The sequence below is a fragment of the Indicator indicator genome, chromosome 5 (assembly GCF_027791375.1).
Source record: "Indicator indicator isolate 239-I01 chromosome 5, UM_Iind_1.1, whole genome shotgun sequence".
Taxonomy (NCBI): Eukaryota; Metazoa; Chordata; class Aves; order Piciformes; family Indicatoridae; genus Indicator; species Indicator indicator.
In genome coordinates, this window is record NC_072014.1 from 22970377 (window position 1) to 23042465 (window position 72089).

Sequence of the window (72089 nt, forward strand, 5' to 3'; positions counted from 1 at the left end):
GCACCTTTTTGTTTTTTAAACTGGTCTCTACAGTCTGATTGGCCATTTTATCTTCTCTTCAGCAGTGTCAGCTGGTAATAAAAACAACAACCTCCTGTCAAGATGTTACCCTGTTTTACAGAGTTGCAATTTGATGACGAGGGGTCACTGTCTTGATATAGGCACTGACCTTTTATATATATATTTAATTATATATATATTTATATATGTAAAAACTGTCAGTTTGGCATATACCTCCTACAGGAGTCCTGTTGACATAAATACATGCTTTCTCAGGCTGTAAACAGTTTCTCACAAACAGAACTATGTGTTACTTTTTACCTTCCCTGCTGTCTTTACCTTTATCTTCTTTTTCTGATTTGTCTTTTTCATATTTATCCTTGTCTGGCTTTGTTACACTGTCATAAGAAGGTGGGGAGGTTGTGGATGGGGTCATATCTGTTTTTTCTGGAGTAGAGTTCTCATTTAGTTTATCCATAATCATATCTTCTTTCATGGGCAGATCATCCTCATCTTTACCTTTATCCTGATTAAATATACACGAAACTTTTTTGACTTTTTGCCTTAAAAGATGACGTCTGTAAGCACGCTGAATAATGACAGCAGATACCTCCTCCTGTTTTCGTTTCAACGTGGTTGTAATTGGTTCATAGGAGACTTTGGAAGGGTTGGCTGCCATAAATCGATCTTCCATCTGTATTCTGAGAGCATCCATCTCCCCACTTTCCCCCAGAACCCGCTTTGTGAAAGCAAACAAGATGTCAAGGCAGTGAATTCTGTCACCGCTTACCATGGGCAGGTCCATTGCAATAAGCTGGACTTTGTTTGGTTTTGCTATAAGGAGAGGAGGATCTAAAGAAGCTGCAAAGTCTGACAACTTACTGAACTCTATGAATTGTGTTGCATCAGGATCAAACTTCTCCCAGACTTCATAGAACATCTCAAAATCATCCTCACTCAAGGGCTCAGCACTTTCTTCAGTAGCAACACTGAAGTTCTCCAAAATCACAGCAATGTACATGTTCACCACTACCAGAAATGATATGATAATGTAGCTGACAAAGAAGAAAATCCCAACGGAAGGGTTGCCACAGTCACCTTTCACAGAGCTCCCCGGATGATCTTTATGGGGGTCACAGTCTGGCTCCCCACTGTTAAGAATTGGGGCTAGCAAACCATCCCAGCCAGCAGATGTGGTAATCTGGAACAGGCAGATCATGCTGTTGCCAAAAGTTTCAAAGTTGAACATGTCATCAATCCCAACTTCCCTCTTAACATAGGCAAAGTTGGACATGCCAAAAATCGCATAGATAAACATGACCAGGAACAGCAGCAGCCCAATGTTGAACAAAGCAGGAAGAGACATCATCAAGGCAAAAAGCAGAGTGCGGATGCCCTTAGCGCCTTTAATGAGGCGCAGGATTCGACCTATTCTGGCAAGTCGGATGACTCTGAATAGTGTGGGGGACACAAAGTACTTCTCAATCATCTCGGCTAAGAACATACCTGTTGAAAAACAAGTTAAATTAATAAGTGATATTACTACACTGCTAAAGATTTGTCTTACAAACACTGCAGAACTTTAAGAAGAACAGGATATTTGAACAGATTTTAGAAACTGGCCATTCAGATATTTAAATGAAACCTTTACAGTTTGGCATGCTTTGGAAGCCCATAAATCCCAACAGAAATTCTGAGGTAATTTGCAGGATAATGAATAACCACATCACTGACATTTCTGAGTTGTATAGCCATGTATGTAACCAGACATACAAATACACAACATCAGCCTTTTCTTAGGACAAAGTGATAACTAGCATATGTAGACTAGCAAATCCCAGAAGACCAGAAGACTAGTTTTCTGTTTAACTGTAACAAAAATAATCTCAGTTAACCAGAAGACAGGTCATATTTATACGAGTATTAAATTGCCATGCAGTCGAGTTATGGTATTCAAAGAAAACATATATGTTTAAAGAGAACTGCAGCTTTTTAATTACACATGAAATAATGTGACCACAAGATTACTATTAACGACACAGTAATTCCAAACCTAAGCAAACTGTTAATAAAAAGGCTTTTTGGAAGTCACTGAAGAGTAGGAGAATTGACCATTATATTCTGTGTCTCAGAGCAGAAAAATAACTACATTTTGTTTTCATATAAAAATGGCAAAACCAATTTACATATTAAAGAGTTCCGAGGAGTTAAAATGATATAATTTTTACTCAAGTTCTTTCAAGTTTTCTGGTTCGAGGTAAAACAAAGATTAGTGGAGCCATGTATTTATAATTACATCTGCTTTAGCTGTGATTGGCTGCTCACTCTAGCTTAGACAAAAGAACTCCCAGGATCAAAACCAAAGTAGGCTGAAGGTTTTACCTTGCTGTCTGGGGTGCTTGCATGCCAGCCTAACAACAATCCCACACAGATTTTGGATTGCCATTTCATAAAAATGAATTGTTCTTACCTACTATGGAGAGAATCACAACCACAAAATCAAAAATATTCCAGCCTATAGTGAAGTAGTAATGGCGAAGTGAAATCAACTTCAGGACACATTCTCCAGTGAAAAGTACAATAAACACAAGGTTAATCCAATATAGAATGTTTTCCATGTCTTCACTCTGATCATCTGTTTCTACCATCATCGTGACCATATTAAGACAGATGAGTATCATGATACTGATATCAAATGCTTGTTTTGTTACAAAATCAAAGACCATGCCTTGGAATTTGTTCTGAGGAAGAGAAAATAAGATTAATTACAATATGCACTGCATAAAACTTTTTTTTAATAACTAAAAAATATTTAAATCTAGTATGAACAGGATTTCGTGTCTTCCATGAAGTCCTCCATAGGTATAAATTTTCCAGTTTGCACACATAAATACAAATTAAACAGAAACACAACTAGTGTGTTTATAAGTGTTAAAAAGATTATTTTAAAATGTGCATTCTTATGAAGTTGCAAGGGAGACTTTGCCAGCCTGAACCGATTCAATGTAACCTGTTGTAACATGGACTACTAACTGAATTCTTGGCTTGTCAAAATTTGAAAAAAAAAATTAATAGCACTTCATTTGCCAGAAAACTTAAAGCTTTCCAGCCTCGACTTCAGTGATCTTCATGCCAACAAAATAGCTTTAAAAAAAAAATATCTTTGATTTTTCACCCATAGAGAATTTACTGATGGGTGTCCCTGCCACCGAGCCGATTCCACAATCCAAAGTAGATCTGCAGAGCTGGAATTGCTTTCTGTCCCAGCTGAACCCTGCTCTGTAGTGCTAGGGTAGCCTTGGTCATTATATGTGCAGCAGTGGTGTGAGGGGCAAAAGGACTCCTTTTTCAGGCAATGATACAGTAACTAGTGCCTATTTCAGTGCAGTTTCAGAGTCTTTGATGGATGAAATGCCCTGTGCTGTAAGGATTTTGCATATTTTGATAAATACACTGTCACATTTAATTGTTCTAGTCAAATCAGTGTTTTTTAAAAATGCCACATAAGATGTCATGGACATCAGTAGGGAGAAAATGAGGAGGAAAAAAGGGAATGGAAGAGTCTTTCATATTCAGACTACAAAAGAGAAAAAAAATTGGATTTCAGATTAATAAGGCTTTTCTTATATCACTTGATTCAGTGATGTCACTTGATTCAGCTTACAAATTTTACAACCTGATTCAGCCTAAGGCATAATTGAAACAATCCACGTTTTTAATGTAAAAATAACAGAAAATATTTTTATTCTTACTGCTGGTCGAGGTATAGGCTTTTGTGGTTTCTTTGATCCCAGTTTTTTCATTGCGTTGTAGTATTTTTTCTGTTCTTCTGTCATAAAGATGTCTTGACCTCCGAAGTAAACCAAAGAGACAAATCTGGTTACAATCATGTATCTCTATTGCTTACTTATAAATAAAAATATCAAACGGTAATCATCACTCTAATTCACATTCTCATCTGTTGGAAAAGTTAGGGCAGATATAAAAATCCCCTTTTATCAAGATTATTATAAGAAGAATTGTTTTACATATTCCACTCAATGTTTAGGGTTTTTTGGTTGGTTGGTTGGTTGGTTGGTTGGTTGGTTGGTTGGTTGGTTTGGTGTGGTTGGTTGGTGTTTTGAGAGGCTCTTTCATTGTTTGTGGTAGACCTCTGCTTTCACTGGGGAGAGGAAAGATGGAGGGAGAAATGCTTTTTCTTTGTTCTACTTAATTTCATTAGTTATTACAGAGACACAAACTAATAAAATATTTCAATCCACTTCTCTAGTTTTTCCTCTAGAGTAAATTTTGGCAAAATTTCAGAACTGACACATATGATATCAGAGGATAATTAGAAGGTGTGCAGATAGTAATATTTCCCAACCTCCTCCCTTCACTGGGGCAAGACTTAAAGCAGGACATCCTGGAACTTCTATGTGGAATGAGTAGAGAAAAAAAAAAAGGCAATTTCTCTCCATGTCATGTCATTTCAGGACATGAATTCAACAGCACTTCCACCACTCCAATTAACTCTTTTTATTCCCAGATACCTCAGTTAAGTCTTGCAGCTGAAACACCAGTATCTTTTGAGGGAGGTTGACAAAATATGAAGGCTAAGGACTGTACAGTTTAAAGGTAATACAATGATTATTATTAGAGTTTCAAAATCTCCACACTGCTGAGTTCTAAGATATGAAGGTATTTTAGCTAAGAGTTTTACAGCTACATTTAGCTAATTCAGTGATTAGCCTTTTTTTGAGTCTATTATCGTCTCCAGCTCTAACTCCACATCTTTACAAAGATCACATTGGATATTTCACTAACCATGGACAGATACGTTTTCACTTGTTCATCAAACTCCCATCAAGCCAAATGGTAAGCTTTAATAATTTAATGTATTTATTGTAAAATGAAAACATAATAAGTTATGAATAAAGTTATTGTGTGTGGACCAAAAATAAGCAATTTTTTAAATCTTTCTTTTCAGAATAATGATGAAGTACTTATCTTTTTTTTCTGCTGGTTGAAATTGTCTATGATGACACCAATGAAAAGGTTTAAGGTAAAGAATGATCCAAAAATTATAAAGATGACAAAGTAAAGATACATGTACAGGTTATCTTCATACTTCGGCTGATCCAAAACCTGCAAAAAAGGCATAGAAACTAAGCCTTGGTTGAACTGTGAGCACAGAATCAAGTATCTGCTGGATAGAATTTAGGGCTCAGTCACTCTCATCTTTGATTCTTATGGTCCAGTTCCCACATATCTATCCCACTGATCTTCAATCTATGAAGTTACACTATTGACAAAGAACATCGCTGGTCTGTATGAGCATAGAATAAATGTTAAAGACACAATTGTTTTAAATACCTTGTTCTCTCATTTTTAGTGTATATTTCTGAAAGACATTAAAATTAAATTTTTAAATCTTGGAACCGATAGAGTCAAAACAAATGGAGTCAAGGGACTATACTTACATTACGAGAATCCACAGCTGCATACATGATATCCATCCAGCCTTTAAATGTAGCCTATCAACAGAACACTGGTGTTTATCTCATGCTTTTCCAGGAAAATGACTTGTCAAAAAACATTGCTTAAGAGCATCTTTAGTGCTCATCATAAACACAAGCACAGTGAAATATTAATAGGCAACTGTCACCTTCTATTGTGTGTTTTATTTATATATCTGAGAATCACAAGCAAATTCTATTATCTGACTTTATCAGTTATGAGTAATATCTGACATAAAAGTCATTTTCTGTGTGAGTAAAGTAGATATACTTGATATAAATTCAGTGCAGCTAAGGTAAATAAGGTTTGTATTATTTATTTTTTCTCATAGTCAGCATACATTCTTTGTATTATTTCTGTAGAGTCGTGGATTTATCCCACACTTTATAATTTCAAACCAAGAAGTAAGGGACAAAGTTTCTAAATTAAAGAAACAATGAAAAATTACTTTTTACTGCTACAATTAAACAACAGAGATATACAAAGAGAAATAAAAATCAAGCAGTAGTGACTTACCACTTGAAGCAGAGAAAGATAACCAAGGCCTACATTATCAAAGTTAACCTTCACATTCTTCCATCGGGCAGTTTCGTTGTTTTTTATGAGCTCCTCACACTGACTGTAGTTGTTGATTTGGCTAATATCGAATCTCTCATCAGTTGTAGTGTTAACACAGTAGTAGAATTTTCCAGCAAACAGATTTACTCCCATGATACTGAAGATCAGCCAGAATATAAGGCAAACAAGAAGCACATTCATAATGGATGGAATCGCTCCCAAGAGGGCATTCACAACCACCTAGAATAGAAATAAAACCAGAGACAGCATAAGAACACAGTGTGAGACACCAGTATCTAACAAATGCTTCACCAACCTCCACCATCCTCTCTTAAATGTAATACTCTATCTTAATTCTAATATTTGTGTTACACTTTTTGAGCTGTTGAGAGCAACAAGTAAAAAAAGTAGTACAGAGGAAAGACAAAATGTCAACATAGCTGACATCACAGAATCACAGAATGTTAGCGGTTGGAAGGGACCTTGAAAGATCACTGAGTCCAACCCTCCCTCCAGAGCAGGATCACCTAGAGTAGGTCACACAGGAACACATCCATGTGGAAGACTCCACATTATTGACATACAAACAGTACCAAATAGTAGCTTTTATAAACAAACAGGTAAAATGAACTGAAAACAAAATAAAACAGAAAAAAATCAGCATTTACTAATTCTTTTTAGAATATTTACTTCATGTACATCTGCAAAACCACATCCATAATATTTCTAATGGCTGACTGCATCAAACACAATACCGTTTTCCTATTACAAGTAATTGTAAGTCTTCTTGTAAATAAAAGAAAACTCAGGGATATATGCATGTTCATTTGGATGAGTATATATAAAATCAGAAAAGCAGACATGTTCAAACCAGGAAACCTGCTGAGTAGATGAACACAAAAAAGCTGATAGTGTTCAGGCAAGTCGCAAGTGGCAGGTAAGACCTGAAGAAAGACTTAATTCCAAAATGAAAATGAGTTCATGTATGATGATAGTTCATGTATGATAATGAATGATGATTAAAAACATGTCAAAATAAAAATAAAATAGTAAATAAAATAAAATTATGGAGAAAGTAGGTACATTGTGAATGAGAATGGTTTATTTAATGATGGAACTGCTAAATTAGTTAATTCTTTTATTAAGTCTGTTTGTAAGTCTAACAATATAAAACTTAATAATCATAGAGTACTGCTGCCAATTTTGCCCAAAGTACTGAATCAGATCCATAGAACCTAAAGAATATTTTGTTCTAAAAATATAGGGCATTAGATATTACACAGATGACATTATTCAGAATTCATTTAGTTTACATGTAGTTAATCCAGCAGATCCTCTAGCACACTATGGTATTTGTTTCTATTTAAAATACAAATGTGTAGCTCAAGCCTGTAGAATAGTTTGCCATTACTTTTATATCTACATTTAATAGCTTACATAGAAAAAATTATTTGTAAAATCATAATTTTAAAAAATTGTTTTAATTTCAGGGCTCAATTCCTGCCAAAACAATACCTCTTTGGAGTGATGCATGCTTTGGACAATACTTGAGCTCCTATAGGACTTCAGTGAAATTATTGTTATATTAAATTTAGGAACTGGACCAAATGAGATACCTTTCAACGTAAATTACTCTATAACTCTATAAAAGCACAGAATGGTAAAGTCAAAAGCTGCCATGATTCCCCTCTCTCCCCCCCATATGTTAAATCACATGTTGTAATGGGGAAATTAAAAAAAAAATCTAAATAGTTTCTTACTTTAAAAACTCCTCAGCAAAAAAAAAAAAAGGAGTTTTTTAGTGTAAGCAACAAACCTTTTTAGTATAAGTAATAAAAAACTCTATTATAACTCAATAAGCAAAACTGATATAGGATTTTATCATCTATCAGCCAGGCAGAGGATTCCCTGACTAATGGATAAATCTGTTCTGACTGTTTCAACAGCACTGTCTTATGTTGACAGACCTGTACTCTCTGCTTAGTCAATGACATGGCTGTGGAATGCAACGAGGAGTAGTTTGACCTAAAAAATTGAATAGTTCAATAATAATGCTAAATTAGATTAAATTAGAAATCCATGAACTCAATGATGTTAGGTGGAAGTTTGACTGAAATAATGGCAACATCTTTTTTCCTAATTTGGGAATATTTTTCAAATATAGTGATTGTACATACACTGAGGATATTTAAAGTTATGTTAATATCTACTTTTAAATATAAGTAGATTTCTTAAATGTAATAATATCATTCATGAGGAATGACTGTTGAGATATAAAGGGATAGTTAACGAAGTGAAACATTTGTCCTCAAGCTTTCAGTCTCATTACACCCAAGAATTCTGTTCTGCCCTAAAGTTTGTCAGACAGACAAACTAGCCAGAGCTAGAAATATTTACTGTCTCTAATTGTTGACTACAACCCCAAAGAGAAATATTTCTAGACCTTTCATGCCATAGCAGAATACATAAGGTCTTTATCCATTTCAGTGCACTAAAGAAGTCATCTAAACTGCAATTTGTCATCTAAAGTGCAATTTGATTTTGCACTGGAGTGGACTGAAAGCTGGGCAGCTCAGTGTCTCAGCTATGGTAAATGATAGAGTGATAACAAGCAACAGGGGACAGTAACTTCTCAGATATATCCAAATCTGTCAGTAAAAGTTTTTCTGATATGTTTTCAGGCTGCTTAGCACTCTACAAATTATCATAAACATTAAAATCAATATGGAAGGTAGTAAGCAACCAGTTTAAGCCAGAAATTATAAACCAGCTCCATCTTTGATATACTTAAATATAATGCAATAGTTTTAATCTGAAAGAGAGAAGGTATTTTAACATTGACTATTTATTTATTAACATAGGAATTAATTTAAAAACTTTTAGATTCCAACAGAAATTCCCAACTGGCATTTACAGAATAGTAAATCAAAAGATATTTCCTAGACCAGGCCTGATAGTCTAAACTTTTATGCAATGTGCATATGTGTGTGTGTGTATGTGTACACACAGTTTTATGTGGAAGGAAGGTGTATTTTAAAAACTGTTCTGACAGTAGCAGGATTTATTTTTATGGGATAAATTCAGTTTTGCAGTAATGTTGCATAGATCCATGCAGCTGATAAATCCTTTGGCCCTCTAGGAAAATATGAAGTAGGGTGAAAGGCCAAAGAGCCTAAATAAGTGTAAAAACTTGTACAGTAACACATGAATTCATATAAGCAGATGAAGCCTTTTGCTTATATGTTAGTGATAAATGTAAAATACATAGGATGATCGTGTAGCATTTCTGCATGGATTCATTGTTGATTATTCTGCATGCATTGTTGCTGTGTATGCATGCATTATTTCAGATTCTTTCATTTTGTCTTACCCTCATCCCTTCAAATCGCGACAAGGCTCTCAGAGGTCTCAAAGCTCTTAGAGTCCTAAGGGATTTAATCGCACCAAGTTCTGAGTAGCCCAAGGCATTAGCTGTTAAGCTAACCAAAGAGACCTACACAAAAACAGAAATGCGATATGGCTCATTCATCCTTTCAATACATATTGTAGGAGTGATATGTGCCCTGAACTTCTCAAGAAGATTCAAGGCTGGACCTCTTTCTCCAGGAATCCCTCTATAATGAAGAAAGATCTTTAAAGTCAGACAAAGTAGAATAAAAATATATTCTAGGTACCTGTTGATGAAATCATGTTGGAAGAATGGTATAAAAATGCTTTCTATAGTCACATAAACCAGTCAACCCTTGGTGGTATTTAAGGAAAAGTGAAGTCACATGCAAAACCAAAGCTCCCGGAAGCTGGGTGAATTGGAATGGCCAGTTTAGGTCAGGACTTCCCATGTTATCTTCATAACTTGATGAGAACATGAAAGGTCTTAAAAAACACATCCAGACCTGGCCTTTGGTCAAATGTAACTTTCTAGTGTCCAGAAAATCTCATTCAATAGCCAGTGCTACCAGTGCTGCTCAGATTTAATGAGACTAATCAAGACTGATAACCAACTGTTAGACAATGGCAGAAGCTTCACTGTTAGGCATATCCACACTTCATTACATTCCCTGCGACTCCTTTAACCACTTCATCAATTCTGGCTTGCATAACGCTGGGCTGGTCTGCAGGCAGATGAATAAATAAACTAGAATAGCTGTAAAATAAATAATACAATTATCTCTCATCGACAATCCTTAGAAATGTATTTACAGTAAACTATTGGGAAGGAGTGGCCCTAGTAAGGAAAAGCAACAACAAACAACATATCTTCTATTTCCCTTCATTTAATACCCTTCCATTCTTTCATTTCCAAATTAATGATTTTGCTTCGTTATCTCAATGCTCTAACTAAAGATTAAAAAATTGCTTCAGAGATTAATTTCTTCCATTAAAAAAAATTCACCAGGGTAAGGCTACCATGAAAAGTTGACAAAAGTGACTAAACCACAGATTATCAAATAAGAATTAAATGTTTGTTGTAAAATACAGTAAACAAATAATGGCATTGTAAAGTATTGTCAGTGGTGTCTCTATAAAGCTCTAGTGGTCATGTTAATTTACATATCTGATGATTGAGCCAATTAATCAGTTTTAAGAAGGATGAAGACTCAACCATGAAATACCAAGCATGTATATAATCATGTTTCATCTTAGGATCTGCAATGCCAGTATGGATTTAAAAGTTATAATGTTTTCTAAGCTTTGTATAGTCAAGACCTCATGGTCTATCATATCATTGTAGTTTTACAGAGATACATAGCAGTTTCTGTAGAATTCGACTGCTTTTCAGAATGAGTGATCGAGAGATTCAAGACACTTTCTTACCTTGCATTTCATGGGAATTGCATACGTGAATTGAGAGATGCCCTATTAGCACAGACAGATGTAGTCAGGCTATTGAAGATGGAAGGGAAATTAATCTCTGCTTTATGGTTAAAGATCTGTAGACTTCCATTTACACTACCCAGTAATGTGCATACATTGTTGACCATGTAGACTTGAAATTACAATGCACTTCTCACTCGGTTTTCCTCAGAAAATGTGTATCTGCTCCTTTGTGGCGCAGCCTTTTGAAAATCATTTGAGAACTCATTCTATGGGAGCTCATCTACAGTTCTTCAAGCACCTCTTGAGGGTCACCCATGTGATGCAGTGAAAAGTGCAAGGGTACTGAATAGTACAATGGAATTGAGAGTTCCTAGTAGTATTTTCCTTTCAAATTACACAGAGCAAGTGATAGGACCCTTAGAGTAATTAACCAGAATGTTAGAAACATTCTGAAGAAATTGCTTTGAAAAGTTTAAATACCATGTAAAGTAAAAACTGAAGAGGATGAAAAGCATCCTTTCTATATCATGAAAAAAATAATCGTATACATCATCATTTCAATAAACCATTACAACTTCATATATCAACCAAACATTTTTTAGAGTAAGAGGTATATCTAAATATTTTTCTTTTCTGAACAGAACTATAAACCATACCACAGCAACAGTTTTAAAATAAAAGTTTCCACTGAATAGAACAGAAAGTTTATCCTGAAAACATAACATTCTGATTTTTGGAGCCTATCATACAGGACATGAAAAGGAATACATACATCAACAATCAGGAAGTCCAGCCAGCACCACGCATTAGTGAAATAGGTTTGAAAGCCATAAGCCACCCATTTTAAAAGCATTTCCAGAATGAAGATATACGTAAATACTTTGTCAGCATATTCCAGCATGGTCTTGATAGTTTTACGTTGCTCTATGTATATATCTTCAAATGCCTGTGAAAAATATTTTTGGGGATATAATTAAATGTCCTCACAATTTGCAGTGTGGCATATAGTAGCTAAAACAGAATTTGAATTGGAAAGATAGGTTATAATAAGGTATATACCTGTCCCTCAAGCACAACTTCTGCTTTCAGACCATAACGTAGTCTTTTCATAAAGCTGGGTCCAAACACAGTATTCAGCTTTCAGCTGAGCTGAACAGTGATCCACAAAACTTACTGTAATAACATCCTCCAAATCTCATTTTAATTTGTTTCCATGGACAGCAATGGTTTAGTGACACATGGAATTCTTTGCAGTAGCTACAAATTTATATCAACATTTTATGAGGGATTTAAAAATGATGCTGTGATACAGAATTTTTGAGGAACAAATAACTGAAGACAAACTATACACACTAACCCATCAAACAATCCTGAGCAGAGATTAATAACAATATTTTCAAAAGAAAACATCTGCACTGACAATGAATCACTGTGCACTGAGCCAAGTGTAGCAAGTACACTGTATTTTGACCCTGCTATGAGGAACTCATTATTTCAGTACTTACTCAGCGCACCTTATTTAACATCAGTCTGGTAAAATACCTGATGGAACCAGATTGGCACTTCACATATCAGTTTGACAATTCAAGTTGCTGTTGATAAGCTCCTGGCTCAGCTGTGGTTTATTGTAAATGTGTGTAAAACAAAGCTATTACCATCAATACAAAGTCATGTGGACACCAGTCTGATACAACTGATTTATTTCCATTACCACTATGTTTTGAACTTGCCAAACAATCCATCTCATAGCCTGTGAGCAAACTTTTACAACATGTGCCAAATACTTTTTGATATATGTTGACATTAGAACATTTATGAATTAAATTCTGATAGGTTACCTGCAGCTATACAATTAACTGTAATTCTAAATGCTTGATGCTTAAAATACAATAGTTCCACACTGAATTTACCAGAGCACCGCTGCTGAGAAGAATCATGAAGACAATGAAGGTCTCAAACCAGTTGTGTTCAACAATCTTATAGCAGGTTTTCCTAAGATTCCACCAGATTTTCCCTTTCCCGTCTTCTACACTGACTTGACAGCATTTAAATCTTCGCACACAGCCTAAGTGTGACAATAAATTTTGAGAAGTCAGAATAAAGTAAACATTTATTAGGAATTACAACATAAGTCATTTGGCTTATTTCTATGCTACTGTAATATACTATTTGAGGATTTTTTTTCCACTTATTTGAAGTTAAAGCTTGATAACTCCTGTAATACCTTCCAAAGACAGAGAGACCCTGAAAACAGTGTATTTATGACAGTACCACTGAAAGAGTTACTAATTCAAACAGAAAATACAAGTAGAAACATAAAGCTGCTTTTTGATTTTGAATAAAAATGGAATCCACCCCAAATCAACAGAATTAGGTCCAATCACCTTGAATATATTGTGCTTCTCCTACCTTCTGTAAAACAAGCCTCTGGCTCGAGAGATTCTTCAGGTTCTGCTTCTGGCTGTTCCCCTTCTTGAGGTAGTCCAATATCAACTGTACTGCCTTCTGATGAACTGGATGCATTTAATTTCTGTGAATGAAACCCCACGTAGTTATATTTTTCTTTTTTTTTTTGTTAATTTTGTGTAAAAGTTCATGTTTGAAATGCATACCAAAATACTCTGCACGTATTCCATGCTCTGACATGGAAATAATTTCTTTTCTACAATCTATAATGCCAAATTGCTCTACCACAGGTGAGGTCACAAGATTAGAAACTACATCATGTGCATTTTCCCTATTGAAAATATGTTAATATTTTCATACAAGGAATTGCTGAAATTATTCGACTGTCATTCTGAGCCACACATGAGAATTCTGAAATGAAATTTCAGTGAGGTGCTTTCCACAATTCATACTGTTTATTTATCCAAATCATGTGGCTGCATTTTAGATTACACTTCTGATAGCATGAGTTAATACAAATAATTTTCCAACATCATGACCAAACCAACAGCAAGCTGCACAGATATATTTTCATGTCTCAAATAAATGTTATTCTATCAAGTCTGTAAAATATAAAAAGTTTATATTCAAACTTTTCATTATCATTGACATGAAAACACATATTATGAGTTGTATAGGATAGTTTAAATCTCTTTATTTCCAAAAGAGCAGCACATTACTTTAAGAGCAGCAGCTGATATTTTGCATTCTCACTTGCCAATGCATTTTCTGAATTTCTTGCACATTTTGAAACTACTTATTACTTTGATACAGTACACATATATGTCCAGTGACTGTAAAATCCCCCCCAAAAAAATTTTTTTAGACTAAAGTAAAAACAAAGGCTTTTGAAAAATACTGTCATAAAACTATATTGCACCAATGAATCATGCTCATAATATAGTTCAAATTGTCACAATTATTCTTTCATACCATCCCATTCTGTTGGCAACAGACAAATATGAGTACTATAATAAGTAAAAAGCAGTTTGATAATGGCATTCTATGACTCTTCTAATGTTATCACTATGTGGAGTATAACATCAGTAAAATGGCTGCATTGATAAGTAGCTAATTTTATAAAGGGAATGATGTAAGCAGATTTAGAATACAGTCTATAGGGAAAAGTCTTAGACATGGTCCATGGTAACATTGAAACTGGATCTTTGTTGACACTTAAAACTTAAGTTAGAGGCATTATTCCTTTAAAACATAGTTGAGAAGCTCCAAGTTCTATACTTCTTTTTCTTGTAAAGAAAAAGTAAAGTGTTAGTATGTGAATAAAGTACCATAAAACTTTAATGAAATTTTACATTGCAGACAATCTTAACTATGTTCTTCAAACAAAAAAGATTAACTCCTTTCTCCCTCATTCGTATTTCATCAAATCACACTGACAAAATATTGTCTTGTGATTTAGACATAGTCTTAACTTTGATTTTTGTATACTGTGGTACACTATAGCCCACATTTTAGAGGAAGATCAAACACATGGACACATTCATTGCAGGGTGTATTAGGCACATAAAGTCAGTGATACTGGCACACCCATTTGCTTTATGTTTCTTAGAAAATCCCAGCTTAAATACTCATGCCTCAGTTTTAGCATCTATGAGGTTATGTCCAATGTATTGATGCACACTTTTCTGCAGGTTATTATTTACACATTTCCCATTACAACATATTTGGATTATAACTAATGCATGGCAGTTTGGCCATTGTGGAATACTGCCTCTAAAACAGAGAAACAGGAAAGTATGGGATAAATACTGTGGTCTTTAAGTAAGGACCACAGCATTTAAACATCAGTGGAAGTCAATCCACAGTGGAAGTTTGAGAAAAAGCCAGACATACCATAAAAACAAAGTACATTAATATATATATATATATGGTGTTAAAAATTAACATTTCACAATACCATACAGTAAATAATTTTTAAACTGAGATATGACTTTGCATTATGTAGAGTTTTCTTAAAACGTTGCTTGCATCATTCCGATCTGGACAGCATTTCTAGCAGAATGCTGTAGTAGTAGCAGAGCAAACAAAAATTATGAACTGGTTAAACCATAAGTTTGAAAGACCTACGGCCCATTCTTTTACAGGAAAATGAAGAGTTCAGTAACTCAGATATTATGCAGTTAATCAGCACATGTTAATTTTAAGAAGGGGTAATAAATTCCTATTACTGACATTGAGTAAGACTAACAGTTAACTCAGTATGGAAGATTAGAGATATCCACTGTAAGGAGAGAGCAAAAACATCAGATAGAAAAGGCAGAAAATGATAAGTAGAACTGTCAATTATGAGGAACATCAGAAAGCAATTTTTATTTATGGGGGTTAGTTTGTGTGATGAGTTATATCTTACAAGTCTCTTCTCTCTGAATATCTGGTATGCTTTTAAAGAGCTGTAATAATAATAACAGGAGCTAAGCTAAACAGAAAATTCCTAAATTGCATTAACAGCAGCTGATACTTGAAACACAATTAAATGCCTTATCCCACTGAGAATTCAGTTACTTTTCTGTTTTTGATGTAACAGAGTATTTCCTTAGCATGCTGTTCTATTATACCTAAATTTAGCACCAACTTGATCAGTATATGAAGAAGCATATTATAAAAATTATCCAATAAATTCAATCTATAATAATTCAGCATCATTTGGGAAAGAAAAAACTTAAAAAGTTTCAAGAGAAATAATTCTTTTTTTGTTTCTTTAATACTGAATTTATTGTATGGCATTCTGTAAAATATCTATAGAAGTTAGAATGCATTACACACAGCTAGGAAGTTTATATGATAGAACATCTTAAAATTCTACCAAATCACTTAATTTAGGATGCTAGGAAAGCTTTTCAGTAATAATTGCATATTTCTGCTCTAGGATAAAGCAATGAAGCCAGAAACATTGCACAGATTTCTTTGTATTCAATGCAAGATCACCTGGGAATGGACCATATTATTACTGATTATCTTTTCCCCTATCCTTTAATATATAGGAAGATGTTTTCTACCGTATTTTCTGGTGTGCCAGTGGTCACACATATGGAATCCAGCTGGATAGCTGGACTACCTCTAATGGCAAACCATGATATGTTAGTTATGTAGCATATGATCCAGTTCTTTTCTTAAGCATATCTCAAAGTTACCTTTGTACCTGATAAATTCTTCTCTGCTCACCAGCATTACAAAAATTGGATTTAGGCAATGCTATACACTTAACATTTATACAGCCTTTTAAAAAAAAATGAACCTGTAGAAACCGGATAATCATCAAACCCAAACATTATCTTTGATATAATATTAAGTTGCTTAAAAGCCTTTTTTATACTATGTTTCTAAAGTATTTAGTTACCCAGCTTATAAGAGATTTATCAGGGATAAGTATTAGATGGTCCTTGAGAGTTAAAATGGTAGATTTTTTTTTTTTAATAGTATGCTAAGGAAATTATTCTCTGATAACTCGACTTTTCAAAACCTCAGAACGCATACTCTCCATCTTGTTTTCACAGAGGACAGTAAGGGGAAGAAAGTACTCACATGGATGTAAAGTAGCAGTGTGCTGATTATCATAGAGATATATGTATCTTTTACAGCACATGTATCAACAGCTTTGCCAGTCATGCTTTAGTCAGCAATACAGAACAGTATGAGACATAGATTTTAGTTTAGCTTTCAAGATAGAAACTGAAAGTGGAAAGCAGCTTGCCTGTCAGAGCGGCATTGCAAAAAGCAGCAGCCAAGATTAGGTCAGGAAGTATTTTAAGTTGTTACTTTCTGAACCTTGACAATATCTCATAGATTCATACAATTCTGCTTCACTTACAGCCAGGCCACTATGAGCTTCTAACATTTCTTTCTTTGTTTTAAAGATGATTATCTAAGAGTGGCTAAATAGCTTATAGTTTAACATCTTTGACAACACTTTAAATTTCATGATTGGCTAGGATGCCACTAACAGCTGCTGAAATAGTAATTTAAGGGATTGAAGGAGCAAAGAGCTGAACAAACAAGCAGGAAGATGGCACCAAGAGAAACCACCATTTTGGGTTTACTTTTAGTTTCCTCCCAAATACCTGTGAAAATGTTGAATAATGGGAAATTATATTGGTTTTATTTTCTCAGTTCTGCGTGGATGTGAATATGACAATGAGATGTTCAGTGATATGAATAGTAATATTATGTCCAAACTTGTCCAGTTATTTTCAGACCAGCTATATCACCCATAAAATCAATGAATTGGTAAGAATTGTATCTCCACTGGTGCAATTAAGTGGAATTTGGATGTTACTTTTTCTAGTGCTTATAACAGTCAGGCATACTAGCTCTATCAAATAAAAAAACCCAGTGCGTTGTAAATCAAATCAAAACAATTCTTGGTGATTACTCTTTGCAAATACTGCAAGAAGCAGGATTCCTAAATTATAGCCCACTGTACTTTGTTGCTATTCATAATACCATTGATCTTCTTTGATTTATGAGCATTTCATAAATGACAATATTTGCAAGAATGTTAGATGGAAGTAAAAGCATCATAAGTTGTAGTGGAAATGGTTGAGAAAGTACTCCTACTGAGAGCTACTTAAAAATTTTTGATTCACACAAGCAATAGTAAAAGGATATTTCTCAAACAGAGCAAGGAACTGCTGTTTGTACAGATTAAGTGAATGCCAATTGACTCTAATATTAACAACTTAATATCACCCGCTATGAATCACAATATGCCAATACAATGTGACTAATTCACAAACAATCCAAAGCTTAAATTCTTCAGAGAATCAAAGGATTTTTGAATAATAAAAATTTTAAAATAAAAATTATTTATCACATAAATTATTGCTTACAAAATATAAGAGAAAAACCTATGCATTAAGTATATTTTAACTCCACTGATTTGCCAGACTGAAAGCAGCATCCTGTAACTAGGATGTTGTAAATATTATGGCAATGTTTAATAAGTGAGATGTAAATCACACTGAAGCTGGGCACCATTTGGTCCATAATCAGTAGCTCGTTTACTAGAGTACTGAACATTATTTATTACTAGTAAGATAATAATAAGTTAAAATTTCTTAGGGCAGATAATTTTAGATGTTTAGGGAGGTAATCAATTTGTGAGCATAAATTAAAGATCTATGGTAAGACTGAATTGGGCCAGATCTTGCTATCAGTTTTCTCTTTGCACCTCTACACTTGTAAGTGTGGGTGTAAGTAAGAGCAGAACTGTTCTCTGAATTTTTGACCAGCCAAATACCAGTTTTGTATTAGCTTTTTTTAACTAAATGATAGCCACATGCTTTGACTATGGAAATTAAGTTAATTTCATGCTTAATGGTGCTTCAAGTACTGCATATTAACCTCCAAAATAATGAAATGTTTATACAAGTGCTGAAGAAAAGCATTTCCAAGAAAAAAATACATGAAAAATACAAATGTGTCTATCATGACTTTGCAAGTTACCTCCATGGTAAGCTACATTTCAATAGTATGAAAGTTTTCCAAAACAGCTGGCAGCTTTTCATTATCAACACAATTTACAGATGGACTTATATAAACTTCTTATGAGAAACATAGCTTATGTGCTACATATTCCAACTTCCTTTGAAAGGAAAGAAAACCCTTCAAAACCAGAATCCCGAAAACTTTACCATCAAGATTGGGAAAGGTACATAGCATGCACTGCAAAATACTATTAAAGTATTACAGAAAGTATAGCATCTGAACCACAGAAATGTTGGAGCTGCCAATCTTGCCTGACCATGCTGTGATGCGAGTCCCATGACCCAGCAGAGAGCAGCTGTGCATGTTTGTACTTTATTGCAATGAATGGGACAGGATCATAGCCACAGAGCATGCAGGGCAGTCAATATCCATTAAAAAGTGATTATATAATATATACATATAGATGTATAACTTGCTTAGGTAACCTGTGTAAAATTGGTGACACGATGCTCTGCCTCGCTAAAAGGCACCAGAGCTGACTGCTTGACTGATCCAGCTTGGTTCTACTCCTGTGAGAAGTAAGAATGGGTAGGAAATGAAGTTCAGAACACAGCACCTTTGCTTGCTTGTACTGAATACTGCTAAAGTAAAATACACATTATTAAGGTGCCTGCAACAGTACTAGGAGATCCCATATTTTTCAAGACATTAAAAAATACCTTATAACTTGGTAGATCTTGGTTGAATTACTAGTCTAGATGTTACATTTAGCATAAAAATCTAATTATTACACAGCTATACACGCACAACATAATTTTCTATAAAAACCATTCCCACAGTACTTAAGGATCTAAAAAGGAAAAATTATTTGTATAGTTTCTGTGCTGGACAACAATAATGAAGCTGAGGTCACAGACTTTTACATATAGGAGGACAGACTCAGCACAGAGGCCCCATATTTGTTAAAGGCCCTACTTCCATAGGAAATGTTATTTATGGTTTGTTCACTAATTCCCTTATTACATTGTATTCCTCTACTACCATTCTCATGGACACAATGCTCTCATCATTAATTCTATTTTAGGTTTCCGGCAATTTTGAAACGAATACCTTGAAAATGCACACCTACTAGTATGTACCATTGTATGTATGGTTTCTGGAAAGGCATAGTCTAGTTAACATTTCCATCAAAATAGTGGAAATTCACCAAACATTAATACACTTAGTTAAAACTCACTAATAAATTATAATCACTCCATAGAAATTCAGCTTATTGTGCTATACCACAGTGAAAATATGAATAGATAGAAAAAACCCAAAAGCACAAAGACACACACTCATTAGTACCTGCCTGTCTTGTGCACAGCGTTGTCATAGCACATGGATCATAGAATTGTTTCAGTTAGAAAAGACCTTTAAGCTCATTGAATCCAACAATTACCCAACTCTACCAAGTCTGATGATAAACCATGTCCCTTAGCACTTCATCTATGAGCTTTTTAAATGCATATAGAGATGGTGATTAAACTACCTCCCATCGGGAGTCTGGTCCAGCATTTGATAACCCTTTCAGTAAAGACGTTTCTCCAACCTAAACCTCCCCGGCACAACTCGAGGCCATTTCCTCTCCTTCTTTCACTTGTTTATAAAGAGACCAGCACCCACCTCCCTACAACCTCCTTTCAGACAGTTGTAGAGAGCAATGAGGTCTCCCCTCAGCCCCTTTTAACTCCAGACTAAACAACCTCCTGTTCCCTCAGCTGCCTCTCATAATACTTGTTCTCCAGACCTTTCATCAGCTTTGTTCCTCTTCTCTGGACCCACTGCAGCACCTCAATATATTTCTTGTAGTAAGTGCCTCAAAACTGAACACAGTACTCAAGTGTGGCCTCACCAGTGCACAGAGGCACAATCAATTCCATGTCCTACTGGTTACACTATTTCTGAAAGAAGCCAGGTTTTCTTGGTGACTTGAGAACATTACTGGCTCATATTCAACTGTCTGTCGATCAATATCCCAAGGTCTTTCTCTACTGGGCAGATTTCCAGCCACTCTTCCCCAAGCCTGTTGCATTGCATAGGGTTGCTGTGACCCAGGTGCAGGACTCAGCACTTGGCCTCAGCTCATCGATCCAGCTTCTCTTCCAGCTTAGTGTCATCTGCAAACATCAGAGTGCACTCAATCCACTTGAACAGATCACTGGCAAAGATATTAAAGAGAAGTGGCCCCAGTACGGAGCCCTGGAGAACACCACTAGTGATCAGCTACCAACCAGATTTAACTCCATTCACCACCACTCCTGGGGCCCAGCCATCTAGCTACTTTTTTATCCAGCAAAGCATCTATCCATCCAAGCCATGAGCAGCCAGTTTCTCCAGGAGGATGCCTAATCTGCCTTTCATTTGGGATACTGCTAATTGAATATGGTTTGTTGGCAATTTCTAATTTTAGTTCTTTTAATTTGTGGTATAAGCAATGGAGTGACTGGCAAATCAACATTTGGTATCAGCAGAATCATATAAATGGGAAAACATGAGAGGGCAGAAACACAATGCATATTACATTGTATGTATGACAAGAAAGAGGAAGCCTTCAAGAAAAAGCCATTTTTAGTCACTTTCTAAATTAAAAAGATACTTTCTGTTGTTATGGAGAATTTTCATGACAAGAGAGTTGGTCCTGTGACTAAAAAGCTCCTCTATATCAACAGCCATAGTGGATAAAAATCACCTAGTGAAAAATAGGAAATGGAATTAGGATTTAAAAATGCATTTTTGTGATTAAAGCACTTTTGAAATTTAGGTACTTAAATAAAAAATATGTTCACAGTGTCTTTGCTTAACTGCTGTGTCTCTCTTGAAGACACCTGAAATTTGCAAACAATTCCCTTCAATTTTTGACCTTCAACTTCTGCAAAAGTAAGACATTTTTGTCCCAAATATGCTCAGAAGACTTTCAGGCTTCACCAGTCAAAACTGCTTGGCACTAATTCATTTCTGACTGAATATGCATTTCTTTGCTTTATCATCTGATCAGTTTGCAGCTCCTGAAGCATGATTAACACACGTATCTACATGATTAAGTGCCTCAAAGAATGCAGTGAGGACACTGGCTTCTTTTAAATACTGTAAGTGAAGGAGAAAGCCTTTCTTTTATGGTGGAAGCTTAATTACCAGAGCTCACCTCTCAAATGTGGGACAATGTGCTGTAAAAATTTCCCTTATAGGAATTCAAACCAGTACTTTTGTCACCCTGTAGAATAACCCAGTTGGGGTCCTTGCTTTGGGAAAAGCAAAGATTTGGCTAATGAAGACAGTCAGCAGTCATACCATCCTGTTACATAATGAAGAAACAGATGCATCATTGTCACTGTGATCATACTCAGTCCTGCCATCCACCAGCCTATAGGTTTGAGTAAGGTACATCTCTTCTACTGACGTAATGCTCTTGAGCAGTAAACAGAGACTGAGTGGGCAACAAAGAAGCAAAAGGGAGAATGTTGGTGATCAGGGAATTCATGTGGGAAATTCAGGTTTCAGTCCTTCATTTAAGGTAGTTTCTACATTTGAGCCACTGATTATTGACTGTTAAAAGATTATAAGCAGATTTTGTAGTGGGGAAAGATTTTGTTCTCAGAAAAGATATCCTAATTATTAGGCACTACCAAAAGTCATGTACGTTCTTCCTAACATTGTTTGGTGGATCAGAAATTCTTTTCTGAACAAGCATTGTAGCTTCAGTATAGGAAATGGAGTACAGAACAGTCCTGTGATTACGCTTTTAAAAACAGACTTCAGTAGCTAATTAATCTAATAATCATTAATGAAAATACTTAAATTACTTCTCAGTCATTTTAATGGCTTATGTCATTTAAATCAGTAAAATCCTATTACACTTCCAAATTACTTTTTACAGAGGAGTTGCCAATTAAAAATTACCAGATCTATAATCTATCTTGATAAAGCTTCAGGTAATATGCACATGATTTCATAATTTTTAAAAAAGAGCAAGCTCAGCAAAAAGTATCTAGGACATTTAAAAACATATTTTACTACCACTATGAGTAGTGGTAGTATCAGAATCAGTAACATTATCAGAATTAATGTGCTATGGGTGGGAGCACAAAACAAGAAAGAAGAAGGTTTCCTGAGTGCATACTCTTAATTGCACTGGAACTTCACAGTCAGCATCTCAGACTGTATATGTATCAGAAGATTTTCTTTTAGTGCCATTCAAACAACAGTACCATCTGAAGCATCATTGCCAGTTATACCTGCAGAATAACAGCATTTTTGAAAAATGACAGGTTTAGGTTGACAGAACCCTTGAAACTGCTAAAAATACTATACTCACTTTACAGACAACATAGAATGACAGATGAGTATTTATTACTCCACCGAGATAGCAATAAATATTTTGGGATGAAGAAATCCAAAGTATTCTGTTTGCTAGTACTGAACTTTAAATTAAGACACTTTATTCCCAAACATGCAGTACATCCTCTAGCTATCACTACCTGCTAAGCAGAGAAAAAAGCTGAAAGTGGGTTTCCACCAGATTAGCAATACAAGTTGCCACTCCTTTGGCAGCAGTAAGTTTTGAAACAGTCAGCAGTGGGACAATAGAGGAAGGACAGAAACAATGCACTGGTCCTATGTGGTACAAAACCAGAAGAGAAATAACCAAATGTATACTTTGAGACTAAGAAACTTTCAAATAATCACCGTCTTTGTTATGCAGAACATTTAAGGGATAAGCTACGAAACTTCTGCTTTGTTCTACACCCAAGTCATGGTTTAGATGAGTAAGAGAAATAGTAATACAAACAATCTGAAAAAAATTTAGCAATACAATAAAAATCTTTATGAGAAGAAATGAGAAATTAGGACTATGTGTGATGCAGTCTGTACAAAAAGGGATCTCAGGGTGAGAATCACTAGAATTGTAGTCATATATCTTACCCTTGGAAATCACTTATGGAAAGCTCTATGTTAGTTTATGCTTACACTGTAGCATGCAGTCTGTTCAAAACTACCCATGATAATGCTGAATAGACTAGCATCAATACTAAGCACAGCACAGACTTACTACACTTGAAGTGGCATGCCTCCACCATGTACAGTTGTGCAGGACAGAGCATAGGGTTAACATAGCTTTGGCATCCACTCTAACTCACTATATGCTAGCTCAGATTTGTCCATTTGACACCACATTGTGCCAGAAAGAGGCACATTTTATTACAGTCATAGTAGGTAACAAAGTCAAGTATCTTAAAGCTTTGAAAATGACAATGGATCACTGTATGAACAGATCTTCTAGTGAGATACAAAACTTAGTAACTGTTTTACCAAAAAGCCATTACTTCACTTCTTCAGTGGTTCTGCTGCTCTCAGATGGAGTCTTATTAGTGATACGAAATCATTTAGTGATGTTGGTCCAGTATTCAAATGTACTTACGATGTATCTAGATGGTTTTTGACTAGACAAAAAGGTTAAAAGCACCAGAATGAATTTGACAAGAGGCACTCCAGAAAGCAGACATAATGTATATAAACTGCACTGATGAAGTAAGCATGGAGAAATCTGCACAACTCCCACATGTTTTTAAGATTTTTGGTATTCAGGGATATGAAAGTGGTTCATTTTCTTGTTAACGATTTCATTAAATAAAATAGAAAAAAAGTATTAATTTTCTCAAAAACTGTCTTATACATTTTGATTATTACTGTAAATGCAATATTCTTTTATCATCTCATTCAAAACCCACAACCTTACATCAGTTTACCTTCAATATCATTAGAAGTCTGTATATGCTGTTATACAGGAATTAAATAGAAATTTGAATTCAACACTAGTAACCTTGGGAAAAAAAAGAAAAGCATCAGAGCATTTTAGATACAGAAATAGACTTACCTCCTTGCTTTCTTCCAGGTCTGACTCACTGCTGAACTCCTCTGTATTTAAATTTTCAAAATCTGATTCCCCGACAGCAATTGGCACTGTTACAGTGAGACTTGGGTTGTTTATGAATGACATGTAATCACTTTCATCAACAACATATTTTTCCACGCTGCTGCCTATGCCACTGGTAGTTCCATTCCCTTCCTTAAGATAGGTAAGGTTTTTACCTATTTCTACTATTGTGTGGTTGGAAATACAGCTGTCTTTTTTGTTATTTAGGTCTTCAAGAGGTTTGATTTCATCTAAAACTTTCTGCTTTCTAACAAAAGCTTTTTGGACGAATTCACGCACTTTCCTCTTCACATAATCTATTCCCTTCTGAATCCTTGCCACAGCAATCTGTAGATTGTTCATTTCATTATCATCGTCTGTAGCAGCAAGATTGTCTGAACTAAATGAGCTCAGCAGCAAGGCCAAAAAAAGGTTAAGTACCTAAAAGACAGTAAGAAGAAAATTTACTAGATCTCTTCTTTTTAACTCATAAAAGTAATTCCATTATGGGTTGTTCAATATGGCATAATTTTTATTTCCCTGTTAGCACTTTAATACAACATGCCTCCCTGCTATTCTTTCTAGTCCATAATCCCTGTCTCAAATTATGCCCCCCAAAAATTAGCTTAAATTGACTAATATAGATGAAAATCTGAGCTGTTCCTTCACTTTCTCCTCCCACACTGGAAGTAGTACAGGTCTGGTCCTCAAAACAGAGAATGACATAAGGAGGCAGGATACAACATGATGTAGTAATTCATGCAAGCTACATCTGCTGTGGTGTTCACAGGCAAAGGCAATGTAGGCAGATTCCAGTCTTTTACAATTCAGCAGACCATAGTTTCAGTGTTTCTAAATCAGAACATAATAAACTTATGTATTTGCCAATAATATATCAGTCTATTTTTGTTTTGTGTAGGAAAATTAGCTAAGAGAGAAAAAGTCCACTAATGTGATACACCTCAGCTTTAAGAACTCTTTTTCATGCAAGAGGAATTTGGACTACATGTAATTATGACAGACTATGGGCCGATTGAAACCAATTAAAAATCATATTTAAATTATATTTGTCAATTCTTCCTGTTTAAACTTGCATAATATTTTTGAAGGTGTATGACAGGAGTCTCACATTAGTACAGTTAAACTTGTTATTTAGGCCTGTGGATAAACATATTTATAATATTTGTAGGTGATAACAAAAGAGAAGGGATGCTAGCACTCAGTAAGAACAAACCAGAATTAGGCATAACCTAATGGTAAACCAGTGAAATTATTCAAAATCGATACGGTATTTAATTCTTAAGTACTACTGTGGAAATGTTGGATACAAAAATGTACATATACAGAAGGTGTGAGAACTGGTGGAAGGTGGAAACATTGCAGAAAAGGACATACAGGCTGCAGCAGGAAAGCAATGCTGGTACAGAAATTTAATTTGTCATTTGGGGATGTACCATGAGGAATGTTGAGTATAAAACATGGAACTATAATCACACCGCATTACTCAGTATTTCTGTCCCTATCCAAAACACTGCCTGGGAGGAATTCAGAGGTCAGTAACAAAAGGGATAAGTAGTTTAGAAATCATTACCTATGAGAAAAAATTGAACAGCTAGGCTTATTTGGTTTTGGAAAGAGAAGACTGAAGTGGAAACAGTAAACCTTTAAGTACTATAAATGTTGCCATGAAGATCAAGTGTTTTCCATCACTATTGAGACCAGTCAGTTTTATTTGTTGTATAAGATGATTTAAGCTATATGTTGGGTTTTTTTTTTTTAAATTTAACTATAATTCAGCATTTATCTTACCAAAGAGGTTATAAACTTACAGAAGATTTAAAAGAAAACGTAGAAAAAACATTTCTCAAAAATGATCAAGGTACATTTGAACCTGGTTTAGAGAAAGGACAAATAAATTACACGATCTTCTAAAGTCCTACTCCAGTCTTTATCTCTGATTTCTAAATCATGAAAAACAGGAAATGTGTTTCAATAGTTTTTAAACTGATTACATACCACTAGGTTTCCAATCACCATGACCATCATGAAGACTGTAAGGCACATGGTTTGGCCTGCAACCTCCATGCAGTCCCACATTGTTTCTATCCATTCTCCACACAGCACTCGAAACACAATCAAGAAGGAGTGGAAAAAGTCATGCATGTGCCAGCGTGGAAGTTCACAGTCACTGGAGATCTTGCAGACACATTCCTTGTAGCTCTTCCCAAACAGCTGCATTCCAACTACAGCAAAAATGAACACAATGATGGCCAGCACCAGGGTCAGATTTCCCAAAGCTCCCACTGAGTTGCCAATAATCTTAATTAGCATATTTAGAGTTGGCCAAGATTTTGCCAATTTGAAAACTCGAAGCTGCAAAACAGAAAAGCATACAATTATTCATGTTAGTAACTGTAATGAAATTATTGTTAATCATTTCTGTTCATGTTACTAACTGTAATGAAATCATTGTTATACATTTCATATTTCAGTTACCCTGTGTCTAAATCATGTCGTGTAAGTTTTAGAAACTTCAGTTACAAAATTCATGTTTCCAGTTCTTTGCACAAGACTAGACATCAGAAGTCATAAGTCCTGATTCAACTCGTAAGAAATAAAAAAACAACTGTCTCAATGCTCATGTTAATTACACGGCAGCTATCAGTCTCCAATTCAGAACTTTTTATCTTTTGGTGACTTTAGATTTTTTATAAACAAATTTTACTTGTTGGACAAGTTGAAGAAGAGTCTTTCACCTTTAATTAACTCCAAAAAAAATATTACTGAAAAAACTCCAACACATATGGAACGTGCTCAGTTTAACAGGGTTGTATTTGTATAGTCATTTCCAGATCTCCTTCATCTTAACTGGGAGAGAGATGGAATAAGTAGTTTTCCTAGAAAGACAATCAAGCTAGAGTTGCTAATGACAGGCAAACAAGTTACTTGCAAGTAACTTTAACAATATCTTTTCTGTCATTTGAAATAAATGTAATGTGTCTTACAAAGTTTGTCATACAACAGTGTGAAAAACAAAGGAAGGTGTTATATTGACGCACAACTTGCAACAGACAAAAGTGAAATTAGCTGGAATACACAGCAAGTGTTCAGACAATTGAAAGGAGAGAATACCAAAAAAACCCCAAGTCTACATATTGTTTTATGACATGAAACATAAATAAAATATATAGATGACAAGTTAAAAAGAATTCTATTACTGAGGAAGAAGTCAATCCAGACAGATATTAGACTTCAGGGGAAAAAAAGCAATATAATGCTATAAAGAATCAGGAAATTAATTAATTTAACCTCCATCTTTTTTAAAAAGATTTTTTTTTAGTTAAGAATTTTTTTCTTTATTTAAGGCAAAAGTTGAGCTTGATGATGAGAAACTCTAGCTTTGTGTCTCTTACTGAGACATGGTCTTTTCTGAGACACTCTTCAGAAGAGGATTTGAACATCAGCTTTTATGCTAGACTAGTCTTCAGCAAGACCAAGGTTATTCAGGTTCCTGCTCATGACAGAGATATCTAATAGCAGACAGAGATACTGTATGGACCAATCAGAATAGCTTTTGGATAGCAGATGGACCTTCACAGGGGATTGTAAGGAGAAGGCTCGTGCTGATGAAAAATCCCTATCCAAAGAAAAATCTTAAAACTACTCTCTTCTGTAACAAACCATATAAGCAAACTGGTAATCAAAGTCTGACATCTAAAAATGTCAACAAACTTTCATTAACTGATCCATTATTTACTAAGTGATTTACTAATTTTCAGTCACATGTAGTGAGGGCCTGCAGCTCTTGCATTTTTTTATTCCCTCACCTAGAGATAAAACGACTCTAAAAAAAGTTAATTCCTACTCACTGCAAGAACAGAATCAATGTGGACAATGTCATGAACAATAAACAGATATTACTAAGATAATATGTAAACCAAACTTGACATAATCAATATATGCCATAATGGGTATGCAATTTTGCAAGTGCTTTTGAAAAGATCTGGTTTAGCCAAATATATAATGTACAAATAAAACATGCACAACATACATGCACAAATGCAAAGATACAATATAGAAACAAATTTCACTTGGTATATTTACCAATCGGAACGATCGAAGAACAGATAGTCCTTCTACATTTGCAAGGCCAAGCTCCATTAAACTAAGGCTCACAATAAAACCATCAAAAATATTCCAGCCCTCTTGAAAATAATAGTAAGGATCCATGGCAATTATCTTGAGAAACATTTCTGCTGTGAAAATTCCAGTAAATACCTGCAAGGAAGATACAGTTTCTTACTCCAGCTGAGTGAGAAAATATTAAAAAAATAAAACTATCAACTTTTGGTAAGTTACATCTTCAACAAGCAGTCCAGGATAAATCTGAACAGCTTCTCTAAAATGCCATACATTGGAGTTAGGAATTAAATTCAGATTTGAAGCTTACCTATGCATCACAATATTTGGTTTCCAAAGAAAAAAGAAGTAAATGGGGAAAATATGTTTTTAACTTAACCTGCTAATATTCAAGTATAATTACTGACACATAGAACCTCTTCTGACTGTAATGCTCAGTTTTATCTCCATACATCTCATCTTTGCCCTTGGGAGATCTTTTTGCTTCAAGCAATTAAGATAAGTTTATGAGAGGGACAATTTGGGAAAATAATTATCATGAAAGTTGAGCAGAACTATTCTTCTTCGGGAAGACCTGAATAAGTCACTGTTTCCTGGGGAGCTGCAGTAAATCTGCAACACAGCAAGCATGGGGTTTTTCCCTGTTACAATTCCCTGAATACCCAGGACATCAGGAGGCAGTAGTGAGAAGAGGAAGAGTTGTGGGAATGGAACTGAAAGTTCTTATGATTTCCAAGAAAAAATACTAGCTAAATTTCTTTAACCAGCCTCAATGACAGAAGCTGTAGGTTTAAAAAAATCCAAATGCATATTGATAACGAATCTTAGTGTCTTTGCTCCATAAAGCAAGAGTGTTGAAATCCACAGGTGTCAACAAAGAGGGAAGTTTAAAGTCAGCTATCTCAAGCTTTTAAATATCTAGTCAACCTTTTATTTTAAACATATATACGTAAGTCACAGAAGAATAATTTAAAAAAATGCATTCCACATACATGGCATATCATGAAAGACTTACAAGGTTTCCTACTGAAAGCACACCACTGAATTGTTCTGTCATTGGATAGTGCTCCATGGCCATGAACAAGGTGTTTAGGACAATGCAGATAGTAATGGCCAGGTCAACAAATGGGTCCATCACAATTAAATTTACAATATGTTTTACTTTCAGCCAGGGAGTACAGCAGTCCCAAATCAAGCAAGTGTTAGCAAATTTATACCAGCATGGTGGGCATTTCTGCCTGGATTCTTCCAGTTCTGGAGAGAAAAATGAAAACAACATTTTAAACATGCTTCTCTGTTCCAGTGTGGTGTAGATATTTCCTTCAGGTACTGTCAGTCAAAAGAAAAGTTAAAAATAATCTGTCCCACTATGTTTTAAGTTTTATGTAAAACAAATACTAATTATTGAAGATTAAATAACCCTTCACAAGCAAATGTTACATAGGATGCAAAATATGTATTTGTCTTAGAAATCTGGCATACAAACTGGATGATGAGTGGATTGAGAGTAATCCTGAGAAGGATTTGGATGAAAAATTGATTATGAGTGAGCAATGTGCACTTGTAACCTAGAAAGCCAGTCTTATTCTGGGCTGCATTGAAAGAAATACAGCCACCAGGTCTAGGAAGGTGATTCTACCACTCTGCTCTGCTCTTCAGAGACCCCATCTGGAGTACTGCATTCAGTTCTAGGGTGCCCAGCATAGGAACTTTATGGACCTGCTTGAGTGGGTCTAGAGGAGGCCACAAAGATGATTAGGGGGCTGGAGCATCTTCCCTATGAGGACAGCCTCAGAGGGTTGTGAGTGCTAGAAGGCTGTGGGGCAACCTTATAGTGGCCCTTTGGTACTACAGCAAAGTCGGAAGTGTAGTGATAGGACAAAGGGTAATGGTTCTAAACTGAAAGAGTGTAGATTTAGATTAGATAGTCACAGAATTACAGAATGGTAGGGATCGGAAGGGACCTCTGAAGATCAACAAGTTCAAGCTCCCCTGCCAAGGCAAGGTCACCTAAAGCATATCACACAGGAGCATGTCCAGGTGGGTTTTGAGCATTTCCAGAGATGAAGACTCCACAACCTCTCTGGGCAGCCTGTTCCAGTGCTCTGCCATCCTCAAAGTAAAGAAGCTCCTTCTCATGTTTAGATGAAACTTTGTATGTTCAAGTTTATGCCCATTATCTCTTGTACTGTCACTGGGGACCACTGAATGGAGTCTGGCCCCATCTTCCTAACACCCACCCCTTAGATATTTGCAGGAATTTGTAAGATCTCCCGCCAGCCTCCTCTTCCCTAAGCTAAATAGCCCCTGCTCTCTCAGCCTTTCCTCATATGAGAGATGCTCCAGTCCCCTCAGCATCTTAGTGGCCCTGTGCTGGACTCTCTCCAACGTATTAGAAAGAAATTCTTTACTATGAGTGTGGTGATACACTGGAATAAGTTGCCTAGAAAAGTTGCGGATGTCCCCTCCCTGGAAGTGTTTAAGGCCAGGGTGGATGAGGCTTTGAGCAACTTCATCTAGTGGAAGGTGTTCCTGCTGATGGCAGAAAAGTTGGAGTAGATGATATTTAAGGTCCCTTCCAACGCAAAGCATTCTGTGATTCTGTGCATAGGATGAATAAATGTTTAATGAGTTTCCTCATGAATGATAAACATTTAGGACAAACCTGAAGTCAGACAACTATTTAGACAGTATTATGGTCCACCTATGCAAAACATCTCATTATTACCTTCCTATTTGCTATTTTGGGCATAATTATTTAAGCCTCAAAAGTAATGTTTTGGTCTTTCTTACACATAGTTGCTTAATTCCGTGATTCAGATTCATTGTATTCAGCCTCACAGGAAAAAAACCTCAACATGATATTTACTGCACACCTGTTGAATTCATAGAAGGGATTTATTCTACTGCAGACGGCATGCTTTCTACTTGCACTTAGCTTGGAAGTTTACTGCTTCCACCTCGAACTATTAGCACGTTGAAAGCTTGACTGCTTTTCCAAATATATCTGTCCATCTTTAAGAATAAAATGCTCCCTCTGTATACAAATCTCATCTTGCCTGTATCTATCAGGGTAAAACAGCTGCCTTAAAACACCACTGTTACGTAACGTATCATACATTTAACAGGACTTTACAGTGTTGTCATACAAAAATTCTGTGTTACATACCTTCCATTGTGTTTGTAAGCATGCTGGCAATACTCATAGCTCTTTGCCGTGCACTAGGATCCGTCAGGTAGTCCATAGGAACGTGGTAAGAACTAGACCGTCTCTTCCTTAAGTCAGTTTCTGTAGTAGTGCCCTGAAAATAAAACACTGGTAAAATAGCCTATTAATTGTTCATTTAACAAGAACAGTGCTACAAACTATTACAGAAGTATAATGATTTTTATATATAATGACTCTGCTTTCCTGTACCATGCTCCATTTATGTCATGGTTTTGCAATAGATTAATGCATGGCTAACTTTGTATATAGCAAATGGTCAAATACATCAGTAGGATTGCTCTTGTGCTTAAGGAATATCTGTTTAAGTGTTTCATTGAAACAGGGTTGAAGCATTAAAAGACGTTTTAGACTATAAACAGTTTCTAGACTATAAAAAAATGCTTGTCAATGAGCTCTGCCATAAATATCTTCCTAATTAGGCAATGAAGTCTTTTTTCTAAAGATAAAAATGCACAGGCCATGCAGCTAGCAGTAAAAACATGGAGTATTTTCTTAAGATAATTCTAATTTTGAATACATTTTCAATCCCCTAGCACACATTTTCAAGCAAAATAAGAGATAAAATATTTAATAATGTTGCCATGTCCAAATAAAATAAACTAGGAAAAATTAACTTTGCTACAGGAACACTATCACAACCCATATCAGTTGTACTATCAGTGTTACATCAGAAGATTTGTATATGATCAGTGGGGAGTTAAACACTCATTTAATATATTCCATTAAGTAAATATAATACACAAATACAAAACCTTCCAGTTAAATCTTTGATTAGCATAATGAATCAATAGGTATAAGACTACATATCCTATATTTGTTCAATGATTTACTATGCCATTCTCTTAATTCCCAGTAAATTAACATGTATTTCCTCATGAGAGCTAGACAATTTCAGTTTCTGCAGTTTCTGCTCTATCTCACAACTGGAATATATAAAAAGAGCATTCAGAGTGCTTGGTCAGAAAGGGAATCATGCCCAAGTAACTAAATTTTGTAGAAACAGTAGCTGATCACACAGGGAGAGGACATCATGCCTGAGCTATTGCAGACTTTCTTACATTGCTAGCAGTGGCTGCTTTATCAATCATCACCTCTGGCAGAAGCTGTCCAGTAGGTGACAAAGCTGGTGGCCCACCGACTAAAGAAACTACTCCATTGCAATCCACAGTGCTGTGCATCTTCCCATTTGCTGGAAGTGGAGCTATTGTCCTGGAAGACCTACTGGCCTGACTAATGTTACTGTTGCGCCGTTCTCCATGTCTATGAGGAACAAAGAGAGAATCTCTTCTGCTCTCATTGTCTTCAAAAGTGCTGTGCTCATCATCAGCAAAGTCATTTTCTGATCCTACATCCTTTGCTCGACCTCTGAAGCTGAAAAGACTTGTTCTGCTATTGCGCCTTGGGGAAAACAGGGAGCCTCGAATGCTCAGCAAAGACTGTAGGCAAATAAAAATAATTATTATCAGATAAAAATCCTTTCAAATATAATATGTTTTCATACAGAGGAACAAACCCACAGTGTTAATATGTCTTAAAGGGTAAGGTAATCTACAGAGAAATGAACCACTACAACCCACCCCAATACACTCCCTTTTTGGTAGTAAACAAAGAGCACATAAGTGACAGACAAAGACTAGTTACTTTACTACTTTGGATATATGAAATCAATTGGTTTAGACTAAAAGAAACTGCTTGACAGAATTGTTTCCTCTGCCATTCTGCCTGTTTCATTACCAACTGTTCATAAACTGAATATGCACATCCAGACGCTATTTACCCCAGGTTGCCATTAGTCTGGCAGACTGAGTAAATAAAATTTTAGGCAAATTTCCTGCAACTCAGTCTGCACACAGAGATAGCTCCCAAATACTGCCTAGTTAAAAATCGTAGTTTTTCAGATACTAGTCAAGTAGCGCAGAATAAGATTTTTTGGTTGTTTTTTTGCTGTTGTTTTGTTGTTGTTGTTTTTACTTTTTAAGTCTTAGCTATCCTGAATATGTAAAGATATGCCTGTAGTTTTGTATGAACAGTCTCACTAAAGTTTATCACTTTACTCTTGTGAGTAAATGTTCTCTTACGGGAGGATCTTTTCAAGTTCAGACTTAAAATAATGCTCTAATCTTGCATATAATTACACATACATGAATTAACTTTAATGGATATCAGTGATTCTCTTGACTGATTAGTATTAGCACCTGATTTCACCCAAGACCTCTATGAACAGATGATACATAACAAAGCAGTGTCTGTTTCTCTTCTGCAACTCATCTTTATGGACCTGAGCCCCATTGTTCTAGGTACTGCAAAATGCAGAACAAAAAGGCACTGTGGAAAGAACTTAGATCATCTAAGTGTTACACCACAGATGAGTACAAAGAGAGAGGAAATACAAGGAGGCAAAATTAATGGGTATGATAAACAGTGGTCTTAGCTCACCTGAAGTCACTTCCCTGTCAAGTTTTCTGTAGGCAGCATGGTAAAAGAGAGTTTTAAAGAGGGATTTGAGGAAAGCAATGAAGTGTTCTGTGGAAACTCATGGAAGCTTCTTCCAAGCATGAGGGGCAGCATATCAGAAAAAGTTCAAAGAAACTAGTTTGAAAATTTAACAGAAGGTTATGGACTCTGGGATGGGTCAGTCAAAGCAGGGACTTATTTACTGTAAGTAGGCAAGGTGGGTTGGGAGGCACTTTAGGCACAGTATGTTTTATGGCATTAAAAAATGTCTTTCGGTAGATATATTTACTAGCAGATTAGGTAAAAGCAATGAGATAGGTTAGTGCTCTTTGCAACAACATTCTTGATGAATATAGCAGTAATTGGGTCATGGTAAGTGGTCCAAGTTAAAAATGATTCACGTTTGTGGGTCCAGCATAGAATTAAAAAAAAAGGGGAAAAAAAGAGAGGGAGAGAGAGAGAGAGGGCAACTATCAAAACCCCTTGTGGAAACCCCTTAGAAAAGTGTCAGAGGGGTAAAAGGATCCTCTAAAGCATAACTAAACCAGGAGAACTGAGAGGAGACAACACCATGAATGTTGGAAACAGTAAGTTTTCAAGAAGAACATAATGGTCAGTTACACTGAAGGCAAGTGAAATGTCAAGGAAAATGTCAAAGATGTGATAAAAACCTGAGTTTTGTCTAGGAAAAGGTTATTAAAAACTGATGAGTGGAATTTCTGTTTAGTGACTAGTACCCAGAATGAAAAGGAACTAGGGTTGGAAAATCAGAGGGGTGGGGATTGCTGGATTGTCATAGTAAACAGCTGTAAATGAAGTTGGAGATGAAAAGGTCAGAGAAGTGAGTTGTATGAGGAATGCTTCATTTCTTACAAGATGGATGAACTGAGTTGCAGTTGAATGTCTGCAGTTTCAATGAAGACACAAGCAAGAATATGCACCTAAGGGATCAGATGAGTCTTCAACATGAAGTTGAAGTCAATGGATATAAATGTGAAAATTTGTATAAGGAACAGAATGAAGCACAAACTAATTGAATTCACTAACAAAGTCTTACAGGGATTACACAGTTAACATAAAATGGTGGCAGACCAAAGGGAGAAAATTTACTGAAAAAAAAAAGGGCACAGTTCTATTTAAAAAGGAAGTACATTAGGAAGTAAATGGATGGAAGAGCTAACTTGTCAGAAATAGGAAGCTAGAAACATTATATTCTCACTGCAGTCTGATCTAAGGAGGACAGTCCTTAATAAGACAATACTGGATAGAGAGGTCTGAGCTTCTTTGAGAATGGGAGCTGGAAAAAGTGATACATGAAGAGAATCTGAATGCTTATGATCTATTTAGGGATGAAACAGGCTTTCCAGAGACAGTAATAGAAGCAGATTAAAAACGAAGGAATTATTTTAATAATAGTGACTAAGGGAGAAACCAAGTCATAAAGACCAGGGAGAATCAAGAAGGTGGGGATAAAAGGAAGAAGCATATTGAGGCACACAAAGGGGCAGGAAAAAAGACAGAATGGATGTAAGACCTGGGCTTGTGCTGAGGGAAGAGTCAGAGGTGGGCAAATGGGAGCTCTGAAAACTGCTGAAAGGAGAACAAAACTATTAAATGAAATAAAATGTCTTGATGGGAGATGCAGATGGCAGTCTGAGTCACTGGTGTTTCAATGTAAGAGAACACATGCAAGGACACATTGTCACACATATTTTACCTTCTTTACGACAACAGAATTAATGGTCTCACATCAAATAATTTGACAAATTTCATGTGAATAATTATGCCATTTCTAGTGGGGTTTTTTGCATGCCATGTTTTAGTACTTTTCTCATTGAAAAAATGAAATTCCTTTGTGCGCCAAATTTGAAGCCATTGGTCACGCTGAAAACATCTATCTTGATGGGGAGATAGGTCCATTTTCATTAAGAAACTTGAAATACCACTCGTTTTAATTAATACACATGATTTTGATTTTTCACACAAAAATTCAGAGTAAAACTCACATCTCTTAAAATGCATCTTTGGCTGCAATTATTAGTTTGATCATACTTTGATTTATGATATTAAAGAATCTGTGGCATCTTTTGCAAAGATTGATCAAACTACTTTACAGGGTCTTCTTCATATGATACTTAGAAAACAAAGGCATTTAAGAGGTATTAATACTATGGTACCTGGTGTGGGGAAGAAAATCTCTTTTCGTATGTCAGTCTGTTCCCCTCAATGGAGAATCGGAAACCTTTCCTTTTGATGCTGTCCTCTGATTCAGATTTGTGAAATTCTTCCCCATCTTTCTCCTCGCCTTCAGATTGTTCTTTTTGCTTTTTTTTCTTTCTTCTATTCCTCCTCTCTTTAGCACTCTTTGAGCTTAGTTTTGATGCTTCAGAAGAACTTTCGGAGAATCCACCTATTCCACCTACTCCACTATAATCTCTTGAGTCAGCTGCTGCAGCTGCTGCTGCTGCCTATACATACAAACACATATGCAATTTACATTTATGCAAGCACACACTATTTTAAATTTATTGCCATTTAAAATAAATAAATAAATAAAATAAAAGCTATGATCTCACTTCACTGAATCCAGCATATCATAACTAGTATAATTTGTGAAATACCACTGGAAGCATAAATTACCACTGTTCCAGAAACCATGACTTAGAGCAGCCTATGGGAAAACTCTGCTGTCAGAGAACCAGGGTAATGAGCATGTGTTTTAGATTAAAATAGTATGTTGCAATGAATTTTCCACCTGAAGCACTGTGTAAAAGTAAGCAATCATAGCTCAAACAACAGGAAAAATTCCTGTTATTAGGAAGCAACACTTTCTTGCAACATTTTGCTGGACTTTGGATATTCTCTAGTCTATTAAAGATCTGGTGGAACATTGTTTATCTCAGTTTTGCAAATTATAATCAGAGATATGAGTTAAACTGCAGACTGTTAGAGATTTGTTGCTGTTTAAGTTTTGAATATTTGTGGAGCACTGGATTAACTTTTATTTACAAGTTGTAGTAAAAAAACAAAACCAAAAACACACCAGCAAAGCAGGTACCAATTTACCAAACTATCAAAAACTCCCTTTAGCATTTAGGTGCTTTAATCATATTAAGCATTACATAAAATACCTAGTTCAGCTTCTGCTCTGTGTAGCCACATGCCAAGCAGACATTATCAATTATTCTATTAAAGATTTTGGAGCTATCAAAAAATGAAAAGGAATTTCAAAGCAGTATATACTCATGAGATGTGTACCACAGCAACTTTTTCTCCAGTTTCCTTTAAAACTGGAACACAGCTTTTTGCTGTGACAGCTGGGGAAGGAGCAGAAAAAGACCAATGTTGCTAAAGCAAAATATTTTTCTTACAGCACCTACAATATATTTGCTTCTGCTATTTAAAAATGTAGAAATCCAGTTTTCCCCCATTTCTATTTCTATTTCACAGAATCATACAATGGTTGAGGTTGGAAAGGAACCTCTGGCAGTCATTGTGTTCAACTCCCCAGCACAAACAGGCTAAAGCAGGCTGCCCAGAACCATGGTCAGACAGCTTTTGATTATCTCCAGGGATGGCAATTCCACAGGCACTCTGGGCAACTTCAAGTGCTCAGCAAAAAGTTAATTTCAATCTCCAATTTGAAAAAAACAGTATTTAGTTTATTGGTCCTCATTTTTGTCATTCAAACCAACAGAAACAGTGCAATGGGAAATATTAAAGTTTGTTTGCAAAACAAAGAAATTTAGAAGACCAAAGACAATGTATCGTTAGGATTAGGGTAATAAAAGTATTCTTATACATGAACATAAAGCATCTGATCACAATCATGAATGGAAGAAGAAATTTTACTTTACAGGGATACCTGAGCTTCTTCCTGTTGCTTTTTCAGTTGTTCCAGCATTTGCTGAAATTCTGCTTCCTTCTGTTCTGCTTCTTCCATGGTTGCTTGATTCTGTTCTTCATAGGCCATGGCAACCACAGCCAGGATCAAGTTAATCAGGTAGAAAGAACCCAGGAAAATGACCAAAACAAAAAATATCATGTATGTCTTCCCAGCAGCACGTAGTGTCTGGAGAAAAAAAGATAATACACAGTTTTAGCAGACTTTTAAATACTATTGCATAATATGGTAGCATCTGTGTTATAATCTAGAACTACATTGTAAGGTTGCTTTGAGTTAGAACAAGATTATTTAGTTACTTTTTCCACATATAAAATAATAGTATATGCTGGCTACATGTGCAAATTCCAAGTTTTGTATATGCTATGGTCAAGGTAAATAAGATTCTGTAGGTTGAATACATGACATATATCACTAAAAATGTTGTAGCAGTTGCTTTTCCCAATATACATCTATATGACCACCTTTAACAGTAGTGGGGCCTTCTAACCAGCATCTTACCTTATTGCCTTGCTAGTCTCAAACTACAATGCCACAAAGACAGTGCAGTATACAAAATACCACACTGCACACATCGCTGTCCTTCAGGTTAAGGGCATGTGGAGTTCAGGGACAAGATGTAATCTTTTCAAAGACATCATATTTGTACTAGACAGCAAATCAATTTAAGTAGAATCTATTTATAGCATGTCTGGGTAACAAGGTTTAACAACTTAAGTTCATTTACTCCTTTGTGAAAAGAAACAATAACACTTCTCCTCCTTCATAAAAACAGAATCTATGTCTTATGCATTCAAGTAGCACGTGAGAACCTAAATCATGAACGAGGGCTCTATTACTTTAGACAGCTTACATATATGAAATAAAAGATGATTTCTGTCCCAATGTCTTAGGGACACATGAATGAAAATATCTATAAAAGTACTATGCAGTAATGGTATTGGTGATGGTGCTGTTTATTTTAATAAGTCCTCACCAGCTGGTAAAGATTCTCCCAAAAGTCCTGAGTCATCAATCGAAACAGTGACAAGAATGCCCAACTGAATGTATCAAAACTTGTGTAGCCATAGTTGGGGTTTCTACCAGCTTTCACACATATATATCCTTCTGGACATTGACTACAAAAGAAGAGGAAATGCTATTTTTAACAACTACTCTAAATTACAATATGCTATAGTAAATCAAAAAATCATTAAGGAGTACCAGTTGCTAACGAAATTATGAACAAGTAAGATTTTAATCTACATACCAAGGATAAAAATATATATATTATTGATTTAAAATTTTAAATTCCATTTCCTAATGATATTTCAATGCTTTATTAACATAACTAATAGTAATCTACCCTTTCCCACCAATTTTCATATCAATACATCTCCACCTGGATAAGAGAAGAATGTCAGCTAACATAGTGCATGATAAAAAGTTGTCAGCAAGCTGGCAGCATCATTTATGCACATAGTGTTTGTGTGGTTACCCTTACAAAATTACCCTAAGATGCTGATGAAACTCAAATCATATAGATGGTTATATTTAGGTATAGTTTCAATTGCTAAACATTGGTACTTTGAAGTTCTACAGTACAATTAATACTAACGTTGACCACCTAAACTATTCTAAATAGGTAATTATTTTTTTCTTAATGCATAACAAAAAATGAACACTATTTTCTTACCCTGCATCTGAGCTATTGCCACACAACAGAGCATCATTTTGTCCTTCCAAGAAGTAGAAATGACCTGTTTAAACAAATAACAACAAAAATCATCTCAGCATTTATACCTAATAGAAACTGAGTAATGACATAGACCTTTACACTTTAAAGAAAAAAAGCAGAACTAAGAAACAGTTTAACTGCAATATATAATGATTAGGAATGAAAAAAGACATGGAAAAATACTGTTCTGACAGCTATAGAGTATTGAAGTTGGCCTTTCTTTAGAAAACAGGTAGTTGTGCAGGTAATTCTCAATAACCTACTCAAATGAGTAAGATACAATGGGGGGAATACTAAATTGTATATGTCAGCAAACGAGTGAACAAATACCAGGAAAATGAGACTAAGGATAATGGCAATTGCCATCCTCTTTTCATGTGTTTTGATATACAGTACTTTTATTAATTTATAATTATTCGTTACATCTTATTTCATCCAAGTATTACTTGAAAAAATACTGAAATTTTTGCAGTATGAAAACATTACACCACATGCACAAGAGATTGCTATTTGGATCTTGGCTTGAGCAGCGGAGGGAAAAAAACATGCTTTTATTGCACGGTACAATAAAAAAATACTACACATAAAACTCTCCTCTCCTCTCCTTTTCCCTTTTTTCATCTTTTTTCCTTTGTTTTCCCCCACTCTTTTTATTCCACACCCCTCCCACTGCCCCGCTGTGCTTTAAGGAAGAAAGAGAAAACCTATTTGCCATCAATTCCTACTTTGGGATTCTTATAATAAAATGGGAATCTCCAGTGGAGAGTTTTCGGTCAGGTGGCATATTAAGATAAAGTTGCCAAAATTAGGTATGTTCTGGCTGTTCCCAGGAAGCAGATGGTTCCTCAAGATTCATTGCCAGCTGGCATGGACTAGCTTAGCTGGCATGAAGTAACTGAGGCCTAATGCTAAACAGATGAGCAGGGAATTGCAACCAGTTCCTATTGACTGCTTCTGCTCTTGTCACCACCGGTATACAATAGAGACAGCATAAAATCTGCTTATTTTGAAGAGACAGAAAGGTTATGTACATAACTTATGCATCTGCAATCTATGCATAGATTCCAGATGAAAGAACACTGGATTTTCAGACATTCTGGTGCTCACATAGTCACACTGTGTGCGAGATCTAACCTTTACTGAAAAAGCTTGAAAAGTTTAAAAGTACAGATAGGTGCCAAGCTGGATTTTCAAAATTGTCTGTGGGCCTAATTCATCTTCTTATGTGGCACAGCTCCAACTCTGTTAAGCACAGGATCCAGTTAAACCACGCAGTCAGCTCAACTCTCAGCCCACTATTTTGGAAAACATTTAAATAATAAAATGTCCAATACAAAATGATAACAATATAGTAATAGAAATAGTCAACAGACATTTATAAAAAAAGTGTGGTGTATAGAAAACTTTTCCTGTTACCTGCCAACCTAATAACAGGACAATAGTCATGGACACAACTTCTACATGACACTTTCAGAAGTGAATAAGGAAATATGTTCTGGCTGGAATCAACACAATATACTTGAAAAAAGGTTCTCAGAGAACAGCCACCTGTGGCCCAGTGTTGGTTTGTAAGGGCATCTTTCTGAAGATTCTCCAGGGATCCATGCTATACAGGATTTTTGTAAGTTTCATTATTAACTCAAGACATGACGTAAGAGAAAAAAATGCATCAAGTACTCTGAAGACATTAAGCTAGGAGAGAAGATGACGAAATTTAGAATGACCTTTACAAACTGACAAGCTGGTCCAAAAACAATTGGATTTATTTCAACAGAGACAAGTGGAAAATGCTACAGCTGACAAGGCAAAATCAAATACGTAAATGCAAAATAGACAAGATCTGGTCACAGCCACTGCTGTACCAATAGATGCAGTGACTGTCACAAACTGTAAATTGACTTTGACTATAGTGCTGATATAAAAATTATGCAATTTTGAGAAGTGTTCATAGGAATATTGTATGTATGGCACATGAGGTATTTTTTTCTAACTCATACCTTAATTGGAGGAGTAACCACCAGATTTGAGCATCTCATTAAAAAAAACACCCCCCCCAAAATCTCAAACAAAGAAAAACTGAAATCGCAGACTGATTGGAAAGAGTCCCCCAAAAAAGCAAGAAAATGTGAAAATAGATATAGAAAATACAAACAGAAAATAGGATTGCTTGGTTTAGAAAAGACCAGAAATAAAGAAGATAAGACTTTTAAACTAATCATAAAGACTAATATAAAGTAGTCTATGATTTTCTTATTTCTAAGTCCACAGAAGAATTACTAATTTATTCAGTTTGAAACTGGGAAAATTTAGGTTAGCTATTTAGAAAAAACTTTGTGTGGTATAGTACCAGAAGTGGTTAAAGGGGGATGGAATGGGATCTCTTCTTCAGAGGGGTTTTAAGAATAGGCTATCATCCAAAATCTTCTCCAAGATTACATTTTTATGATACTACAAGCATGCTGAGATGATAAGTATATTAAAAGATTATAAGTCAAGGAGACTTGAATACAAAAGCATTTAGCTGCTAAACTGGGGTTTCCTAACTTGCAGTGAGTGATAGAGGCACCAGTTACATTTCTAGAAACTTTAAAAAAAACCCTAATATGCCTAATTACAAAGTTAAAACCCTGAGAGACTGAACAAGACAAACTGAAGCTCTTTACCATTATGAAAGACAGAATAGAAATCTACTCTAGATATGTTCAGACTTTTCTATCTGTATTTTTAATTGCTAACACAGTAGTGACATTAGCTACCTAAAATGGTGAAAATACTGTATCATGGTATACAAAGGAGACCAAAATGCTAATTTCTTGATTTTTTACAGATAAGCAAATCCAGTTCTTTTTTTGCTAGAATAAGAAGAATGGGATAAATCATCAGAGCTCTCATAAAGGCTTTTCTGTGCTGTACAAAGATGTGTGGTGCAGGGACACCAAGTTTTGGAAGAAAGAACACAGCTGAATTTATGTGCTATGTCAGGATTCATGTGCTAACTGACATTCAAATGTGGATTTATGTTATAGGGCATTATCTGGCAGTAATGGTACCTATATGGTTTCAGATCCAATATTAGGCCTGTCACACTATTTCAAGATACTTGAAGCCAGCACAGAAATTTCTTGCTACCCAGTACAATATCTTGCTACCCACTGCAATATTATGAAAATGTTAAACTACATTATGATTGTTCTTTTATTTACTATACCAAATGAGTCCTTTTATGCCTCTTGGCCAGAATACACTATTTTAAATGCAATGTAAAGATACTAATGCTTTTGTATCTCTTTTAAAAAAGGTCAGAAAATCAATGCAGATGATATAATTAACTCTTACTTCTATCTTCGATGTACTCGTCCCAGTTAAATGTTGTCATTGTTGTATTAATAAATGTACCATTTTCACCTACAGAGCTATTAAAGTAGGAAATAACAGTTGTTTCAAATGTGGAATTGTCTGGAGGCCACTGCAGGCATTTATTCCTCAAGTTGCCCATGAACAGCTGCAGCCCTATTAGTGCAAATACACTCAGACAAAACACAGTCAGGATCATTACGTCCGAGAGCTTCTTCACAGACTGAATTAGGGCTCCCACAATTGTCTTCAAGCCTGCAAAGAGAAAAGATTTTTACTATGATGTTAAACAGATACTAAAAACACCAAGAAATTGGGTGATTTTTTCCTGACAAGATACAGGTTTCATGCAAAATGACAAATAATGAGTCTTTCATTTGTGATACAATAATTTTCATGAAAAGCCTTATTACTTGTGAAGATGAATGAAAAGCTGTTAAGTTTATGCTTACTTATACCGTACAGAAATAAAAAGTAGATAATACTGAACACATTCTTTATGCCAAAACAAGTGATTTTATTTTTCATGCTGTATTTCAACCCTACATAGAAAAGCATCATTTGCTTTTGCTGATGCTTCTTGCCCAAACCTTTCTTATACGAACCTTTCAAAAAGTATTCTCCAAGAGTAAACCCATTATAAATACATTGTAGGTATATATTTGAATGAAATATAAAGAGGGGTGATGGTTTGGAGAAGAAAGACATCTTTTAAACAATACCCCATGCATGGCCCATGCTATCCTTTAAATTTTTTATACATGACTTAAAACTCAATTAAGTAGCTATATCAAGTGCCTGCAATAAATGGTAACATTTGCATCAGTACGAAAGCTTGAAATTAACTCATATTTAAAACGTGTAAAGCTTGATGTCATAAGATGCAAATCACATAGGGTGTTTACTGCAAATATCTCATGCAAGAATTTGTTAAACTCAAAGGCTGATTTTTAATTTTTTTTAAATAAAATGCAGCTAATATAAGAAATGCAAGAATCAATTAAAATAAAATTACATCTCGATTCCTGCTTTTTTTTGTATGGTTAACAGTGTGTAGCACATAAGGCTTATGCTTTAGAAACTTGAGTACAGCCTTTGTAGAACAAAAGTCAGCCTCAGTGTTTAACCTAGCTCTCACCTGGAATGACTGATATTGTTTTCAAAGCTCGGAGAACTCTGAATGTTCTCAACGCTGAGACATTGCCCAGGTCCACAAACTCTGTCACATATCTGTAATAGGGGAGTTCACACACAAACACAATGACAGCACACAAATAACAGCTGGAGATGCGAGGGGCCTAACACCTTACACCAACTACTTCTTACCTGGGATTACAGAAATAGTTTTCAAAGCTCTCAATACTCTGAAAGTTCGAAGAGCTGAAACATTGCCTAGGTTTACAAATTCTGTTACATACCTGTAGGATTAAACCACAGTTACTCAGAATTTAGGCAGATTTTACGCTATTGCTTGGGTCTTTGATAAAGACCTCTTCACCGTTCACTGTATTTTGTTTGTGTTATAAATATGCTTCTGAACATAAAATTAATTAACTTTTATCAAAATAAACCACATTGACTTGATGTTTGATATATTATTTGGTCATCTTATAGCAGGAAGTCAAAAGGATTCCTTTAATCCTGGTATGGAGAAAGGAGACCGGATGTGAACAGTTCAGGCTGATGGCATTCACAGTCCTAACGGGCTGGCACACCATGTCGGCCTCTGCAGCACATGCTTAGTTAGAAATACTAAAATGTGTAAAAGAGGTGGAAGAAACGTGTTGAAACTGCAGGAAGTCCAGGCTCCAAATGTTCTGGCTGACAAAATACGAGGCAATTTTTAGTCACTGATTTCATGCTATCAGAAAGACTTTCTACTAAAAACAAACAAAAAAAAAAGTAGAAAACTTACGCAAATGTAATGACAGTGAAATCTAGCCAATTCCATGGGTCTCGAAGAAATGTAAAATCTTCTAAACAGAAGCCCCTTGCAAGTATTTTAATAAGTGATTCAAAGGTATAAATTCCAGTGAATGTGTATCTGAGGAAAAGATGCAAGACAAAGTTTATGGAAATACACACATTATCTTTACATATTATGCTCCCTAGTTGCTTTACTCTCATTTTCTTCTTAGGTAGCATGAGAACTTGATGGAAGTTACAACCAACTTTATCTGTAGAGCTTTTAGCACAAGGAAGGAGGAATCAAACAGTGATTAAAAGACTAAATGGCAACCATAGCTTAAATTCAAATTCTATAATCTATACAAATGAGATGGTCGGAAAATTCCTGGTGAATTCATTGGTGCATGTTTATGTCCAATTTGAATCCATGTCATAACAAAACGCAGTGATGGATTATGACAGGATTTCAGAAGTTGCTTCTAGATTAAAAATTTCTGTCTTCAATGTTACTTTTATGCTGAAACATTGCTTAGTACCATGAGCTGGCAATGTGGTAACCCTTATCAGTCCTCACTGACACTTTTAAAAAGCAGGTACATCCAGTACTTCACCTTCATCAAGAGAGGCATAGCAGTGGAATAAAATGAGTGTTTTCAGATGTAGGACCCTGTGCAAGAATAACCATAAATATTGAGAAATGCCAATAAAATTCAGCATTCATTTTGACTAAAAAATGTGGCTGAAATATAAAGAGTAAAAATACTAAATTCTCGCATTGTGAGTCATTTCAATTTCCTTTCTCGGAATGACATCATCTTGAAATTTAGTTTCATTTATATCTTCAATGGAAAAGAATTCAAACTGAACTGCTTACAAAGCTTGAACAGTTTTTCAGACTTGAGCCAACCATAAACCAATTTTCCAACGTGAATTTTTCAGTGCAATTACTAATAAATGTCTCCACAACTTTACTCAACAAATAAGGACTTCTGTTGTATATTTAAATGGCATAATCTATTGTCATGAAGAAATATTCAAGGTAGCTATCTTTATTCATAAATACTAATTATGTGCCAGATATTCTAAATACATACATGTTCATACAGAACTCAAAATGACAATGCCTATACTGACCATAATTTAATTTTTGATTATTGAAGATCAAGCAGCTATGTATCATCCAAAGCAGTTAGGAATCAAGGAGCAGAAGTATAAAATGCTATTGCAAAAACGATGCACCATAAAGCCCAGTGATTCACACTGTGCTCTGCAGCCTTGAAACTATTATGAAACAGACGCCAATTGTATACTGTCACCAAGCAGTTGACATCATATTGGACCTGTTATCTTCCTATGGGAAGATTAGCCATAAAGACTTAAACACTTTTTAACAGCTTATTTTTCATACAAGATTTCCATTGCTACATTGTCTTTGGTAAAGGAAAGCTGCACTATGGTGAATACAGTCACCCCTTAGACTATCACCTGATCTGTGTGGGTTATTGCAATAGAGATGGAAGAGTGCATTTCCCCACATTCTTGCACAGATGTAACAGACAAGGCAGTGGAGGAAAATATTCATAATCCACTTTTTTTTTGCATGGTCATAAGACTGGATTCTCTTCCTACATTCCTCATTTAGTACTACAAACAGAGGGAGGATGGACACTGAACAACTTGTAGTGAAGCAAGTGTGGCAAAATATATGTTTAATGTTTCACAGAAGAAAATAGCATCTGAATACCTGTTGAAAGATTATACTGACAAGGTAGCTGCTGCCAGTGGATGCCATCCTAATATAAAATAATTTACAGCACTTTATTTTGGATTACTGAATATCATTCAAAGAAAATCCATTGAACTTACTCTACATTCTTTGTCCAGTCTGGAGGGTTACTCATGGTCATAAATACACAGTTGGTCAAAATAGTGCACATGATAAGCATGCTGAATAATGTAGATTACAGGTTAAGGAATGTAAACCAGAAAAATTTCATGAAAAGAGAATCAAAGAGCATGCTGCTTGGGCAGATTTCCACTATCAGGAACTATTTATATCTCCAATAACACTTAGGGAAAAGCCCTGAACATGCTAAGGCTTCCACAGTCATTGCTTTATAACTACAAGAGAAAAATCATATGCTAAAAATTAGAAATTCTGAAAGACATAAAAACCCCCAACCCTTAATTTTAAGAAGGCCTTGTTTTTTCTTTTGGATAAAAATGTGAAAGTTTGAAGAAGTAGCTTCTAATTTAGTGGAATAAGACAAAAAGCATCTCTTTTGGATGTTTCAGACAAATCTGATTTACTTCTTGCATACAGTGAAAAATAAGTTTTCTTCATTTTTCTTCTTTTATGTATCACCATAAAATTTTGCATACAACATTTTTGTTTATCATTACAATACAAATATTGAAAAGTAGTTATCACGTAGTAATAAAAAGTATTTTATTATTGTTTGCTTTATATATGTCTTATTAACATAAATGTGGATGGGAAGGCATATGATATTCTTAAACAAGGAAACTTAAAAAGAATTCCAGAAAAGGTCCAAAGCATCATTTCATCAGTTTTACCAGAACTGCTCTGGATCCATGACCTTTTACTCTCAGAATAGATGACAATTGTAGAAAAGATAACACCAAAATGAAACCCACAGTGATGATGCACAAAATGTCCACGTGATGGCACCATCATCTAAAACTAGGAAAAGGACAAAACGATTTTGAGAAGCACTTAAGCTTCTGTAACTTAAAATGCAGGTTCACCCGGAGTATAATGGAGTGGCAAGTATTGTGAGGTTCCCCTCACAAAGTTTTCTTTGCATATCTACAGTAATAAAAAATAAAACAAAATTTTAAAAAATTCAAGTGACAGTAAATACCTCTCCCTTCTGAAGTGTCAAACTGTGGCATTACATTCAAAAATTCTGAAGGATTTCTGCTCAGGAAGTATATTTCAAACCCTTTACTCAGAATCTAACTTCTCACAATGTAGCTCATATGAGAATGGAAAAGAAGAGAAAGAAAGGTGTTAAACAAATAAAACCCAAGCATAAAAAATAATGTGCTAGAAGACTGTTTCCCAAACTTGTATTTTCTCATAGGCTTTCAAAATCCTTTCTGATGAAATGTTCCTTGCAGAGTTTTAGATCCACATTATTCGTTCATTGGTGGAGAAATAACCAGAATATACATTCCCACAATTTTAAACAACGTTTTTTTAGCATTCTGACTTCAGTGACTCTAGCTCTTCACCACCATCTCAGTCCCATGATCTTCTCTTATTCCATGTAACAGAATAACGTTCTATAACATGCTAACATTTCTATGCTACCCATTGACAGCAACATGTAACACATAACAACCACTCCCATTATATAAAGACTGGAAAAAGTCCTTTCAAAATCTATCCTATGTGATCTTAGGATGCCTATATGTAGTGCTACACACAATAAACACACTTTCAACGTGTTTATGTTAGGCTTCTGTAAAATGCAAGTGTGCAAACATTCATATTTGTTCCTTTAGTAAGCAGACTTGCTGAAGTCAATGCTCTCATTGCACATCTCAGCATTCAGTATCAGAGCAGTGGGATGCTTACTATAGTCAACTATCAAGACACTGAAAAAAACCTAAAATAATAGATCATTTAGTTTTGCAAATCTCTACATACTTGAAGACTGAAATTAAAACATCAAAAGTATCACCAGTGCATAATGCAACAATGATCAAGAAATAAATTACATAAGATACATGTAGGACTGAGAATGTATAATAAAGTAAGAAACCTATGCTGTTTTATCAACCTACCTTTCTGCAATTGTGATCTGAATCAGAATATGAAAAGGAATTTTGAATCCATAGTTTTACTAAATATTCATGCAAGCACAAACCTGGGATCAAAGATTTGATTTTTAACACAAAATGTCAGTGAAGAACTGAAAGTATTTTGAGCAGTATATCTGCAGTTTATGAAAAATGTGGAGGAGGAGAAAGATGAAAAAAGATGTGATGATTACAGGAAAAATAAGAGGGAAGACGGGGGGAGGGGGAGAAGAGCTGGGGGAAGAAAAGACGACACAGGAAGAAATTGTAGAGCATGATGACTGGTTGTCTGGCTTCTGATGTTACTATATTAAGATCCAGCAATGAACACAAATGTAAAAAGGGAATAAGAAAAAGAACAGAAGAAAGAAATAATAGAGAGGAGAGGGACAAAGCACTATAGATCATGCAACATATGTCAGAGAATGATTTAATATTAAGTAACATACCATTTACTACAGTTTTAGACTAACCACTTGAAAAGGATATGAATGTACCAAAATTTTAATAGCTATTTTTCTAAGAGGATTGAAAGGAGTTAACATGTACAGGGCAGAGGTGGCACTGAATCGGAATATTGCCTTCCCTTTATTCAATACTATAAAGGTCTGGAAAAAGAAACAGAATGAAAAAAAGCATTTTAAAGATACAAAGTTACAAACAAGTCACAAATTTAAACCCAGAATACTTTTCATTTTATAATTAACCATATTTGGTCAAAGTTTTATTCTATTGATACCTCCCTCAGTATCACAATCCCCCAGTCACACATAGTAGAGCCTATCCAAATTACTACAAATGTAACTGCACAAAAAAAGAATTGAGTAAATTTATTTAGAAATTAGAAACAATTCTGATATCACTACCTAGATGACAAAGACAAGTGTGTAAGACACAAATGCACACCATGTTTGAGGAATTTGTATACTTTTTCTACCTTATAATATATACACTGAGGTATATAACATTTAAAAAGCCATTTAAATCTCAGCATTCTCTGAATCAAATAGCCACTACTAATTATCACAAAGTACTAAGTATTCATGTGATATAAATTTTAAGAATAATATTCATGAAAATAAGGAAACTGAGGGCGTTAAATAATCAGTTTTTCAACATAATACTAAGTACTAAATAGCTTATGCTGTACTCTAAAACAATGTGTTGCTTCTCTTTTCAACTATTTCTTTTAAACAAGTTTCACACCTGCAATTCTGTCTATTTTTCTTATATTTTACTGTTACCTAGTAGCAATTAAAAGCTCAATTCAAGCAATTCAAGACAATGTATTTTCATTGTCTGTCCACAGTTTAAACAATAAGTTGTGTACCACCAGCATTAAAAAAGCATTTGTAAATGTAACAGCTTTCTTAAAACCTGGGAAATTAAGAATGAAGCCTTTATTTACCATGCAGCAGGCTTTTACATTATTTATATTTCCATGCAGTTGGGGAAATTCCTATCTATTTCTGCAATCTCTTTCTACACCTGGGTTCATGCTCATTAAAGGTAACGGGATCCAGTTAGCTTTGTGGCAGCCCTAGAAAGCCCAAAGGGAATATAAACTGTGCAGACTTGAAGCACCGCCAGTAGCCATGATCTGCTTCATCTGGAATCAGAGGGTAGCATTTGTAAGGATTATGCTCTACTTTCTGAGCAGGTGTGCCAGATACAGCATGTTTCCCAGGCCTGAAATCATAAATTTCAGTGCTTCCAAACTGAACATATTGCCATTCCCAGATAGATACCCACTGATTCTCAGTCTATGCTTTGATCCTTTATTGCACAGGAGAAAGGATTGGCCTGTAATGTCCTATTTACTACCATTGTTTTGCAAAGCTATTAATGCTCTTCCTGAGTTCAAGAAAATATGCCCTCAGAGTTTTCTGTTTCATGTGTTTTCTGTTCTTCCTTCTGAGAAAACCTCTGATAAAGTATTGTTTGTGTGATGCTGACTCATCAAGACATCCAAAAAAATTTAAATGGAGCCTGACCTAAACAAGGATGCTCAAAGATATGCAAAGAACACCAACAAAATTAATATGATGGAGTCCTGCATCTCCTACTAGATACCACTATGCTTTTGGAAAAGAACACCATAACTGCTATGCATTTCTCAATCAGGAACAAGCAGTTCTGCAGCATTTTACTTTGTGTCCACAGGTAATAACAGAATTACTTGTCTAGATTCCAAAGCATGATACATGTGCTAAATTTAGGATTTCCAGTACTGAATTTAGATTTTTACTACTGCAGAACTGGGAAATTATAAAGGAAGGGACCAGCACTTCGACCCAAATTCCATTTGCCTTTCTGACTTCAACAGTGTAAATCACCTGTGTAAAGTGAGATGAATATGGTATTTAATTGAAAACTTTGTTTTCGAATTTAACTCACAATTCTCCATAGTATAAATGGAGTTTTAAAAAGTCTGCAATAAACATTTAAGCTGTTGTGTTTAAGACGGTCTGTATTTAATCACATTGGTGATGAGGTATACCCCTAATTACTGCAGGAAATACCCACATTTGTATTTTTTATAATTAGTTCAAGTTTGATACCTAATAGTTCTTGGGGATTTTCTTCCTTACATTTGAAGTCTTTTTTTTTTTTGCTTTCATGCTTTTTAAAAAAATTGCTTGTTTTAATTTGCTAGCTAATTTCCAGAGGAAAGAAAAGAAAGCACAAGAAAAAAAAATTAAGACAAAAATTTTGAAAATCTCAGTAATTTCTTCTTTATTGGCATAAAAATGATGGTGCAATATGTATGATGCCATATGAAGGACTGAAATTCTGGAGGAAACCCAGGGCCATCTGGTCAAAAGTCTAAAGTTCAGCACTTTTGTACTTGGCCATAACAACTGTTTTTGTTGCTTTAAACAAAAAGAAAATATGTGGGTTTATTTAATTTTTTTAAATGAACAGCTCTATAAAATATTATTTTAACACTATGTAACATTCTGTTGACACTCTAAGAGGAGTTTCTATTTCTGTATTTATGCCCCTCTTTTAAATACTCCTTTTGGATAACAATCATAGAATAATGTAAATCTGGATATGGAAAATTTTTCATCCAGACTAACTCAGATATATGATACCTCTATAGACTACAAAATTGAAAAAGATGACTTTGGCATATCCTGAGAAATTACTTTTACATACTTCCCTATCTTTTCCAACCACAAGAAAAAACAACCAGAACTTTCCATCTGACAGTGAAGAAAGGTAGTTAGAAGGTGTCTAGCTACCATTGAGATAGGTTTAATAGTGAAGATCTGCTTCTTCCATTATAATACAGCAATTAATAAAATAATTCTAAAGATAATCCCTGTGCTACTTCAATTTTCCTGTGTGTAAATCCTGAAGCTTACAAATGTTAACAAAAATTTAGAAAAAAAAAATAATCAAACCCAACTGCATCACTACCAACAGACCAGATCCCCAAAATTTTCATTACTACCTTTTGTTTTTACAATTCAGATTTATGCCAATGAAGCTGACTAATGGGATATTACATGTAAGATCAGGTCCAAAATATTGGAAATACTATGTCTCTGAGAGGGTCCCTTGTAATTTAGTCTGAAGTCTGATAGACATATACAACATACTCACTTTCTTATTGATGTAATATGGATCCAGGTCTTCCAAAGGCTCAGACACCATTCCTGGAGGTATGTCGCCATAAATAAATGGCAGCGTCTTTCCTGCCTCCAAGTCGCTATTTGGCTTTGGGCCATCTTCATCATCATCATCTTTGCGCTCTTGTTTGGATTTTTTAGCTTTTTCTTCATTGATACGCTGCTCAATAGCTGCAAGTGATTCTCTTGTGAAATACCGGAAGCTGTCAGGTCCTGGTGGTACCAGCACTGATTGTGCCATCTTTTCATCCTGCACCTCTTAATTACTGTTTAGCCTATCTCATAAAAAAGTGCTAAAAATAGTATAAAAAAACAAAATGAGAAAAAAAATTAGAGCAACAAAAATAATTACATAAAGGAATAATATATGTTAATAGAATTTTCTGTGGGACGTCTTGTTAAATTCAGTATTTTTCTTCCCAGAGAATGCTGCTGTGAAATAGATTTTTTTCATTTGTTTCTATTCCAAGACAAAGCATTTTACTATGCAGCTGGCACCTTAAGAGTGTTCTGAAGGTATCAATTCTTAAAATATTTTGTTTAAAATTCACTTAGTGATTGTGACAATATATAGTCAATTTTATAGACTGTACAAAAAAATGTCATATACTATGCATAGCAATAAAAATAAAAGGTAATGCTCTCCATTCTATTCCAGTGAATAAAGTAGGACATATTTTCTGCCACATTCAGTGTGAAGAATTCACAGTTCTGAAGTGTTTCTGGTTCAGTGTTGAGGAGTAAGACTTCAGACGATTCATCTCATTCTTATCCTGCTGTACCTTGGACCAACCCTCCCTCTAGCTCTCTCCTTGAGGACCATAACTAACTCCTGGAATCCACTACTGCCATGTAAGGCCAGAGGGATGAGTTGAAAGCAATGTGAGGTGCTGCTTTTCTTTGGGTACAAATATGCTGCTATTGCAGAGCTGCCAGCTCCGGAAACAAGATTCAGGCAGAAGTACCTGTATTCAGATGCCCTGCCAGGCAACACACTGTGCACGGGTAAAATTGCTAAACTAAACAAAAATTATCTTTGTTATATACTACACTACTACTCATACTACGTCAATTGTATATATTTCCCACAATTTTCACTAAACAAGGGCAGAATCATCTCTTCTTAGTGTCTCCAGACAGTTCAGTCATAAAGAACAAGTGGAAAATATCCCCAGTGCAAACACTTTGATCTGAAATCACAGATGGGATCTCTGCCATAGCTTTAAAGAAATTTTCTCAAGAGTTTTCCTCCTGAATAAGCACATTAAAAATACAGCAATGCAATAAAAAAATAACAACTTCTGAGTAAGACATTATAGGCATAAAACGATTATCAAATTAAAACTATGAAATAGAACAAAATCAGCATGATCCTGTTTCATTATCTTGCTAAATACACATACTCTAGCACAACTGCAATAAATTCATATTTTTTAAGCCTGCTAAATAAATTGCAACATGATGTTTTCTCCTCCCTTTCAACCATATGCACACAGACATTTCCACCTACACAAACATCCACTCCTGCAGATCTCCCTATGAGCATGCTCTTCCTTTGCGAGCAAATGCACCTGGTGCATTCTGTCATGGATGGTCTGTAGCAAACTGCTGCTGGAAGCTGCACTGACTAGTAGCAGCAGGAGGGTTAATTAGGGAAATGAAAGTGGTCCTGCAGCAGAATCCTGTTAGATTGTACTGTCAATGATGGGGGGGGGGGGGGGGGGGGGGGAGGGGAAGGAAAAAAAAAAAAAAAGGCACTGCATAATCCTGTTCGATACTGCAGGAAACAATTAAAAATTCATTACCAGTGAAGAATCTTGCCCTAACATGGGTTTGGAATGGCACCCAGGAATACTGCAATACTGCAGCTAAAATTCCATCATGTCTTTTTTCTTCTCTCTTTCCTTTTTTTTTTTTTTTTTTTTTTAATAGAAATAAATAAATAAACTTTCTACAGACCACACCTAAGTTCCTGCTGAAGGATCCTGGTTATTGAAGTAAAATCTGGAATTTCCTGTGCGAGCCTGCTATAACTCTTACTGCCACTAGATGGTATTGATAGACAGCCATAAATTCTTGCCAGAAACGGTAAAGAATTTTTGCATGCTCGAACATTTGCTTAAACTGAGAGTGAGACTAAAATACATGATTTTATATAACCAGTCATGTCTCAGGAGTCTCAAAAACTCTTTTGAATATATAGCAGCTACTGCTGATGAGGACCATAACTGTTAAAACCGTGAAGGTGACACTGAAAGAATGTAGGAGGGACAGTGAAGTAAGAGAAACAGAAAAATGGAGGTTGCATATGCAGTGTACAACCAAAGCAGTTGCTGCAACTGGATTATGGGCAGTCTGGATTATTTTAAACGATAGTTTGCATCATTTTCCTAAAATAAATTCATACAATATATTTGCCATGTATTCTTTCTAAATCTGGGAAAGCTGGCAGTGAGAGGAAAGGATGGCAGTTCTGAGTGTTCACTGCAGCAATAGATTCCTACACAGAAATCACCTGCTGTAGCAGGTTGCTGGGTGAGCATAAATGCTGTAAGCCCCTCAATGTGGCAAATCCATAAAACACAAGTTTAGTGCACCACTTCTCCTAAATGCCACCCTACTTCTTCTCACTCTCCTGCTTTCTCTGTATTTTCCACACTTACTGATTTCTATACTTTTTGTCATGATGCACTATTAAAACTTTTTTAGCCTCTTTCCCCACCATTGACCTTCTGCCATCCCTCCTCTCACAGATACCCAAATCCATCTCCTTCAAAACTTTTAAGCAACACATTACTGTATCTATTAATTCAGACCTTCAGGCAGTCATTACTTCTGTACCTCTGATCTCTTTCAGCTGTGAAGATCACTAAAGAAACTGTGGAAAGCAACAAATGCAAATGGTCACTCTAAAATGAGAGGGGTTGGAGAAGGAAAGAATACAGTCGCTGAGGAAATGGCACTATGGCTTTGAACAAAGGACAATGAGGGACAAATATTGATGATTTGGTGCTTTGATAAGTGTAGTGAGACAATGAATAGTTTGACTGGATCAAAATAGCATTTCTGAAATTTTCAGCAACTAAGAAAACTGTGTGACAAATGAGAAATATAATTCAGAAGTACACAAATATAAATCAGAAATACTGATTTGGTCTTGAATCATTTAATCATACACAATAGTTTAAAACAATGTTATAAGCATTTTCAGAAATTTCTTTGAATTGATAGCATTTTCTGTCTCTGATGATTTATAGAATGCTTTGGGTTGAAAGGTCATCTAGTCCAACCCTGCTGCAGTGAGCAGGGACATCTTCAACTAGATCAGGGTGCTCAGAGCTCCATCCAAACCCACCTGGACTGTTTCCAGGGATGGGGTTTCTACCACTCTGAGCAACCTGTTCCAGTGTTTCACCACCATCATAGTAAAAACTTTCTTGCTTATATCTAATCTAAATCTCCTTTTAGTTTAAAACCATTACCCCTTGTCCCATAGCAACAGGCTCTGCTAAAATTACTGTTCCCATCTTTTTTACAGGTCCCCTTTAAGAAAAGACACAATCAGGTCTCCCCAGAGCCTTCTCTTCTCCAGGCTGAACAACCCCAGCTATCTCAGCCTTTCTTCATAGCAGAGATATTTCAGCCCTCTGAGCATTTTTGTGGGTGCAACAGGTCCATGTCCTTCTTGTGCTGAGGACTTCAGAGCTGAACACTGCACTTCAGGTGCAGTCTCACCAGAGCAAAGCAGGGGGACAGAATAACCTCCCTAGACCTGCTGGCCAGAGCTCAGGATACGACTAGCCTTCTGCGCACAAGTATTGATGGCTCCTGATTCAGGTTTTCATCCACTGGTACCCCCAATTCCTTCTCTGCAGGGCTGCTCTCAATCATATCATCTCCCATCCCATACTGGTGACAAGGATGGCCCTGATCCAGGTGCAGAACCTTGCCCTTTGTCTTGTAGAACCTCATGAGGTTTACATAGGCCTATTTCTCAAGATTATCCAGGTCCCTCTGGATGACATCCCATCCCTCTGGCCTGTCAGCTGCTCCATGCAACTTGGTGTCATCTGCAAACTTGCTGAGGGTGCACTAGATCCCACTGTCTATGTGGCTGATGAAGATATTAAACAGCACTGGTTCCAGTGCAGACTTCTGAGGGATACCATTCACCACCAGTCTCTGTCTAGACATAAAGTCTTTGACCACTACCCTCTGGATGTGACCACTCAACCAATTCCTTAGCCACAAATAGTCCACCCATCAAATCCATGTCTCTGCAACTTGGAGAGAAAGATGTTACAGACTGAGTCAAAGGCCTTACAGAAGTCCAGATAGACAACATCCACAGTTCTTCCCCTGTTCAGTGATTTAGTCACTCCACCACAGGAGGCCATTAGATTGGTCAGACCAATTTTGCAAACAATTTCATGTAACTTTTTGTTTGTTTTTAAAAAGCTTTGGATCAAAACTCTGTTTGGCTTTAATTAGGACTGTGGTTTACTTGGAGCTGCTCTGCAGTCTCAAAATAAGAGGATTATGAGACAGCACAGATTCACAAAGGGAGTAAAGGAACTTCTAACCACAAAAGTATTTTGATTATTTATGTGTGTGGGTATGTGTTTATGTAGCTGCTTATGAAGATAAACCAAGTACCTGAAAAGCTGGGCTAATTCACACAATATGAAAAAAAGAAGGTTCATTTTGCCATTAATGATATATTAAGTAATTGTTTCTTATTGTATGGGTCTCAAATTACCCAAGATTATTATATGAGCCAACAATGCTCACTTTTCTCATTGTATGAGTCTCAAATTACCCAAGATAATTACAGGAGCCAACAATGATCACTTTGCATTCTGGGCTGCATCAAAAGAAACATGGCCAGCAGGTTGAGAGAGGTGATTCTGCCACTCTACTCTGCTCTGGTGAGACCTTGACCAAGAGAGACATGGACCTGCTGGAGGGGGTCCAGAGGAGAGCCACAAACATGATTGAGGTGCTGGAGCACCTCTCCTGTGAAGACAGGCTGAAAGAAATGGGTCTGTTTGGTATATAGAAGAGAAGGCTCCAAGGAGACCTTATAGCTACATTTCAATAGCTGAAGAGATCCTGCAGGAAAGCTGGGGAAGGCCTGTTTAGAATGGTTTGTAGCTACAGGATGAGGGACAATGGTTTTAAAGTGGAGCAGGGTAGATTTAAGCTGGACATAAGGAAGAAGTCCTTTCCAATGAGTGGCAAAATACTGAAACAGGCTGCCCTGCAAAATGGTTGTGGCTCCATCCCTGGAGACATTCAAGATCAGAGTCAATGTGGCCCTGGGCAGTCTGATCTAGTCGGAGATGTCCCTGTCCACTGCAGGAAGGTTGGATAAGATGACCTTTGAGGGTCCCTTCCAACCCAATGCAATCTGTGAATCTGTGTGAATCTGTGAGATCTCAATTTGATTTCCATCAGTATACAATCTATATACATAGTGTTAGCAGGAACAGCAAAAAGTAGAGGCAAAAAGGAAATAAATAGTGGGACATTGTGTCCCACTGCCTTAAATGCTTGGGTCTACAGACTTACTAGGCTGCAAGGTGAAAAAAACAAGTACTTTAGAGAGACAGAATAAGCAGGAAATGCAATATGATCTTTGCAGTCTAGAAGAGAAAAAAATACTTCTAAATAGGAGACCATAGAAATATGTGGAGATACTACACAGTTATAGAAAATGTAATAGATAAAATTAGCAGCAACAGAAGGACAAAATGATCAAATGAAAAACCAGTACAATAACTTACATTTAAAAAAAAAAATTCTATTTTAAAAATATTGCTCAAACGTGGTCAAAATTTATCTAAGATATAAAGATGGAATAAAAATAGTTTTGGTAATAGATGACTTCTGACTGCTCTACAGCTTCATATCTACAGCCACTGGTACATTTTATGAACAATTTTATCATCAGTGGTATCCACCTTCCCACTACTATGGTGCATCTGAAAGCTTGAAGTGGACTTTGTCTTTTAATCATTTGGTGGAAAACTCAGGGTCTATATAAAGAGTAGAGTTGAAGAAATGTTCAGTGGTATATGTAAAGAAACTTTATGTGAGGGTGAATGATTTTTTGACAGGACACAGCTTAGAGAAACTTCTGAGTCTTTTCCTGGATGTTGCAGACCCCTTAACCTACAGACAATCCCAATTAATGCAATCAGAAGGAAAACAGATCACCAGCTTCTCCTCAGAAATCTGTAAAAATGAACTGTCTTTGTTCAAAGAGCATTAAAATGTACAAATGGAAACTTGCCATCATTCTGTAGTTCTGTGATCCTTTTACTCTCCAGCTGTGTGTTCCTGTACTGTATTAGAATTGTCCCTAAGACTATGACTTTTCATTTATAGTTGTGAATTTAATCTCATTCCAGTAACATCAAACTCATCTAGTCCTTTCTGTATAATAGCTTGCTCACTCTTTGACAATGGCTCCCTGCTTTGTGATAGGAGCAAATTATGTTGGCATATTTCCACTTTCTTTGCTGAAACAATTAATTAAATTTTAGATAAATTCTGTCCCAAAAACTATAATGGTGATGAGCAATTTGACCAAAGTGTAAGTTACTGTAGTATTTGCTGTAGTTTGCAAAATATATTAATACTACTGCAAGAACTTTAATCTTCTGAAGTTTATGCTTTAAAATGAATTATTTTCTTTTCTGTATAATAAAGGGAAAGGGAGCTTTTTCCTCCTCTCAGCACTACACATTTAATTGAATACACTGCTTCTAGAGTAATTTCCTGTCATTTCTTCCCCTCACAGTACTTACAACTCTTGCTATACTACTAAATTATTCATGGTCATCTAGGTGAACAGAAAATGTTTGCTAGCTTTGCAGATGACATGAAGCTGGGAGAGCTACAGGTAAACAGGATGACAGTATTAGAATTCAATTCTCCTAACAAATAGAAAAGAATGTCACAAAATGGTACAATTCAAAAGATATAAATACAACATTTTATGTTTAGGCAAGAATAAATAACTGAAAAATCACAGGATGAAGGAAAAAACCCCATAGGATAGGAATAGATCTGAAGTAAATACTGCATCACAAACCAAGCATGAATGAAAACTTTCAGTCTTGGGGAAATAAAAAGTACTTGGATTTACGAACTTGTGAAATATTCTTCTAGTTGGAGCAGTGTGTACAACTGGCACTACATTTCAAAAAAAAAAGGAGGCCACCTGGAAAGAATTCAGACCACAGCAATAAAAACATAACTTATGAGAAAACATCCATGGAATTGTGGGATTTAAGTTCCTTTTGTCTTAGTTTTACACTGAAAACATCGATGGAAGACATGATGACAATCTTTATACATCCACAAAGGTTCTCCAAGGAACTTCTCTTCAGGATTTTTTTTTTTCTTTTTATCAAGCATATAGGCAAACAGGTTGTGGGGTTAAACTGCAGCAAGAGGGATTTGTTAGGAAAACAGAGAATGAACATAGTAGACAGAACACAGTTATTCAAGAGCTGTAAGAAAGGGTAGGCTTTGTAAAAGGAAAGATCAGTGATGAGTGTGAGATCAGGATGAGAATCAAGAAACTTGTAAAGGCACTCCCTTGTTTTAAGGTCTTAATAAATGTAGGTTTCTCCCTGTTTTGTGCTGCTCTGTATGTTGTGTTTCTCCCTGGGCCTCAAAAGAGCAAGAGCTTATTTTTCATATACCAGAGAAGCCAAAAAGAAAGGGGTTTTGATTTCAGTCACTGTTGGTTAAGAAGTTCTTAAAGATTCAGTGGGGTGCAGCACAGAATAAAGTGACACCACATACAAGAAAGACCCAAGGATTTCTTTACAAAGAAAGATATGAGACTGCCTAAGGAAGCATAGTTGTGGAATAGGAGAGAGATTTATCCCTAGTTTCTCCTAACTCTTTCTCCTTCCAGTATTTTCCTTTCCCCTTAGCCTGCCAAAAAGAAACTAAAACCAAACAAGTTTAGAAAACCTGTTTCAGAGTCCATTCTCTTACCTGCACCTGGCATCACAGCTCTTTCTATACACAAGTAAAATAAAGGCTGGAAGAAAACCTATTTTATCTCAAAGGGTTATAGCTCTTCTGGATGTGCCAGTACCCCATAGCACTCCATGAAAGATTGCATAATAAAATTGCCCTATCTGAAAGCAGAAAGTTTACAGCTGGTGCAGTATCTCTGATAAGATTTATGGTCTCACTATTCCACTGCTGAAATTACTAGGCAGCAAATAAAATTCAGTTTTCCATGCTGGAGGTTTATGTGTTTCATACTATGCTGCATTGTATGTTCAGAAGTCAGAGCTCCAACAGATGTCTCTTCGTACAGTATCTATGTGCTGAACTGTGAGATTTGAACAGTAGGTGTTTCTATACAACAAATTTCTCCAAATGGCTCTTAGAAGAGCTATATAAAAATACGGCTTCCCACACACTGTCCAATATTTTAAATGGATATATAACTAGCAAGTCACTGAGATGGTGCTGTCAGAGGCAACAGCCCCATTCTCCACCCAGTGTTACCCTGACCATTTCCCACTGTGCTAGCTCGAGCGTTTCTTCACCTCTGCATTTTACTCAGGTCAGCTCACTGGTCTGGCTGAAAACTACAACTAAGTGGCTGGATTTCAGCCAGATCAAAGAGCTGATTCATCACACTATAGAAAAAAAGTTGAGACTTAATATGTGCTCTTGCACTTAGAATGCAAAGGGCCAGCCGACTGTCTACAATGTATTCCAAATTGTAGTACTTCTCCTAGCTGCAAAGCTCGATAAAGCTTACGGCAGAAGAGTATAAATAAATGGATCTTGGATGCTTGAATGAAGGAGCTGAACAAAGCTCTAACTACTGCATGATCAAGAAATACTAGCTAAGATCTTGTACCTGGTATAGAACCCAGTATAGTTAGGATAAAAGAGCAAAAAGGTGCAATGCACCAAAACTAGCAGATCTAGGGATTAAATTGGGCTAGCATTCAGTTACAGTGGCCACTTCCAAGATTAGGAGGTGACATCACGGCATCACTTTATGCAAAATGTGCAGCAAGGATCATCTAACGGGAAAATAAGTATACAAAAAGAGGCCTACTGGGAAAGTTTGGGGGTTCCCTCGAATCAATTTTCTCACCAACTTTTAAAACTTTTTTCAGGGTACTGCCCACAGGGCTATGGCAAGATGTACTCCAAAGAAATACAAAAAATACATGAGTAAAAATCAGCTGATCATTTTCTTTACTGACTATTAGCCAGTAAGTGTCAATGACTTGTGTTTGATTACAGCTACATGCTCCATTTCCCTCTTTTATCAGAAATGGTCTCTGAACAATTGTTGATTTTTCAATCAAATGTCAGCAGAGGAACAAAAAAAAAAAAGTTTTGTTTTGTTTTTCAGCTAAGAAGCCCTTAAGTTCTTCTTTCTAGCATTAGACAATTGTTTTTTTCCACTTGATGAAAATGCTATTCCTAACTTCTTTTTGTTTGCATTGAAATAAGCTTCCTGCCAGACTCCAATGAGCTCCTTCAGTGCTCCATAACCAGAGGAACAAAGGGCAATTCAGATCTGAGAAAGATTCAAAACCACAGTTCAAATTTCCCTTTACAAAAGGAAAAATATACTATCTCCAAAGCAAATAGTCATGTGGGAAACATAGTAATGTGAGAAAAGCATTCACCAAATCCCTGATGAAGATGGTTAAGTGATTAAGGTCTTTCAACCACCTAGCTGAGGCAGGCTTTTCATCAATCTTTGCCTTGATATCCATTGTGAGAAATGTATCCCCACAAGTACACTTGTAAATTAAGTGTCAGGCTGGAGATCTATCCATTTTTAGTGTGTTAGTGTGGGGAGAACTACTATACAATTAAAAGATGTAATGATAACATTGCATCTTATGCCGTATCTATGGGATGAGCTAGGTATTTCCAGATGCCTGAACTGGAGAATGTGCTGACTATTTATGCTCTTAATAAACATGCTGTGATTTCTTTCCTGACAAACCAGAACCCAAACAATCCCCGTATGGGCATTATGTAAAGATGTTTAGAATGAAATCTCCATTAATCCACATTACAGCATGGTTACTAAAAAACGCAACCACATACAATTTACATCTCTTTGAATAAAAGGCATCAGGTAGATAGGAAATTTAATATTCCCCTAAGAAACACCTAGCAAATTTTTACGAATATAAACCATGATGCTGAACCTACTGACAAATGATGGTGGAAAATATCGTGCATTTCCACTTCTACAGTTATCCACTTCTATTGTCTTCTGTTGCAAACACAACCTGTGGACACAGCTGTGGTTTTTCACTTATTGCCAGGTCAGGCTTTGATAGTGAAGCTGGACCAAATTGCCCTCCACAGCAAAGGGCCAAGGATGCCTCCACCTCAGCAACATACTGAAAACAGCTTCCACTGCATCCCCTATCCACTTCCAACTGCTCCTTTTAACCCCGCAGAACCAACACACAGATAACACGGGCGTTACGGGAAGGCGAGGATGAAAGACGGGCCGCAGTGCTGAGCCCACCCGGGCTGCCACCTCCCGAGTCTGCCGCTGGACACCTCAGGTGCAGCAGCCGAAACTTCGCCCTGGGCCTCGTCACCTCCCGTTGCGACACTGGACTACAACAGGAGAAGACGGGCGTGCAGCTCGATGTCGCTCGAAACCACACCACTGAGCGCAATTTCGGATGGGGGTGACGGGCTGTGAAGAGACGTGGCACCGCAATGGCGGCGGAGCCTTGCTGGCTCGGAGTGGGGCGGCGGTTGCCTAGCAACCGGCCTAGCGGCTGCGGCAACCGCGCTGCGGACTGGCAGACAGCGCAGCGCAGCGAACGGGGAGGTGGGGGCGTCGCCGCCGCCCGCAGGCTGCGGAGACTCCCAATGCAAACCTGCTCCAGGCAGATTGTTTTTTTTTTCCAGAGGGAACGCTTTTCCTGACTGTTTTAGCGGCAACTAATCAACTGGGAGAGCAGGAGAGGCGGCAAAGAGCAGACACTTAGCGTTGGGTATATAACGGCGGCGTTAGAGAGGAATATGAAGGCGGTTGCTGTGAAGGAGGAGGGTCTCACTCGGAGCTCCGAATCCGCCTTTCACTCACCACTGGGAAGCCGCCCAGGCCCTGGGCCAGACCGTGCCCGAGTAGTGTGGAGCGCCAGCGCGCGAGGTCCCCTCTGTCCCATGAGCTGAGCAGGGATTTTGCCAGTTCCAGGCTTTAGGACCGGGGTGGGGGGGGATTCATAGTCTCTCCTGTTAAATGTATCGCTTGTACTGGATACAGATAATCATGCTGCTTGCTGTCTGTCTGCAGTCAGACAGTTCCCCTTAACTTGGGAGTGTTTGTTTTCTGGTGGGTTGAGTTTTTTTTTGTTTGGGGTGTGTGTGGTGGAGTTTTTTGTTTGTTTAGGTGGGGGGTTTTGTGTTTGTTTTGGGGGGTGGGGGGTTGGTGGTGTTTCAAAAAAGAGGAAGTAGTGACTGCAGAACCATAGAAATGGACGTGGGGAGTGGGGTGCTCGGACCGTTTTTACATCATCTCTGCTCTTTTAAAAGATGTCTTTATGTAAGGCTGTTGGTACGCTTTTAAGAAAAAGTAAATTCCTTCAACCACATGCCAAATAAGCCCGAGTTTAGATTTGATAGATGTGGGAGAGCATCAGGAGGTATGTATCTAATTTGTAACCTTGCAAAATAAATAGAGAATCTGAATCTAAATGGAATATTCTCTAAGATATTTTTATCAGCAACAAACACAAAGTGCCTGTCAGGAACTTATTTCTAAAAGCAAAGCACAATAGGTGTGGAAAGCATGAGGGCCATCCCACATGGGGGAAACAATAACCATGGATAACATGAGCATTTTCCTCCGGGAACTGCACTGCTGCTAACAGGCTCCTTGCAGCTGGTGCTGAGGGGATCCTGCAGCAGTTAATGCAGCTTGAAAGAAGTAGTAACTCCCTGGATATCCATCAGTCTCCGAGGGCAGGATGCTACAAATTGTTTCATCATCAGCGCTATTCATGGCCTACCCTTTGTGTTCCTAGTTGCACCTGGAAACATGTCAATGGCTCCAAAGCAGATAGAAACAGCAAAAAGCACAGCTAAAAAGCACAACTCCTTTCCCCATGTGTAGTCTCTGCCAGATTCTCTTTGCCACTAGAATGGAAGAGCTGGTTTTTTTCAGGGAAATGCCACTTCAAATAAGCCAGAAGCAGTGGTTTCAGTGATTCTGAAAATTAAGTCATAGACAAGGCATTACATTTACTTGTAAATTTTTTTTTAGCGTTATGATGGTTTATAGGTTAGCAGTTGTTAATATATCCTTAGGGATAGAGTACAGATGGGTCCAAGCTATCTACTAGTTACAGGTTGTCACATTTCATGATAATTACAGATGGGGCTGGCAGTACTGTTCATTAGTGAGATGCTTGACCTGTCCTGGTTGGTTTCGTTGGATTTTTTTCTTTCCTTTCTGTTGCTTGATTATGCCCAACTTGAAACAGTGGGGCTAAAATTTTCCAGTTTTGCCTTGGGATGATTTTTGGAGGAAGTATTCCACTCAAATGATTCAAGTATTTCCAGGATAAAAAACTACGTATATGTATGTCTCTCAATTTTTATAGCTGCCAATTTTCAAAGCATGAATATAAATTCCTGCAGAATGTTTTGCAGGAACAGCATTCACAATTCTGTACTTTTCTGTTGGAGTACTATTTATAATACTTGTACAGAGTTGAAAATTTTTGAAAAATTAGTTTGCTTGTATTTGGAAGAACATCCCAGAGATTTAAAGGTGTCAATTCCAGACATAATACCTTTTCTGTTAATGTTTCATCACCCAGATGAGGGGATTTTCCTGCAGATAGTCTCTTTATTGCAAAATAGCTGTGGTAGCCCTGGAGGCTTGTTGGAGAGACACCTAAAGCTTAAAGATTTGCATAGGTATCAGTATGGTTTCCTTAAAACTGCATACAAGCACTCTAATGAAAAACATCCATTACTGCTAAAAGGAGGATGACTGAAATGATAGCATATGCTAGAATTAAGATCTGCTTTACTTTTGGTCCATTTGTCAATAGATACTATAATGCAACATTTGCTGTCTTCTGTAGTACACAATATGAACAAACTCTTAAAAGCAGTGAGATACGTTTTGGAGGAGACTTCATTGATTCATTGGTGCTGCACATGGACTGGGAAAAGTGACTAACAGGAAAGGGGGAAAAAGGATAACTGTAGACAAAAAGGAGAGGCTGAAGGACCTGGAGCTCTAGCCTGAAGAAGACTGAGAGGGGATCTTATCAATACTTATAAATATTGCAAGGGTGAGGGTTGAGGGGATGGGACCAGACTGTTTTCAGTGGTGTCCAGTGATAGCACAGGGGGCAATGTGCACAAACTAGAACACAGGAGGTTTCATTTAAGCACAAGGAAAAACTTCTTTACTTTGGGGATAACAGAGCACTGGAACAGGCTGCCTGGAGTAGTTGTGGAGTTTCCTTGTCTGGAGATACTCAAAGTCCAACCTGGATATGATCCTGAGAAACCTGCTTTGAGTGACCTACTTTAGCAGGGAGTTTGGAGTATATAATCTCCAGAGGTCCTCTCAACCCCTACCATTCTGTGAAAAAATCCTATTCTTTGTGTAAGGTCTGTATGCTCTGTTGGAGAACTGGATGTCACCTATGCCTGTTAAGAGCAGGATTTGCCTTTCCTGGCATCAGATATTTTTATCTGTAGGCATCTGCATCTAAGCCAATCCAAACTCCTTTCACGTTCACTGGAAAAAATGGCTCCCTTAAAAGGCAATTCTTCTCACCTATTTTAGATATCTAACTTAAAATGAGACAAGTTGTGCCCTAGAAGTGCCTGTTTCTTTCCACTACCTATAAAGGGAGAGAGAAGAGACAAATTCTACTCAGGCAATTCACTCAGATCATGCTTTTCAAAGGTGCTACAAATGATGTCTGATTCCCAGGCTGTAAGGACAGCCCTAACTTGCTGTCCCAGAACTACCACTTACTAACATGCTTCTAATACAATTTTTAAAATATGAAATATTTAGTGAAACCTCATACTTTCATAATTTCTTACTAAATATCAGCCACATAATTTGCACCTCATCATTATTCCCAATTTAGATTTTGAGAAATAAAACCACATGTGGTTTTGGAAAGAGAATGACGTATGAAACATATGTGGTTTGCATACTGATACACAATAACAGAGGTAGGGCGAGAACAGAATATTCATGTTGTAGGATGTAGCATACATATTACTACAGGTTTAATAGTTACTGTAGTCCTGCCAGCTGTCCCAAACTTCATACTACAGGCATGTCTACAGCAGACTAAATGTTGAAATGAAGATGTCACCAGTCTAAGGCATGTAAGGCTGGATGTATATTCAAAATTTGGAAAAATTAAACCAAACAGCATGAAATTAGAACCCATGATGAATCATGTGCAGAGCACAGCCAAGAACCATTTTACAGGAACCAACAGAAAATTCAAAAGCTACAACTTCTCCCCTCATGCCAAGGAAGAAAGCAAACATGACCCCTACTCCCTGGTGACTTGACCAGCATGTTTGTTTCTCTGGCTAATGAAAAGCTCAGTCAAATGTACAACATTAGGAAGCATTAAACAACTCTCTATTAAATTTAGAAGATATTTTTATCTGAAAGGAAAACGAGTAGTTAATTACCCCACAATTAAATAGAAATACCATTAAAAAAACCTCTTAAACAGCTTGCCAGGCCCAGTTCTGCTTTGCCTTTTATAGTGTCCTGATAACCTAACTGTCATATCAGGACATTAATTGAGAATATTCTGAAAACTATAAAAACATCTTTGTGGATTAAGTTATCCTGAGGGACAAAATGCATATGGCAGACGTATGCAGTTAAACAAGAGCAGAAAGGTAATACCACTGTTCCATCAGGAAACTTGAAAGGCCCGAGGGAGCAACATAGATTTATAAATGTAGGATCAGAGGAGAATGTTATGAGTGTTTATTCTGACATTCCGCACAGTACATCTTACAACAGTCCCCTGATTTAATATGAGCCTTGGCTGGAATACACCGAATTCACGAGAATCCCTCAGTAAGTTACCTGGTGGCAAAGCTTTATTGCAATAAATTGGGTGCCTTATTTTACATTCAGACATATCTTTCCTGGGTAGTAAAGTTAAGAAAACGTCTTTACTGCTTCTCCTTTTAAGCATGGAAATTGTCCAGAAATGGACAGCTGGGCAGTTACACCATAGAGCTATTTTTGCCTCAGATTTTTTTTTTTTCCATAAGAGATGGAAACACTTGTGAAAAAAGCCACATAGAACCAACAGGTTCTGATTAGAGAAAAGAGCTCCCCAGAGAGTTCTTGCAAGCAAGTTCCTGCAACCTGGAGCTGTACCACGCAAGGAGATCTTCTCCCTGGAGTTATTGACACCACACTGCTTACCTCTGTACAAGATCACGGATACACATTTCAGTATTTTGCTTTACTATGCATTCTACTTTTTTCCCTCATATGAAAATTTGTGTTCCCTTCTATGATTTCTCTTTTCCCCCTATATTCAATTGCTTTCCCCATCAGTCACTCGTCTTTAGATTCCCAAGGGATATTTCCTTTTCTTAGTACAGTTCCAGAGCTATTTGCCCATCTTCAGAATATTTATACCAGCTTACTCAATTTTTGCATCATATCCATCATCTTTCTCACTAAGAACAGCTTATTCTGAGAATGTGTGAATCCTTAAACCAATTTGGAAGGGAGGTCAATACTGAGAAAAGCTATTTAATCCCTTTCCCAGCAACAGAGAATGCTTCCGAGTTCCCAGCCTCTGACTCTCCACAGAGCAAGCTATCAGTATGACTAACAACACCGAAGTGTCCTATGTAATATTAAAGGTCATTATCTTTATACCCTGAGGTTTACGTTCAATTATTTTCCCCCGAAGGATATTGGTGGAGTAACAGATTTCTCTGTGCAAAGACTGTCCTGCCTTCAGCTTGGCTTAGAGGGCAAAGCTTTGCTTCAGATCATGTAATTCATAAAAACAACATCTGGCAAATGCACTTACATCTTTTTACAATCACAAGTGTTGTGAAGGCTTTAAATGTTAGCTCTGAAAATATTGTTAAAAAAAGTCATTTGAAACAATAAGTCTTGAAAATATTCTGACTGATGCATATGTTTAGCCAACAAAACTACAAAAACAAACTGTTTGCAAGATGTAAAATATTATTCTATTGAAAAGTGATTCTTGTAAGTGTGGTCTAGTAATGCTTACAGTGTATTGCTTCCTAATTTAATTGATTTCCTTAATAACCTCAAAGATTTATTGTCAGTAGCAATGGTAAGCCACAAAATTGGGTGCTTTTCATTTTGCTTATCAGTGTTTTCCAGAAGCCAAATTAAAATGAAAAGTTCGCTTCTGCACCTGAGTATTTTCAAAGCATGTTCTCATTGCTTCAGATGGAGAATCTTCCAGTATCATGGTACCTAGGACATTGTCTACCATCTGCACTTTTGTGGTACTTAACATTCTACAAAATGGAAACTTGCCTCTGCACTGCAAAATCTACGCTGTGCAAATATATTTGCCACTATGATGTTTGTGAATTCTCCATCTGGAAGCAATTGTGCAGTGTTTGCCCCATGTCTGCTTTCAGGTTAATGCAACTAAAGATGGAAGATTTTTTGTTCTGCCTGGTATCAGTTCTTTTGGTTTCCATGGTTTCATTATTGACTTTCAGTGAAGAGAAAACATATACAGCTCACACACTCTACAAATATAAGTTATACTCTTGTGATATGACCTTGCAGGCCACAGTCCCAGTTAGAATAACTTCACCAGGGACTTTTCAATGGGGAAAACTGATCTAACAAAGATTGCCTTTTGGCCCGAGGGGTAGGATTTTCTGATGCCCTTTTTTCTCTCTCCCCCTCCCTCCTGCCCCCCTTGGTAAAAATATTTACTAATGAACAAAACAAAATAAGTATACTTAGAGATAGGCTGCCAAATATAAAACATGCCAGGGAGAGCTCATGTTTCATAATACTTGTGGTTGTATAGAAAGTTGCCATACACTTCCCTATAAGCACATTGTCTGTTTAGATACTCAGGTCTAAACATTCTTTTTGTTGTCAACTCCTTTATGTAACTAATTTTTAAATAGCAAAATCAGACCACAGTGTTCAGGGGAAGGACTTTTTTCCTGAACTTCATCCATATCCAGATTAGGATGCATTGGCCACTATTATTCTCAAGATCACAGACTCAATTTTTTTCTGTGTGCATCTGACTCCATTTTGTATACATGTGTGGAATCTGGCTCCTAATATATCTGTGATCCTACTGAGACAAATGGGTGAGTCTAGAACACAGTGTATTGCTTTTGAGAACTTGAGTCAGACTCCTAATTTCAGAGTGAGTCATTTACATTTATCATCAAACAAAAATACAGTGGGGTCTGATGAGGAACTTGCAGTAAAACTGAGGATGGTGAAACATGGTGAGGATGTTATATAAAGTAATTTTTTCTAAGTAAAAATAACATTCAGATAGGAAGACTGCTTCTGCCTGACTTTGAAGATTGCCAGTAACAATATAGGTAAAGCAATATTTGCACTGCTGACAGAGGAAAGAGAGCAGTAAAAGTGGAAATATTGTAGCTTTAATTTACTAGTTAGCCCAGTACCAGTGACTGAAAAGCTATGGGATGACAGGCTATCAGAGCAAATGAATAGCAAAAATAATCAGGTGGGTTTCTACAGTTCTCTAGAGCACATAACTGTGAAATAAAAATACTAAACTGAGAGCTGGCTAAACCTACTGCAGTCATGCTTTTTACTGCAGGGTTGAACGGTACCCAATTTTTTTGGCTCAAGTGGGTTATTTGACATCTTCTAAATGTACTCAAAACCTGTGTGTTACAACTCCATTTAAGACCAGATAACCAGCACCATATGGCATAAAAATCTGGCATCTTGTGTCATATGACAGGTCCATCCTAGACCACTTGCTGTATGTTCAAAACCTGGACATGCATCATGTTAAAAATGCATGTCTGCTGATGCTTTATGTTACCAGTTTGTCCAAGTAAGGTAACAGAACAATTACCTTATTGAACATGATCCTCTCTTGATGGAGGAAATCTGCATTTTTTCTGCATAATGGCAAGTACCTGTGAGGATCTCCAGAAGGATGAGTGAGAACTGGCTAGAATTAGCAGTTCAAGAACAATTCATATGGCCAAATTCAGATTCTGCCAACATTTAAGGGAAGCCAAACTAAGAATCAAGAAGCGACTGTGATCAAAATTACACAAAAAACTAAGAAATTGCATATAGAAAGACATGCAAAATAAGTTACTGCTGATTTTTTTTAATTATGAACTTTTTTCTATATAATATGAACAGAGTTGACATGGGTTTGTTTGCTTAATAGTTTCCATCATGAAAATCAGTTTCTAATGCCTTCAGCTTTGTAAAACGTTAGTTGTCGAGACTGAATTTGTTTATGCTTTTGGCCTCATCCTGATTTCTTTTTTAGTTACGCTATAAATGGTGAGATACTTCCTTCAAAAAAGTTAGAATGAAAAGTTAACTCCACAATGTTGATCTGTCTGTCCTCATGATACTTATTTCTTTCAGCTTTAATGCTTGTAACACCATAAAATTCACCATTTCATAGAAAAGTTATATTTGCATATATTGGGAAATGCTTAAAAGTGTTATTTCACTAAGCTGCAAGTTTAAAGACCAAAAGGCAAGAATAATGAATCTATGTTACTCAGGTTTTTAATAGGAAAATTTAAAAATTTTGTAATTATTTCCTGAGCATGTTGGTAATACTACAGCAGTGAAATATATTTTGAGACCTTCTTTTGAGAACTTTTCCTACAGTCTCTTCAAATTTTGTTATGCAGGCTGCTCAGGCAATATAAGTTTGGATTTTATTGCGTCTGTTTAAATTTATTGAAATCTGGCCATTCAACACTTCTCTAACATAATTTCTAAATATGCTCAGAAAAAGCTCCTTAGCAGCTTGCAATAAATACTTAGAGCGCCGTGTGTTCACTGTGATTCTGCCTAGCATTAGCAGTCCTTTCAGTGCAACTGGTAGCAATAGCTACTGGGGCATCAGATGCTGAAACTGGGAGCAGAAGGA

The 72089-nt window shown here is 36.3% G+C and overlaps 1 protein-coding gene across 7 annotated transcripts; it reads right to left on the reverse strand.

Annotated features, from left to right (window-relative positions):
- Window positions 1–310: 310 nt before the first annotated feature.
- LOC128967321 (sodium channel protein type 2 subunit alpha) lies at window positions 311–53137 on the reverse strand. 7 transcript variants are annotated; one of them, XM_054381406.1, is made up of 26 exons: window positions 52865–53137; window positions 49742–49860; window positions 47291–47380; window positions 45432–45560; window positions 44655–44746; window positions 43499–43771; window positions 40121–40184; window positions 39422–39563; window positions 38407–38613; window positions 36719–37009; window positions 33179–33523; window positions 32028–32160; window positions 29874–30112; window positions 28823–28996; window positions 26735–27091; window positions 24680–25159; window positions 13285–13405; window positions 12786–12940; window positions 11648–11821; window positions 9428–9550; window positions 6016–6297; window positions 5463–5516; window positions 4990–5127; window positions 3753–3857; window positions 2471–2741; window positions 311–1506 (listed from the first exon to the last, which is right to left on the reverse strand). In XM_054381406.1, the coding sequence occupies exons 1-26, from the start codon at window positions 53129–53131 to the stop codon at window positions 311–313; spliced, it is 6021 nt and encodes a 2006-aa protein (XP_054237381.1). In that variant the 5' UTR covers window positions 53132–53137. The 7 variants fall into 7 exon arrangements, with proteins under 7 accessions (XP_054237381.1, XP_054237379.1, XP_054237378.1 ...); XM_054381404.1 differs by having other exon boundaries at window positions 32028–32174; window positions 33319–33523; window positions 52865–53131; XM_054381403.1 differs by having other exon boundaries at window positions 33227–33523; window positions 52865–53131.
- Between the last annotated feature and the right edge of the window lie 18952 nt (window positions 53138–72089).

What these genes read in the sequence shown, in the direction of transcription:
- LOC128967321 (XM_054381400.1), bottom strand. Translation starts at nt 53,131, where the DNA reads ATGGCACAATCAGTGCTGGTACCACCAGGACCTGACAGCTTCCGGTAT. An exon ending in TTCACTGTCATTACATTTGC is followed by an intron (nt 44,747 to 45,431) that starts GTAAGTTTTCTA and finishes CCCCTATTACAG; the next exon opens with ATATGTGACAGAGTTTGTGG. An exon ending in GATTTTCTTCCCCACACCAG is followed by an intron (nt 33,524 to 36,718) that starts GTACCATAGTAT and finishes ATTTGCCTACAG; the next exon opens with TCTTTGCTGAGCATTCGAGG.